The 63700-nt window shown below is 36.0% G+C and overlaps 4 protein-coding genes and 1 long non-coding RNA gene across 6 annotated transcripts; 4 read left to right on the plus strand and 1 right to left on the minus strand.

Moving 5' to 3' along the window:
* The first annotated feature begins 945 nt into the window (after window positions 1–945).
* Window positions 946–4018, plus strand: LOC110889146 (protein SMAX1-LIKE 3). Of its 2 annotated transcripts, none has more exons than XM_022136658.2 (3): window positions 946–2208; window positions 2299–2473; window positions 2851–4018. In XM_022136658.2, exons 1-3 carry the CDS (start codon window positions 1073–1075, stop codon window positions 3877–3879), a joined length of 2340 nt encoding a protein of 779 aa, XP_021992350.1. In that variant the 5' UTR covers window positions 946–1072; the 3' UTR covers window positions 3880–4018. The 2 variants fall into 2 exon arrangements, with proteins under 2 accessions (XP_021992350.1, XP_021992351.1); XM_022136659.2 differs by having other exon boundaries at window positions 2302–2473.
* A 26643-nt stretch (window positions 4019–30661) lies between these two features.
* On the plus strand, window positions 30662–32410 carry LOC110887532. Its single transcript, XM_022135111.2, has one exon. The coding sequence runs from the start codon at window positions 30662–30664 to the stop codon at window positions 32408–32410; it is 1749 nt and encodes a 582-aa protein (XP_021990803.2).
* A 5-nt stretch (window positions 32411–32415) lies between these two features.
* On the plus strand, window positions 32416–34105 carry LOC110887533. The gene is made up of 2 exons (XM_022135113.1): window positions 32416–33115; window positions 33204–34105. Exons 1-2 carry the CDS (start codon window positions 32416–32418, stop codon window positions 34103–34105), a joined length of 1602 nt encoding a protein of 533 aa, XP_021990805.1.
* Window positions 34106–40410: 6305 nt separating this feature from the next.
* On the plus strand, window positions 40411–41486 carry LOC110891600. Its single transcript, XR_004871892.1, has 4 exons — window positions 40411–40491; window positions 40587–40671; window positions 40794–40872; window positions 41402–41486. It is a non-coding gene; the product is annotated as an uncharacterized LOC110891600 (long non-coding RNA).
* A 5410-nt stretch (window positions 41487–46896) lies between these two features.
* On the minus strand, window positions 46897–52542 carry LOC110889147. The gene is made up of 4 exons (XM_022136660.2): window positions 52145–52542; window positions 50186–50335; window positions 48325–48954; window positions 46897–48023 (listed from the first exon to the last, which is right to left on the minus strand). The coding sequence occupies exons 1-4, from the start codon at window positions 52478–52480 to the stop codon at window positions 47118–47120; spliced, it is 2022 nt and encodes a 673-aa protein (XP_021992352.1). The 5' UTR covers window positions 52481–52542; the 3' UTR covers window positions 46897–47117.
* Window positions 52543–63700: the final 11158 nt, after the last annotated feature.

Genomic DNA, 63700 nt, shown 5'->3' on the forward strand with positions numbered 1-63700 from the left:
ATTGATATCCAAGTGTAGGGTAATTAAAATAGTGAGAATTTTGTAGGTAGATAATTAGTGGTGTTAAAAGGCAATTCAGCTTTTGTTTCTTTCTCTTTGATCGGCATAGAATCTATAACCAAGACAAGCTTCCACACCACGAAGCTTTTGCAAAAAGAGAAAGCGAAGGGTGGCATTTTGCAAAATAAAGATAGTTAAGGGGGACAAAGTTTCCACAGCTTGTAGCTTTTGCAGGCATTCTTTAGAAAAAGAAAGTTACATATCACACCCTTTTAAATATGGTCATTGTCCAGATAAAGCTCGCCCCATTTCTTTTAATTTATTTTATTTATTTACATGATCTTTTGCTTGAAAGTAGGGGAACCTATTGTCTTGGATCTATAACTTCACATTATTAGTCTAAAGCATTCCAACTTCCATTATTTTCTATGTACTTTCACCTTTCTCACTGGTTTGATGAGAGAGATAAAGTAAGAATAGAAAATATTCTTAAAAGCAAAAGACAAAATAATAACAATTATTGTAAAAAAAAAGTATATATACAGAAAAATAAAATAAATCAAAATTAATATACCATCCCTAATTACTCATATGTTGGATTGGAGATAGGGTTGTAATCTTGTTTTAAACATATATGGAAGAGAGATATGAAGATTTTTAAGATAATATCCATTTCTGTTTATAATCAGTTCATTGATTAAGAAAACAATCTTATTATATTATTAAACGAAAGACAATGAGAAAACAAAAGATAAAGATAGAAAAACTGTCGTTATAATCCAGTTTACAATACTGTTTTAAAGGTTTTTAAAGGTTGATTTAGTCTTTTTATGAGAGAGAATTGCTTTGCTTCACATGCATTCCACTTTCACATACAAAACTAACAACTACAAGAAAAGCATAAGAGCCCCACTTCACATCACTTATTTAGTGCTCTTCTTATAAACCTCATACCATACTTGCCAATGCAGTAACCACACCAACTTCCAAAAAACAAACCACATGACCATATAATCATATAACCATAATTTAGAACCCTATTTTCATAAATCTTCAAAAACCCTAGTGAACCATGAGGACCGGAGGCTACACCATCCAACACACACTAACACCCGAAGCCGCAAACATCGTGAAACAAGCTCTTGTCCTTGCTAGACGGCGTGGTCATGCTCAGGTCACGCCGTTGCATGTTGCCAATGCGATGCTAACATCGCCAACAAGCCTTTTTAGGAAGGCTTGTTTGCAACCAAATTCTCATCCTCTCCATTGTAAAGCTCTCGAGCTTTGTTTCAATGTGGCACTAAACCGCCTCCCTACCACACAATCGAACCCTGTCATGTTAAACCCTAATCAGTCTAACCACCCTTCACTTTCCAATGCGTTGGTTGCGGCCTTCAAGCGGGCTCAAGCTCACCAACGCCGTGGTTCGATTGAAAACCAACATCAACCCATTTTAGCTCTTAAAGTAGAGATGGAACAACTTGCTATATCCATCTTAGATGATCCTAGTGTGAGTAGAGTGATGCGAGAAGCCGGTTTTTCTAGCACCCAAGTCAAAGACAACATCGAACAAATGGAGATATCAGTCTCTTCCCCCAATCCCCTCAATTTTTCTCAATCTAAAGAGAACATCAACCCCAAATCTTTATCCAAAGTCCAAGATGAAGATGTCATGAGTGTTATAGAAATGATGATGACTAGGAAAAGAAAGAATATTGTTATTATAAGAGAGTGTTTAGCTAGTGCTGATGCTATAGTTAAAGGAGTTATTGAAAAGTTTGAAACCAAAAACAACATCAATTTGAGGTTCATGCAGTTTGTAAGCCTTCCTTTACAATCACTAAATCATCTTTCAAGGGAAGATGTTCAAGATAAAGTTAGGGAACTTAAGTGTCTGGTAAAAAGCTTTGTTGGTAGAGGAGTAATCTTGTATTTAGGTGACCTAAAATGGGTTTCGAATTACTGGTCAGGGCACAGCGAACGAAAGCGCAATGGAAGCTACTACTACTCTCCAATGGAGCATATGATCATGGAGCTTAGTGGACTCATGTTTGGTGTTGATATTGGGAAGTTATGGTTGATGGGGATAGCCAGTTCTGAAACATTCATGAGGTGCAAAACAGGTCACCCTTCACTTGAAACTCTATGGGATCTTTGTCCTCTTACACTTCCTGTTGCTACTTTGGACCTCACTCTCAATCTTGAAGGGTAAAGACTTCTACTTTTTTATGCTTTTCTCTTAAATATTGTTTATTCATGCAAAAACACTGATATTCTACGTGGGTTTGGTTTTATCAGCAGTAATGATTCAGAAAATGAGAAGAACTTGCTCTCTTGTTGTGGCGAGTGTTCGGTAAACTTAACACGAGAGGCTCGAACCATAATGAGCTATGGTCGAACCAGCGAGTCTACTTTGCCTACATGGCTGCAACAATATAAAGAAGAGAACACAAGACAAACCAACAATGCTCAGGTTAGGCTTTTGTTATATACTATATAAAGTAAAAAACCCTGATTATTAAGGTTGGATCTATTTGGACACACTCTGACACTATTTGGATACTTTTGGTGCCATAGACGTCTCGTATAGGGCTATACGAGACGTCTAGGCACTGAATTCAAGGGGGTCTACAGGGGATGTCAGGCACAAAGTTTAAGAAACCCTAGACCCTTATTAAATCTTGTAGCACTGATATGCTATGAGTGGGCTTTTACTATATATTAATGATTTAAAAGCTTACAAACAAGTCTGCTACGAGTAGAATTTTACTTGGTACGTTTGTTTGTTTGTTTGTTTGTTTGTTTGTTTTGTAGTAGTGATCTAAAACTACATGATATATGTGTTTGCAGGAATGTGAAAAGTTTGGGAATGCTTGCAACAAATGGAGCTCAACTTATAGTTCCCTTCCCAAACACCATCTCACTTGGCCAGTTTTTGAATCCAACATCCCTAAAGAACACCAGTTTTTCATGGGTGGTGAATGTTTTGAAGAGCCCAGTCAGAAAACCCTCATGCCCGAACTCTTATCGAATCCGAATTCTAGTCCAAACTCGGCTTCTTGTAGTGAAGCTAGTGAACAAGATTATGACCATGATGATCAACACCAATACTCCTTGCACAAATTCAAAGAAATGAACATTGAGAATGTAAAGGTTTTAACCAATGCATTGGAGAGAGTTGTTCCATGGCAAAGAGAGATCATTCCAGATATAGTAAACACAGTCCTCCAATGCAGGTCTGGTAGAATGGAAAGAAAAGGGAAACAAGAAACATGGTTGTCTTTCTTTGGTGCTGACAACCATGCAAAAGAAAAGATAGCAAGAGAATTGGCCAAAGTTGTGTTTGGATCAAGAAACAACTTTGTGCAAATGGGTTTGAGCAGGTTTTCAGCAACACGAGCCGATTCCACCGATGATGATCAAGAATTTGTTAGTAACAAACGGGCTCGAGATGAAAATGGACAAAGTTATCTAGAAAGATTCACTGAAGCTATACAAGAAGACACACACCGTGTGTTCTTCATGGAAGATGTTGAGCAAGTTGATTACCATTCCCAAATGGGAATCAAGAAAGCAATCAAGAATGGAAGTATCACACTAAATGGTGCTGAAACAGTTCTTCTCAAGGATGCCATTGTTATTTTCAGCTGTGAAAGTTTCAGTTCGATCTCGCGAGCTTGTTCTCCTAGTGTATCGCCAAAGTACAGCGAAAATGGACAAGAAACCGTTGAGGATGATGGGAAAGAGCCTATGGTCAATTTGGATTTAAACATTGCTACACAAGATCATAGGAGTTCACATGAAGATAAATCAGTTTTTAACATTGGGATTTTGGATTCAGTTGATAACCAAGTTATTTTCAAACTCCAGATGTTGTAATAAGTTTTGTTTTTGTAATTAGGTGTGTAGTTTGAAATAGGGTTTTAGAGTCTTGTGATAGAAGTATGATGAGTTAAATTAGATTATACTAACAACTGTATCTTGTTTCTTATAATATATCTGGGTAATGTTTGTGTAATCGTGTTCATGTTATAATTTCATGCATGGTATTGCTTTCACATTTCTCTATGTTCCTGTTGAAATGCATATATCTAATCAATCTTGATGTTCAAAGAAATTAAAAGATTTCAGTGTTTATCAATGGTGCATTTATGGGTGGAGTTCAGATGGCTAAGTGGTATGCTTCACAACTAAAAGTTTTAATCTCATTAGGGGTGGCCAGTAGGTGATAGATTGTGATGATATGTCTAATTCCATTGTGATTGTTTTGTCATCTAAGAGTATTCACATCCAATCCACTAAAAATATACATACATTCCACTAAAAAACAACTCCTATATCAATATATTTCCACTAAAAACAAATACTTTTTCTCTTTCCTTTTCAATATATATTACATTTTCTCTCTCATCTACTCACAACCACTTTCAAAATATATTAAAAAATTATACAGGGTGAACAGTGTCCCCCCAAATATACAGATGAACAGTAACATTTTCTCTCTCCTCCACTCACAACCACTTAAACCACTTTTTATAATTTAAAAACCCATCTCTCAAGATTTGGTGGATAGAATGTGAATGCTCTAAATCTAATATATATTGTAAATTGTTTTGACAACATTATATCTAAATCCAATTCCATATAAAAGATCACGAATCATACACACCCTAGATATGAGGAGTTATTTCTAGCATTATATCAAGAATCTTATTGAAATATTTTGTGTTTGAATATATATACCTTAAAGATTTATACGTAGTTACTTTCCCACTTTGTACCCTTAAAACCATCAATTATGCAGTCCCCCACTAACCCTTTAATTAGTTATAAACACATACCAAACAACCCCACTAAACACCCATGATAGCAAACTACATATTGATTAAGATGTCACTTGACTATTAAAATCAAGTTTATTAAACATGATAATATAAAGTATTCACTCAATTCACTGATTAGGGATTAGGAATTTACTTTTTCCACAATGGATTATGTGTTCATCTTCATACTATCTTCAACATTTTTTTTAGATTGAAGGTTGATCTATTATTTTTTATTGATTATAATTATCACCTACTTCTTAAAAACAGAGACGATTACAGACTAATGGCAAATAGACGAGCTAAAAGTTGCACCGCTACCCCCTTCTGAATATCAAACTCTACCCTGCTAAACACAAAATTTTGCCCCTATGAGCAGTCTTACTGCTTACCACCTGCTGAACCCGCTTGAGGAACCGCACCGCGTCAGGGGCGAGAGCGCCAAAGGTATCGAAAGCGAACAGGACGAACACGTGCTGATTCTCGATGCAAGCTTTTTTGTGCTTAACTACTTTGCCCGCCTCCGCCTTGGTTATCGCCTGGCCCGCCACAAACCCGTGGTCCCTTAGCCCAACGAGAGGGGACACACCTGTCAAATCGACGCACGCGTGTTTCCCTCCTTCCCATCTAGAAACAAGAATTGTCAGCGAGCCGTAGGGTAGATATCCCTTCTAATGGATCGGTCAAGAAGTTCACCCAGGCTTCCTTTTTTGCCGAGATCCTTACCCGCTTAAAGACATCATGAAGCACATCTCGAACTAAATCATGGCGATATTTAAAGCCTGGTAATTCTTTGCAATGGACTGCATGCTCCCCAAAAGAATCCAAGCAAGCCTTCCGACATACGGGACACGGATCATCAACTGGGAAAATGGGTACCATCAGCCGGTACTTGAGGATAGCCTGATATTCCACAACCGACATACATTGTCCTAAACCTTTGATGGGAACAACAGACAGGAAATCCTGAGCATGGGGGGCTCGTAAACACTCGAACACGGATCGCTATCGCGGGGACAAGGCAAACTTCTCTTCAACGTACGATTTCACCATATAAGGCATTCGTTAGAATTTTCAGGACTTTAAGGGGGCGGTGTCTTTAATGTATAAAGTGCCAAGATCAAGATCGCGAAGAGAACTACGCAGAGTGTCCAACACACCCCTATAATCAGAGTCCAACAACCCACCACCACATTCATGAAGGATGTGGTCTTGAAGAACCCAAGATTGGACCCTTGAAGCCATTAAAGCGTACTTCTTTATATTATTTCTTATAATATTAATGTTGTCTTTCGATGAAATTATTTTTTCCCTTAGTTTCTATATATTATTTTATTTTATTTTATTTTATTTTTTGAGTAAACTGTCATTTTCGTCCCTGTGGTTTGGTCACTTTTGCCACTTTAGTCCAAAACTCAAACTTTTTGCATCTGGGTCCCTGTGGTTTCAGTTTTATTGCCATTTTGATCCAAAAATGAAATCATGTCATATTTGTCTTATAAAATCCTGCAATTTTGTCCTTTTCCGCATGGGCAAAATGATTATTTCTTTTTTATAAATAAATATCATATTTTATAAGACAAATATGACCTGATTTGCCCCTGAGAAAAATGACAAAATTGCAGGATTTTATAACAAATATGACCTGATTTCATTTTTGGACCAAAATGGCAATAAAACTGAAACCACAGGGACCCATATGCAAAATGTTTAAGTTTTGGACTAAAGTGGCAAAGTGACCAAACCTTAAGGACCAAAATGGCAGTTTACTCTTATTTTTTTGAACGATAAAGTTGGATCACTGACGGACCACTGGAGAATCATCGTGTCATCAGCGAAACCACCCGATTATATCCATCTCCACTAAGCATAATGTCTATACACTAATTCAGTAGGAAACCCAATAAATATGGGAAAATCCACTTGTGGGAATCGAACCCAGAACCTATTAGTCACAAAGCCTTATCCCACACACAAGATGCCACTAGACATAACTACTCTAATATATTTTATGCAAGTATAAGGATCAAATACAAATGGGTAATAATTTTTTTTTCATCTACTTAAGTATGATATTTAATTATAAAATATAAAAAAAATAGTGAATTTTCTCTAGTAGAGTAATTATATAATTACATCTATAATAGTTATGTGAGTAATTATAATTAACCTAGAGTAATTACATAATTACTCTACTTGTGTAAAAATACGATTTTTTTTAGATTCTAAGAGCATGTGTAGTGGGGCGTTTTCTTTAAAAAAAATTCAAAAAAAAACGCCCAAAAACGCCTACCCCACCATTACATGGGGCGTTACTTTATAAAATTTTTGAAAAAAAATTCATCCGGCGTTTTCTTTAAAACGCCCAAAGCAAACAAGTAGAACTTTGACTGACCAATAGGAGCACAGATTAGTGGATGACTTTTCATCTTTTTGAATAAGTTTTTTTTTTAATCCTTTTTAATAATTGGAAGGGCATTATTAGGCATTATGCCCACTACACCACTTTTGCTATAATGCCCCATGCTAACTGGGATGACACGTGTCGGATAATGCCCCATGGTGGGGGCATTATAATTCTTCACCACTACACATGGTCTAAAACTAAAGTATATGTTTGACAAGATACAAAAAAAAATCTCTCTTTCACTTCTCATATTAAGTCCAATTTATATGTTAAAACCCATTTCTACCATGAGTAGGAGTTGGGTGAAAAGTGTGTTTTTCCTAGAAAGTCTAGGAAGCAATAAGAACGCGACATGTGGCATTGAAGGATTTTATCTAAAAGGGCATTTATGTACTTTCACAATCTATTTTTATTTTAGGAAATTATCTTCAATAACTAACTATCCATAAATTTCGGAATTTTTTGTATTCGATTTCTGATTTCACTTAATATCAATTACTCTTTCGTTTTCTTGCTGGAATCTATCAGCATATTCTTGGTACTGTGTTTTAACAGTTTGTTCTGGGTGATGTGTTTTAACAGCAAACAGATTCATACAGCTGTGTTTTATTATCCAGATTCATACAGTTGTGTTTTAACAGCAAGCAGATTCATACAGTTGTGTTTTAGCATTCAGATTCATACAGCTGTGTTTTAACATCTAGCAGATTCATAAAGTTGTGTTTTAGCATTCAGATTCAAACAGTTGTGTTTTAAGAGCAAGCAGATGCATACAGTTGTGTTTTAGCATTCAGATTCATATAGTTGTGTTTTAACAGCAAGCAGATTCATACATTTGTGTTTTAGCATTCAGATTCATACATGTGTGTTTTAACAGCAAGCAGATTCATACCGTTGTGTTTTAACAGCAAGCAGATTCATACAGTTGTGTTTTAACAGCAAGCAGATTCATACAAATGTGTTTTATCATTCAGACTCATGCAGTTGTGTTTTAACAGCAATTCAGATTCATACAGCTGTGTTTTAACAGCAAGCAGATTCATACAAATGTGTTTTACAAGCAGATTACGACCGTGTTTTCTTTTCCGGCGTTGCTTCCGGCGACTGTGTTTTCTCTTCCGGCGACTTCAAGTCTGCTCCCATCCATCTTTGTTCAAATCCCTCTTTTTTTTGAATCTCTTCCCTGCAAACATAAAACACTTCAATGTAGAACACAATTAAACCCTAATCGCCAACTAAAACACAGAACACAATGTCCGTTTGATCTTACGTATATAGAAGTTGGAAAATCTCTTATCTTCATCCATGATTATAGGTATTTTTGGTATGATTTTTGATTGATTTCGTTGTGGGTTTAGAGAGAGAAAGTGAGAGAGAGGGAAATTCGCGTCTAATATGGAAATGTGACTTGTTGACGGTTATTTTTTATTGATTTTAAACACTGTTATGACGAAATTGCCCCTTATCGTTTAAAACAATCTCTTAAATATAGTTAAATATTACAAGATTGCCATTGATTTAATCTCAACCCTTAAACACACACCAATCTGATGGACCAGATCGCTTCCTAGACTTTCTAGGAAAAACACACTTTCCGTAGGAACCCTACTCTTCTACCATAACCTAACCTTATATTTTAATTGCAATTGGTTTGTTTATCACTAATATTAAGACCAAAAATTTTGTTTGGTTCACTAACACGCACGCTAATGTTGGTCTATTTAGAACACATCCACAATAGAAGTGGGTTTTTATGTTTCTATGTGCACATGACGGTTGCTCCTTCAATATAAGATTTCTCTCTCTTACCTTATACATCACACACATAAACATCATTTTCTCTCTCCTAATCATACTCACATAGGCATTTTTTTTATTGAGTTAAATGCCATTTTAGTCCCTGTGGTTTGTGTCATTTTGTCAGTATAGTCCAAATGTTTCATTTTTAACCTGTGGATCCAAAAAGGTTTCACAGTTACCATTTTAGTCCACTTGGTTAACTTCATCCATTTTTTCTGTTAACGAGAAGGCCAATTTGGTCATTTTGTATGTAATTCTTTTAACTAAAAGGGCAATTCAGCCATATAAAATGACCGAATTGGCCTTCTCGTTAACAGAAAAATGGATGAAGTTAACCCAGTGGACTAAAATGGCAAGTGTGAAACCTTTTTGGACCCACATGTTAAAAATGAAACCTTTGGACTAAACTGACAAAATGACCCAAACCACAGGGACTAAAATGGCATTTAACTCTTTTTTATTTTTTATTTTTCATCATCAACAAAAACATGTCTCATTCCTCCATGTAGACACCTAATTCATACATGGCACATAAAAACATCTATATTTATTATTGTGGGTGCTCTTATTGCGGCTAACAGCACGCATGATGTACAAACACAAAAAAATCCAAATAAACCACCACTTTAGCGCCATATCAGATTTACAAACTTCCCTGACAAACCCTCACTTTTCCCATAATGTATAAACCTCTACAACCTTGACATCATCACCTACATTTACAATTAGTTATTAACTAGATGTAAGAACCCGCTGCGTTGCGGCCGGGGCTTACAAATTCAGCCGGCATGGATTAGTTAATAATTAAGAGGCTGTTTATTTACCTCTTAATGAGGGTCTGAATGGTTTAGACCTCTTACTGGTTCAACACTAATGATTCATACAGTTTGTTCGTGAGTAAATGTCTGAATGTTTCAGACGTTTACATCTGAATGGTTCAGACATTTGCATCTGAATGATTAATTATTATACTAAGTCTCAATGGTTAAGACCTCTAATCTGAATTGGTCAGACGTTCGTCTTTGAACGGTTAAGCATTATACTGTCTCTTAATAATTCAGACATCATACTCCTCATACTCCTTAAGCATTTAATAGTTCAGACCTCTTACTGATTCATCACTTAACCGTTCAAAAGTTACCAAACAGCCCCTAAACATTATACATGAGCTCCATGTTACGGCCGCTGTATTCGGTACCGGTACCCACTTTTCTCGTTTTTCAGTACCGGTACCGAACGGGTCCCGTGCTCATCCCTACCTAACAATGTTACAAATTAATAGTATATGAATAAATAAATACTATAGTACATGGTTTTATCATAAAGCAGTGTCCAACTTTATAAGCTAAAAATACAAGTTTTAATGCCTAACAATGTTACCAATTAATAGTATGTATATAAATAAATACTATAGTACCGGGTTTTATCATAAAGCAATGTCCAACTTTATAAGCTAAAAATACAAGTTTTAATGCCTAACAATGTTACCAATTAATAGTATATAAATAAATGGATGCATGCAACTTATTAATATAAACAAAACAGTTTCTAAATAGTGAGGGTCTAATAGAGAAAAAAACATGTTGTAGAAGTGATGAATGCATGAAATAAATATAAAGCACATGTTACAACATTGTGAAGCTGACCCGCACGTTGCAGCGGGTAGATACTTGATTAATATTGGTATACTCGCTATAGCAAAGGGAATGGAAACCCAAATAATGTAGTCGTAACATGCCCAAAACATTTTCGATTTGTTGTTTTTCAATGAAAAGCCATTTTACTTCTCACAACTCGGTTTTGAATTTTTTAATCGAGACATTGATAAAAATAGATGTATCGCAAAGATATATTCGGATTTATAAAAGTGTTGGTGCACTTGTGTCTGTACTTTGTCTGTGTTCGGTCTGTATGAAAACGATGTCCTAAGTCAGTCTGTAAGTTGACCAAGTCAACTATCCTCCTAGTTTGACTTGGACAACATGATGTTGTCTGGATCGAAGGATAGCCTCGAAGGATACAACTGATCCTTCGAGGTGCTCGAAGGATATGGTTCGACCATGGTTCAACCATTAGACATCGAAGGATGATCCTTCGATGTCCATGCTGATCGTTCGAGCTCCCTGTCATCGATAGATGATCCTTCGGACCATCTATCGAGTCCTTCGACCAGACCTGCTATGTATGGGTATAAATACCCATGCAGTGTTGAGTTTAGCAGTAGATGCACACATAGAGAGCTTGAGAGCATTCTGCTGGAAACACACACACACACTTGAGAGTTTACATCTTTGGTTTTGTAAACATTGTGCTTGTAACCGGAACCTTCATACGTATTAATACAGTGGTGTTAATCGGTGAAATCTTGTGTGCTTGTTTCTCTACTTTCTTCATCCCGGTTTGCCTACTAGCTTGGATTCCGCACTTGCTAGTGGGTTAGTATAACAAGGTTTAGGTTGTTCTCGATCCTCCGAGAAAAGGGACCTACAAGTGGTATCAGAGCTTGGCTCTTTACCTTGTTTAAAACCGGTTTGTTCGAGTTCTTTGGTGTGTTTGGACACTTGGTTTAGCACTCGTTTTTGGTAGTTTCCTTGCATTTTGAAACTGAAAAACGGCTACTAAACCTATCGGGAGTGTTCGGGGTCGGTTTGGGTAACATAAAAATCGTTTTTGTAAAACTTTGAACTTTCCGGCCATACTTCCGGTTTGTCTTCGGTGACTGAACTTGAGGATAAGGTGTTTGCCATTTTGGGTAAACTTTTTGAAAGTCAAATAGTTGGTGGAAAAGTTGGTGGCAGAACATCCTTTCTGCCGAAAGTTGGCTCACCAACCACATCAACTTTTCACCAACCTGTCGTACTTTTCGTCAGTGTGTCAGAGCATCCTTCGACATCGAAAGATATCCTTCGACATCTTTCGATCAAAGGCAGCTCGAAAGATAAGCATCTTTCGTTTAGTCTTTCGGAGTCTAGGCATTATCTTTCGTTTCTGGAATCTTCTCGAAAGATAAGGATCGTTCGTGTTGGTGAATCTTTCGAGATTAGTGTTCGAAAGATAGGGATCTTTCATTGTGAATCTTTCGAGACCTGTGTTCGAAACATAAGGAGAATCTTTCGAAATCATCTTTCGAAAGATAAGGATCCTTCGTGTGATCAATCTTTCGAAATCAATCCTTCGAAGTCTTTGTTCGAAACTCAACAGGGATCTTTCGAACCTTGTTGATCATTCGAACAAGCATTGATCCTTCGAACAAGTCAGTATCTTTCGATTCTCTTGTAGGTCCCTTTTCTCGGAGGATCGAGAACAACCTAAACCTTGTTATACTAACCCACTAGCAAGTGCGGAATCCAAGCTAGTAGGCAAACCGGGATGAAGAAAGTAGAGAAACAAGCACACAAGATTTCACCGATTAACACCACTGTATTAATACGTATGAAGGTTCCGGTTACAAGCACAATGTTTACAAAACCAAAGATGTAAACTCTCAAGTGTGTGTGTGTGTTTCCAGCAGAATGCTCTCAAGCTCTCTATGTGTGCATCTACTGCTAAACTCAACACTGCATGGGTATTTATACCCATACATAGCAGGTCTGGTCGAAGGACTCGATAGATGGTCCGAAGGATCATCTATCGATGACAGGGAGCTCGAACGATCAGCATGGACATCGAAGGATCATCCTTCGATGTCTAATGGTTGAACCATGGTCGAACCATATCCTTCGAGCACCTCGAAGGATCAGTTGTATCCTTCGAGGCTATCCTTCGATCCAGACAACATCATGTTGTCCAAGTCAAACTAGGAGGATAGTTGACTTGGTCAACTTACAGACTGACTTAGGACATCGTTTTCATACAGACCGAACACAGACAAAGTACAGACACAAGTGCACCAACAAACTCCCCCTTGGCTGTAGCTTTGTCTTGATCTTGTCTTGATCTTCTATAGATGTAGACTCGTCTCGAACTTCGACGGTCTTTGGTCTTCGAGTTCCCAAAACTCTGATGTCCTTTCAAGTCTTCAAAATCGGAGGATCTTCAAAGTCTTCACGTCTTGAAAGCAGAGAGTGTATCAACAAACTACCCGTATCATGTAGGAAGTGTGTTGACAAACTCCCCCTTAACATAAGCTCCCCCTTGGGCTATGCTCGTGAAATACTTTAACTTTATGAAGTGAGATCCTTGTGGTGTTGATGATGGTCAGCGGCTACTCGATCATCTTCATCTTTTGAGCGCCTTCTCGTCGTGTCTTCATTCCAAAGCTTGTCATCGACCATGTTCTCCTAGCCTTTAGAATCTGCACATGCAAGAAATCTAAACGCGTAATGAGAACAACTGCTTGGAATATAGTATAAACAAATGACACACGAATGACCATGTCACAATCAAACACCGTCCGACAGTTTGAAAGTTTAATAAATTTGTCAATTTTAGCCTTTAACTTTCAAAACTTGCAAATTTCGACCGTTTATGAAGATTTAGTCAATTCGGTTTTCGTTCAGGTTTCAGGTAACGAAGACTCGAGCTCCAACATCGTACGATCGAAAATAAAATAGAAAGAAAATCTTTTTGGCTTTTATAAAGTTTATATTAAAACACACCTAAAATCTTTTTGGTATTTTTGAAATTAAAAGACAACAATTTAAAATCCTTTGAGTGTTATCAACCGACATCACCGCTAATGTCGTGCTGATATGCACCAAACGACGAAACTGTTTAAAAAGAAATAATAAAAGTTAAGCAGTAAAAAAATATATACAGACATTCTTTTTGCGAGTTTCGAGGGTAAGAGAATCATATCAGTGTACGGTCATGCCAAAACACTCTTGTTGTTCAGTTAGTTAACATTAAGATAAGCATCCTATAACAATTATCGGTATTGTTGTCCACTTAAGCTCAACTTATCAGATGTAATCATGGCGAGGGGATACGTTAAGGTATGATTTATACTTACCGACCGGTGTTCATCCACATCACGACACATTCCCGTATCAAGGTATGCACGAGAGTTCATCTTACCGGTGAGTATACCGATTATCATCTGTTTGACCGTATAAAATGTGAGATACTCACTTATTTTGATTTGAAAACAAGCCCTTTGTGATATAATCACTTATTGATGAGGAACTTGATTTTCGTATGCATGAGGGCACAGGTGCAAGTCCGTGAACAGGTCAGTACTTCCGTACAGCAGAGAGACGAACTTGACACCCGGATAAATGTGATATTTTATCACTTATTTGTTTTGGACATGTGATTGTTTATCACTTATTGAGGTCGAATGCAGTATGTAATATGTACACGTATGTATAGTATCATGGAAGATCTAGACTTGCGTCCCCGTTATTTTTCGGTAAAAGATACAACCATGATACCCAGATGATAAGCAGCATAAAGACCGAATATCTCAGAACCTCGGCAATCTATCAAACGAAATTTCGGTACTAAGACCATATGCCAATGAATGGTTCCCACCTGGTCTTCAGTCGATTTAAGTTTATATCACCCTGCACACTTTAAAATGATTGTGAGCCTACCGATACATCTTATATAGAGCTGCTTATCGTTTTTCATTTAAGGTTTAAAGAGGTTAGGATAGACCACTGATGTACTATCATTTTCTCTTTTGCTCGCCAGGAAACTCATTTTTGATTTTCTATTGTTTTTGTGTTTTTGAATTTTTCGAAGTTTTTGGATTTTCTGATTTTTGGATTTACTCCCCCTAAAATCAATAAACTAAGATAAATTTAAAAACACATAAAGATATTTACAAAAATGATTTTCCGATGTTGGTTTACTCTTGCTTGACCTTAATGCCATTTACCAATAATAAAAAGTCAAATCTTGATTTGTCAAAAGCTTTGGTAAATAAGTCGGCACGTTGGTCATCGGTGTGGACCTTAACAACATCGATTAGCCTTTTCTCAAAGCAATCACGTATGAAGTGATATTTGATTTCGATGTGTTTGGTCTTTGAATGCTGCACAGGATTTTTAGTGATATCTAAAGCAGCAGAATTATCAACGTATATAGGAGTAGTTAGGAATTCAAAACCGTAGTCCCGCAATTGTTGTTGGATCCAAAGAACTTGGGAGCAACAACTTGAGGCAGCAATGTATTCAGCTTCGCATGTTGATGTAGCTACACACGTCTGCTTCTTGCACTGCCATGTTACTAGGCGATTTCCTAAAAACTGACATCCAGCTGTTGTGGATTTACCGTCGATTTTACATCCGCCAAAATCAGAATCACTGAATGCGACCAAGTCAAAGTTATTATCCCTAGGATACCACAGACCGGTGTCGGGGTAAGCCTTCAAATAACGAAAAATCCTTTTGACAGCTGCAAGATGTGAGGCCTTCGGGTTAACTTGATATCTGGCAAGCAGGCACGTTGGGTACATTATATCTGGCCTTGATGCTGTGAGGTACATAAGGGATCCGATCATCGCGCGATAGTATGAGGGGCTAACAGGTTCACCCTTCAAGTCAGGAGTTATTCCGTGATTAGTTGGCAGTGGGGTACCAATGGGCGTTGCATCGGACATCTGGAACCGGCTCAAGATGTCTCCAACATATTTAGTCTGATGGATGAATATCCCAGACTCCGTTTGTTGCACTTGTAGGCCCAAAAAGAAATTCATTTCCCCCATAGCACTCATCTCGAACTTATCCTGCATGATGCGCTCGAAATTCCTACACAAAACATCATTAGTAGAACCAAAAATAATATCATCAACATATACCTGTACCAGAAGAAGATCTCCATCTTGTTCTTTGAGGAAGAGAGTACAATCGATAAGACCTCTTCGAAAACCGTTCTCCAGCAGATATGTAGATAAGGTTGCATACCAAGCTCGTGGCGCTTGATGAAGACCATAGAGAGCTTTGTTGAGCAACCAAACCCGATCGGGATGAACAGGATCTTCAAAACCTGGAGGCTGTTCGACATATACCTCTTCTTCAACCACACCATGTAGAAATGCACTTTTGACGTCCATCTGGTAAACCTTGAATCCTTTGAATGAGGCATAAGCCAGAAAGATCCGAATAGCTTCCAGACGTGCAACTGGTGCATAGACTTCGTTGTAGTCGATCCCCTCAATCTGACGAAAACCTTGAACGACTAAACGAGCTTTGTTCCGAATAACCACTCCACGGTCGTCTTTCTTGCATTTGAAGACCCATCGAGTGCCAATCTTCTTGTAGTTCTCAGGCTTTTCAACAAGCTTCCAAACACCCAGCTTGTGAAATTGCTGTAATTCTTCCTGCATGGCTTCAACCCAAGCACTATCTTTCAATGCTTCTTTCCACGACTTTGGTTCTTCTTGTGACACATAACACGCGAAGGACCAGTCATTTTGTTGGCCAGATTCTCTTATAGCTGAATACAAACCAGCATTCCGGTTGTTTCTCAGCTGATTACGCGTCTGCACACCGCGATGGACATCTCCTATGATATTCTGCTGGGGGTGGGTATCGTGAATCCTCATTTCAGGATTATCTGGCACACGAGCATTGATACCCAAATTATTCAGATTAAGATCAACAACCAACTCCACACCAGGAATGTGGTTAGAGGTGGATGCATTCCCTTCAGCAGTATCTATATTCTGCGTATGAGGTGTATCACCAGAGGCACCTTGAACAGGAGCAGCTGGAGCTGAAGATCCTTCAGCTGCATCATGATATTCATCATCTTCAGAAGAGTCATTATAATCAGCAGCATCTTCATAAACCTCATTTTGAACCATATTGTTGACAGACGTAGAAGCTTGAGGGTCAACAATAATAGGTCTAACCAATGGCGAGACAGCAGCGTTGTCACTTTCCAACAACATCCGAGCCGCTGCAGATTCTTCGTCAAAGGTTGGCAGATTGAAGGAGTCAAATAGCCCATCATAATCGAACATCCACGGATCACCCGGAGCCCTAACAGGACTCGTGTACCTTTGAACCCTAACTTCGCTCCATAGCTCAATCTTCTTGGTAGCTAGATTCCAAACACGGAAATTCGGGGTAGCATATCCGAGGAAGAAACCCTCGATAGCTCTTGCACCAAACTTTCCATCCGGCTCAATCATAGTACACGGAGCACCAAACGGTTCAAGGTAAGAAAGATCCGGTTTCCTTCTCTGAAGGAGTTCGAAGCAAGTCTTGCCATGTCTCTTTACTGTAAGAACTCTGTTTAACGTGTAGCAAGCAGCCGATACAGCCTCCCCCCAGAATTGAATAGGGAGTTCCGACTCTACTAACATTGTTCTTGCAGTTTCAATAATAGTTCGATTCTTCCTCTCAGCGACACCATTTTGTTGTGGAGTATAACGAGAACTGTACTCATGAAGAATACCTTTAGAAGTACAAAACTCATCCATAACTTGATTCTTGAATTCAGTTCCATTGTCGCTTCGGATCCTTTTCACTTTCAACGTATAGAGATTCTCCAACATTGTAAGAAGATCCTTGAGGATGCCAGGAGTTTCACTCTTGTGTGCCATAAAAGATACCCAAGAAAATCTAGAGTAGTCATCAGTAACTACTAAACAATAAGCATCACCAAACGTTGTCTTGTGCTTCATAGGTCCAAAAAGGTCCATATGAAGACGTTCGAGAGGCATGCTGACAGTGTTGATTTTCTTCAAAGGGTGAGACTTCTTTGTTTGCTTCCCCTTTTGGCACGAGACACAGATATCTTGTAAATGAAAACTTCTAACAGGCACACCATTCACAAGATTATTCTTCACCAAATGGTTCATTTTTCTCAAGTGAATATGTCCCATTCTTCTGTGCCAAGATATAGACTCCTTTTCTGTGGCTTTTGAGACAAAGCAAGTGACTTGTGCAGATGTAGTAATCGCTTGGCTCATGTCGAGAATATAAAGATCATTAACTCTCGGAGCCGATAAGAGAATCCATTCTTGTGGAATTTTGAATCCAGGCTTGAGCACATAACAGCCAGCATCATCAAAAATCACTGAGAACTTTTTATCGCAGATTTGCGACACACTGAGAAGATTGTGATCAATTTGCTTCACATAATTGATCTTATCAAAGCACACGATACCATTGGAGATACTTCCTTCTCCAGTGATGTACCCACCTTTATCACCCGCAAAAGCAACATACCCTCCTCTGATATTTCTCACGTCGTATAGGAGCCGTAAGTCGCCAGTCATGTGCCTGGATGCTCCACTATCAACAATCCAATGACTATTAATAGTTCCTCCTAGAACATCCTGCACATGTCAATTAAACACATCAGTTGAGAATGGGGACCCAAGCCTTAGTGGTCTTGGGTCGTCCCTTGGCATCACGATATGTAAGCTCTATCTCTTGATGGTTTTCAAGAACAACTGCTCCCCCTGAATTGTCACCCGACTTAGGTAACCAAGTTTGTCTGTGACTACCAGTTTTTGAAGATTCTGGTTTTATATGTTGTGACACACTTGGTTCCTTTTGCACTGTTTTAACTTCAGATTTTAAAGCTTTTTCAACAGTTTTTATGTTCTTACGTCGTTGTTTAGTTTCTTGTTCTTTTACAGCTTGTTTATCTTGTTTAGGTGAAACTGATCGACGTTGAGGGTGAACTGTTTCAGGTGAAGCTTTTTCAACCATTTTCTTCTTTGGAGCATTTGGGCAATTTCTGATAATGTGCCCAATTTCTCCACATTTGAAACAAGTTCTCCTTTCAACAAACTTAGGAGAACTTGATCGACTACCAGATGTTGATCCTGTAGAACCTGAGGTGCTTGCTCGTTCATCACACCCGTTTGTGTGTTGGGTGTAATTGTTATCACTGTTACGTTTCAAAATCTTGACTTGTTGTACGAAATCAGTGTTTGATTTGTTTTCAAAAGTCTCAATTTTATCTGTACCTCTTGATGCTACAAAATTAACATCTTTTCCTTTCTTCACGTAACGAGCTCCTTTTGATTCAACCTTAGCCTTTGGCTTTGGAGCTCGTTGTTGTTGTTTACCCTTAGAAGCAGTCGGTTGTTGAGTGGTTGGAGATTTTTGATTACCAAACTGTTTTCTAATCTCAGCCTTAGGAATTGGATCACATTGTGTTACCACAATTCCCGGAAGTGTTTTTCCCAAAAATTTGTTTGTATTGTCTTCAAAGACTTTGTCAATCAAAGATTTATTTACATTTTTAATTGGAAAAACATGATCTGAGTAGATTTTATTGTCTCCAACCAAAGTGTACAACACATTACTGCTTTTAACAGTAGACACATCTTTCTCATCAACTTTGACAGGATCAATCACTTGCTTTTTGACAGATGGAACTTCAGGAGTATCAGGATCACAAAGGATGTGATTCTCTCGTGGAATATCTACTCCTTTCATCTTGCTAAGTGATTTATCCTGATCACTTACAGCCACATCTGATTCATCATCCGATGTCTCATAGTCCTCGATAATTGGAGGACTTTGCTTCATGGATGGTGAAATTTCTTGTTCCTTAGAGGCTGTGTTTGAAGAATTGTCTGGTTTGAACCCAAGGCCAGTGGTAAACTCCTCAACATCAAGAGGCACACTGGGTTCATACCGAGGCATTTCTTCCTCATCAGGCATCTTGGTATAGTTGTTCATCAAGGGGGGCGGACATTTGTTATACCCTATGCCTTTCTGGTTTCCTTTTAGTTGTTGAACATCGATGATGTGATCAAGCACAAATCGGGAGTTAGAATAACTATCCAACTTCTGTTTGATCGCATCATGTTCGCATTGGGCAATGGCTAATTGCTTTTTAGTTTCTTCCACAGTGTTAATATATTCATTTATACTCACTTGCTTGTGGTAAACTACTTTGTTAACCTCGGACACATTTTTCTTTAAAGTTTCTATTACAGATTTAAATTCTTTTTCATTCCGGGTTAAAGCCATGTTTGCCTCTTTGCATTTCGATAGTTCAATAACCAAATTCTGGTTATGACTATGAAGCTTTTCTGATTCAAGCTTCATCTCTGCACATGATTTACAGATAATAGGAGCAGGAGGTTCAGAAGTTACCTGACTAGTAGAGGCTGAGCCGTTTGCCATAAAGGCTGATTGAAAAGAAAAAGCTCCATCTTCAGAAAATAGCTTTTCCATTTCCGTTGATGTAGCAGCAGCCTTCCTAATCAGAATTGATTTCTGACATTTAAGCTCATCAGCTTCATTCAGAAGATCCTGAATATCTTCACTTTCTTCCTCCTCATCAGGCTCTGAGTGATTATCCCCAGAAACAGAGCCTTCTTCATCCGAACTGCCAGAATAACCAGAACTGTCATCGCTTCCAGAAGATTCTTCTTTTTGAACCTGCTCGATGACCTTAGCATACAGTGCAGTTCCACTTCCCTGATCACCTTCACCAAACTGCACTGACCAGTCACATCCTTCATCAGCTTGAACAGCCAAAGCCCGATTGTGATTGGTAGTTCCAGGCTGTCCCTGATTGTTGTTCACTGCCACCATCCTCCTCTCACGGTTTTCTTGTTGGGCATTCACATTTGTCTGGTTTCTGAAAGGGTTGTGATTGCCGTGTTTTGTTGGTCGAGTGCACTCACGTTTAAAGTGCCCTTTCTCGCCACAATTAAAGCACGTGACGGCATTAATATCAAACCCATACTTCGTGTTTTTCTTTCCTTCCAACGAAGTTCTTCCAGTTCGTGCCATGAAATCTTTCGCCCTTCTAACCGCACTAGCAAAAGCCCATTTAATATCCATCAACTCCATTTCTTCCTTGTCGATCTGATCATAATCTTCATTGGTCATGTTGATGTTTCCAAGCTGACCTGCTACCAAACCACAGTATGCACTGACCATGGTGTTGATAATCTCCATATGTTCCTTAGCAACTTCAATACTAAGGTGTGAAAGATTTGAGTTGTCGACTCGGATTGTGTGATGACTTTGAGGTTGAGGTTGAGGATTGCTTGTATAGTGAGCTTGCTGTTGTTGTTGTTGAGGTTGTGGTTGTGGCTGTGTTGGAACAGGAATGTAGGACCTCGGATCGAATTGAGGTTGTGGTGGAGCAGCTGTTGACTGAGGAAACGGAAAGGAACTTGAACTTGTATTGGACACAAATGCAGTCTGCAGCTTAGGTTGCTGTTGCTGAGCTGCAGCAGATCTTGCCAAAACATCGAATCCTGGAAGATACATTTCCGTATTCTGAGGAGCTGGAGCACGCCTTGCTTTCCTAATCTCTTCATCATTTTTATGTTCCAGCTTTTGAATGAACTCATAGATGTTGACTTGATCTAGAGTTCCAGTATGTTTCAACAGTTCAATGAAGGAACTCCACTTTGGAGGTAAGGCGTCAGCAAATCTACTCACCATTTCTTGTTGAGTAGCGACAACTCCATAAGCACACATCTCACTAATCAAATGATAGAAACGTGTGATCATATCATTCAGAGTCTCGTTTTCCAAAAACTGAAAGGATTCAAACTCTTTCTTCAACAAATCATGCCGAGATTTTCGAGCAGCTGCATTGCCTTCTCCTCTAGCAACTAAGGCATCCCACAATGCTTTCGTGGTCTTGCAATAAGAGAACTGATGGTAGATGTCTTTGTTGAGTGCTTGAGTAAGTGTGGCAAAGGCCTTTTTCTCCAATTCATAAGCCTTCTTGTCATTTTCAAGCATATTTGCATAACCCTCTGAAGTTGACGCAGCAGTTTCAAGATTAGTATTGAACGCATTGATGAAACACGTCCAAAGATCAGTGCTTTGCCCTTGAACATATGTGTGAAAACGGTTTTTCCATGATGGAAAATCGTTCATATGGTTCAACTTAGGTGGACGATTGTTGCTGCCAGTTTCACTTTCACTAATCAGAAGGTTCTGAAAACTTTGACTTTGATTGGATACCAAAGCCCATTGACTTGGACTGATTGATGGCTGTGGTACCATACTCTTTGCCCAATCTGCAGCAGTGACTAACTCTTGATTGTTTCGTGAGTCCAAACTCCAATCCCATGGACTTGTACAGCTCATTTTGATCAAATATTAATTACCAAACCTACACACCACAAACTGTTAAAAAAAAATACAAACAACTAAGAATCGAAAGATATTTATTTACTGCTTAACCTTTGTTTTTCTTTTAAACAGTTTCGTCGTTTGGTGCATATCAGCACGACATTAGCGGTGATGTCGTTTGATAACACTCAAAGGATTTTAAATTGTTGTCTTTTACTTTCAAAAATACCAAAAAGATTTTAGGTGTGTTTTAATATAAACTTTATAAAAGCCAAAAAGATTTTCTTTCTACTTTATTTTCGATCGTACGATGTTGGAGCTCAAGTCTTCGTTGCCTGAAACCTGAACGAAAACCAAACTGACTAAATCTTCATAAACGGTCGAAATTTGCATGTTTTGAAAGTTAAAGACTTAAAATTGACAAATTTATTAAACTTTCAAACTGTCGGACGGTGTTTGATTGTGACATGGTCATTCGTGTGTCATTTGTTTATACTATATTCCAAGCAGTTGTTCTCATTACGCGTTTAGATTTCTTGCATGTGCAGATTCTAAAGGCTAGGAGAACATGGTCGATGACAAGCTTTGGAATGAAGACACGACGAGAAGGCGCTCAAAAGATGAAGATGATCGAGTAGCCGCTGACCATCATCAACACCACAAGGATCTCACTTCATAAAGTTAAAGTATTTCACGAGCATAGCCCAAGGGGGAGCTTATGTTAAGGGGGAGTTTGTCAACACACTTCCTACATGATACGGGTAGTTTGTTGATACACTCTCTGCTTTCAAGACGTGAAGACTTTGAAGATCCTCCGATTTTGAAGACTTGAAAGGACATCAGAGTTTTGGGAACTCGAAGACCAAAGACCGTCGAAGTTCGAGACGAGTCTACATCTATAGAAGATCAAGACAAGATCAAGACAAAGCTACAGCCAAGGGGGAGTTTGTTGGTGCACTTGTGTCTGTACTTTGTCTGTGTTCGGTCTGTATGAAAACGATGTCCTAAGTCAGTCTGTAAGTTGACCAAGTCAACTATCCTCCTAGTTTGACTTGGACAACATGATGTTGTCTGGATCGAAGGATAGCCTCGAAGGATACAACTGATCCTTCGAGGTGCTCGAAGGATATGGTTCGACCATGGTTCAACCATTAGACATCGAAGGATGATCCTTCGATGTCCATGCTGATCGTTCGAGCTCCCTGTCATCGATAGATGATCCTTCGGACCATCTATCGAGTCCTTCGACCAGACCTGCTATGTATGGGTATAAATACCCATGCAGTGTTGAGTTTAGCAGTAGATGCACACATAGAGAGCTTGAGAGCATTCTGCTGGAAACACACACACACACTTGAGAGTTTACATCTTTGGTTTTGTAAACATTGTGCTTGTAACCGGAACCTTCATACGTATTAATACAGTGGTGTTAATCGGTGAAATCTTGTGTGCTTGTTTCTCTACTTTCTTCATCCCGGTTTGCCAACTAGCTTGGATTCCGCACTTGCTAGTGGGTTAGTATAACAAGGTTTAGGTTGTTCTCGATCCTCCGAGAAAAGGGACCTACAAAAAGTATCGTATTTTAAAAGTTATAAAGATATTAAAAAAGTCAGTATAGTCTTAATAATTCTAAGCATCATATTTTACTTATGCTAAATTTATACTTTTTTTATTATATGTCTAATTTGTATATTATGCTAAATTTATACTTGTTTATTATATATTTAATAATAGACAAACAAAACCATGTACAAACACTATTTAAAATTGTACAACATGAACCAACACAAAACTCACCTAAAGCACAAAATACAACATGATAGTGCCTACATGTATTACAAATAAGCTAAAAATACAAGTTTTAATGCCTAACAATGTTACCAATTAATAGTATATAAATAAATGGATGCATGCAACTTATTAATATAAACAAAACAGTTTCTAAATAGTGAGGGTCTAATAGAGAAAAAAACATGTTGTAGAAGTGATGAATGCATGAAATAAATATAAAGCACATGTTACAACATTGTGAAGCTGACCCGCACGTTGCAGCGGATAGATACTTGATTAATATTGGTATACTCGCTATAGCAAAGGGAATGGAAACCCAAATAATGTAGTCGTAACATGCCCAAAACATTTTCGATTTGTTGTTTTTCAATGAAAAGCCATTTTACTTCTCACAACTCGGTTTTGAATTTTTTAATCGAGACATTGATAAAAATAGATGTATCGCAAAGATATATTCGGATTTATAAAAGTATCGTATTTTAAAAGTTATAAAGATATTAAAAAAGTCAGTATAGTCTTAATAATTCTAAGCATCATATTTTACTTATGCTAAATTTATACTTTTTTTATTATATGTCTAATTTGTATATTATGCTAAATTTATACTTGTTTATTATATATTTAATAATAGACAAACAAAACCATGTACAAACACTATTTAAAATTGTACAACATGAACCAACACAAAACTCACCTAAAGCACAAAATACAACATGATAGTGCCTACATGTATTACAAATAAGCTAAAAATACAAGTTTTAATGCCTAACAATGTTACCAATTAATAGTATATAAATAAATGGATGCATGCAACTTATTAATATAAACAAAACAGTTTCTAAATAGTGAGGGTCTAATAGAGAAAAAAACATGTTGTAGAAGTGATGAATGCATGAAATAAATATAAAGCACATGTTACAACATTGTGAAGCTGACCCGCACGTTGCAGCGGGTAGATACTTGATTAATATTGGTATACTCGCTATAGCAAAGGGAATGGAAACCCAAATAATGTAGTCGTAACATGCCCAAAACATTTTCGATTTGTTGTTTTTCAATGAAAAGCCATTTTACTTCTCACAACTCGGTTTTGAATTTTTTAATCGAGACATTGATAAAAATAGATGTATCACAAAGATATATTCGGATTTATAAAAGTATCATATTTTAAAAGTTATAAAGATATTAAAAAAGTCAGTATAGTCTTAATAATTCTAAGCATCATATTTTACTTATGCTAAATTTATACTTTTTTATTATATGTCTAATTTGTATATTATGCTAAATTTATACTTGTTTATTATATATTTAATAATAGACAAACAAAACCATGTACAAACACTATTTAAAATTGTACAACATGAACCAACACAAAACTCACCTAAAGCACAAAATACAACATGATAGTGCCTACATGTATTACAAATTGATAATATATAATATATCAATTTACTTTTACATAACTTAGATTTAATTTTTCGTTTAAAATATATAACAAAATATACATAAATTAAAAATACATTGCAAAAATTTGAAAATAAAAATAAAACATTGCATAAATTTAAAAAAAAAATGTACTACATAAAGCTACTTTTCATCCTCGTGCTCATCCTTCGTGTCATTCGCCATTTTTTTCTGCCACGAGTGGTCAAGTAGGTTGTATATAGTGCATGATGAATTTCTGTGTCATGTATATCCTCAAACTGTTTCGGACGTCTAGTAAACCAAAATATGATCTATTGTCTTTAAAATTGTTTCTTTTTAACTGTTTGTTTTTAAAATCATTCTTTTATAATAAATTATTAGTTTATTATTTCGTTATTATAATTTATCAAAAGTATTTATAATTTATACGAGAAAACCAAAATATTATCAAAAGTATTTATAAGTAAATACTTTTGATAAATACTTTTGATAATATTTTGGTTTCTCGTATAACTTTCACAATGCAATGTTTGGTTATCCTGAGTATGCCGTTACGACGTACTTAAATTATCGTCACGATATATATATTTTTATTTGAAACCGATCGAGTTGTGAGTAGCAATGTATAAGTTTATTGAAGCATAAAGATATATGTTATCAAATCTATCTAACTGTTTAGATTTTTTTATAAAGTGCGATAGGCTTTTCGTTACTCTAAATATAATTCCTAAACATTTCCTGATAATAATTGTCATCAACCTTGTCAAGACACTACTAATTAAAGGGCAAGCATAAACTACGGATATAGGCGCTATTTTGACAAAATCATGTGTAAAAACACTTTTGTCAAATCTCCTTTTGCTTCATGAAATGTTTTCTCACAACTTTAAATTATTACATATTTCTCTAAGTTTGGTTTAGCATATGTGAAACCACAAATGACATGATAAGAACAACGTACAACCATGGGCGGACCTACATTAAGCCCAGGGTGGGCGGGCGCACCCCTTGAAAAAACAAATTTAGTGTATTTTTTGGCAAAAAACTTGACCGCATCCGTGAAAATATGCTTGAACCACTCATCCGCACCCCCAGCAAATAATTTCTGGGTCCGCCACTGCGTACAACTATTAAGGGATGGGATACATGTTTATCATGGAAGTAAGCTTTTGAAAGAGGATTTACTACCAAATAATATATGTAATCTTCCTTTAAAGGTTAAAGCAATGATTGAGGAGATAATCTCAATGGTTTGAAGGTTCTATAATCACAGAATATGAATATTATAAATAAAATTTAGAATAATATAGATATGGATAGCCATCATTGCTGACAGGAAAAAAAGATGATGAAGAACAAAGAAAGGGGGAAAGCAGAAAAGCAAAAACACAACTCCTTTTAACGGTAGTTTAATGCTTTAAAGTATTCCAATAGGTGTTTTCTTTTGAAACCCATTTAAGCTTTTTCTTTAGTTGTAATATAAATATAAATTCTTTAGTTGTAATATATAAAGTTAAAAATACAAGCTAGCTTCTATATTCTATAATCTTTATCTATACTATATTACTAGAGAGGTGCTTGCGTTCGAGAGGTGTTTGCCTGAGCAGTAAAAACTAAAAAGACGGGTAATCATGTTACATCTTAATTTTTTTTTTATCAAAAACAAACAAACTATAGCAATATCATAGTCAAATTAAATAAAATAAAATGTTCACTTTTTATGCAGTAAATTAATAATATTACTAAACTAAAAATCATATTTTATAATTTTTTATAATAATCTGAACATTAATAATATTACTAATCTAAAAATGATTATCATGATTTTTCTAGCATAAATATACTAACAGAATGTAAAGATTAATATATTTAGATTATAATGAAATAATTTCTAGAAAAAATATACAAACAAGATTAATTTGCATCATCAAACATGTCTAATGGGTTGTTTGTTTTAGCTCTTAATGGGCTCTTAAAGATTCGGACATCTTACTGGTTAAGCACTTAGGGGTTGTTTGTCAACTTCCGAATGGATAAGTACTAAACCAGAAAGGGGTCTGAACCATTAAGAGCCAGTATAATGCTTAACCATTCAGAGGCAAATGCCTGGCCAATTCAGATAAAAGGAGTTAACCATTCAGACTCAGTATAATGCTTAACCATTCAAAGATAAATGTCTGAATCATTCAAACATCTGCTCACGAAAAAAAAAGTTTGAACCATTAAGTGTTGAACCGATAAGAGGTCTGAACCATTAAGAGTCTCATTAAGAGCTAAACAAACAGCCCCTTAATGGTTAAGCAGATGTTTAAATGGTTAAGACATTTGCCTCTGAATGGTTAAGCATTATACAAAATCTGAATGGTTAATACCTCTTTTCTGAATTGGTCAGACATTTATCTATGAATGGTTAAGTATTATACGGGCACTTAATGGGATCAATATTCTTACTGGTTTGCACTTAATGGTTTAGACCTGTAACTGGTTCAGCACTTACCTATTTAGTAGTTGTCAAACAGCCCCCAAGATTAATATAAGTTTAATTGAATTAATTTATAAAAATATAAAAAAAACCCTTATGACCCTAGAATCATGGATTTCTAATCAAATTGTAGTTACCTTCTACCAACAGAAATTCCTAGAGCACTTTTGTAGAGAATGAAAAATTACATAGGTTAGGCTCAAGAAATACCTCAACCGAATGAGAAATGAATTCGAGTTGGAAGATTGAAGTTACGAGCCCTAGAACTTAATTCTTCAAAATTTACAGAGGATAAGGGAAATTGGGCTTTCGTAGAGAGCTTGGGAATGGTTAATGATTCGAATGGAGTCTAGAAACATGCCTAGGTTCATAGGGCACCAAATGAAACTGATTTGGGAGTTAAAAATCGAGTTATGGAGGTCCGAAACGTGCAGGTTCACAAAACTATCAGGTTGGTCAAACGTCTCTGTCGTGTGTCGCGTGGGAACCAACTGGTTTCCCCGTGTGGCGCGGGTGGACCAGTTGACTGGGTCAACCTTTCCCTGTCGCGCGTCGCGTGGGAACCAACCGATTTCCCAGCGTGGTAGGTGTGGACCGTTTTGCATACAGTTTTGGCCCCTAAACTTTGGTAAATCCTAAAAATGTCTTGAATAGTCAAAATTAACGAATGTATATGATAAAATATCGCTTATAAAGCATGTATAAATTAAGAATTAAAAATTGAAATGATATACGTCTCAAAACGAGTAACAAAACATAGAATTCTTAAAGATTATTTCCTAGATAAAAGATTCAAATTACGATAGATATAAAAAAATCAGGTTACAAATACGGATAATCCAAGAGTGTCATAGCCACCCCTACCCCCACCGCACTACTACAAAAAACATCATTAAAAACGGTGAATTGTAGCCAATTAAAACGGTTTTAAGAAACCCGTTTTAAAAGCCAAATCACCGTTTTATAAAAATAATCCTTTTAAATCGGTTATACAAACCCGTTTTATTTGATATACATTAAAGTGCCATATATTTATTTAAAACGGTTCATTTATTTGAAACCGTTGTTTTCTTATGACCAAATAAAACGGTTAAAAAAACAAAATTGAACCGCTATTTTTGCTAAATTATTCTCAAATAAAACGGTATAAGATATTCAATTAAAACGGTTTTAAAAACAATATAAAAAACCAAAACCATCGTGATAAAAAACATCTTATAAACCGTTTTATTTGATTTATCATTTCAACCGTTTTATTTGAGTATGTTATTTGAGGTTTGTTTTGTTTCAATTAAAACGGTTTCAAAATCCTATATACCGTTTTATTTGATTTATTTTTTATTTTCAATCGTTTCATTTGAGTATGTTAATTGAGTTTTGTTTAGTTTGTTTTAAAATTTATATATATCTATATATTTTCCTTGTAATCCTTATTATTTAAAACAGTTTCAACAATTTCACCGATTTATTTGTTATATGCATTTTATATTTTAAATATATAATTCTAAAATCCATATATACCTGTTTACAGTAACATTGATTTGATTAGGGTTTAGTTTGCTTTGTGTGGTTGCCGTCAAGTGATCTAAAACAAATTCTTCAGGTAAGGTTAGTTTGGTTATCGATTCTTGAATGTTAGTTATAACACTTATATTTATTTTTTCATGATCAGAGCACAAAATTTGGTTTGGAAGAGCAATAATCATAATCAATTTGGTTCAGAAGAGCAATAATCATAATCATCAGACCATATCTACCAAACCATTTTCAAGAATTGTTTATTAAGGTAACATTATTATATTTTTAGCTTATATAATCATTGACTTATACAAACTTGCATCTTTAAATTAAAAATAATTATATAGAGCATAAGGGTTAGGCTAAACGTAACGTCATTGTTACTTGTCATACCCCTCCCCTAATCTATCATTCCATCCATGATTTTTTCCTCTAAAATTTTGTGATTTTCTAGATTAATTGTAGATGAAAGAAATTTTATTTTTTCGTCTTGACCGCAATCAATTAAAATTTATAAGTTGGAATCTAAGTAACAATTTTTAAAGTAACATTGAATTTTTGTTTGATAGGTTTTAATATTATGATCTGTTTTGATAAAAAAAATGAGGAAGTTATTAGTTGGGTCTTTTCTTTCATAAACTAATAGTTTGGATATAAAGGATTTGGTTAATTTGATTAACCATTGTTGATGAATATAAACAAAGTTCGATATATATTTCTTGAAATATGGTTTTACAAATGTTTTTAAAATTTGTTAGTAATAAAGAAATGATATTAATATTATTATTTATGTTAATATTATTAGTATAATAACCATGATAATTTTACTACTACTAATAATAATAAATTTAAAAAACTCATATTTATTTTATTTGACATAATAAGAAAAATTTTAAGTGGAAAAACATTGAAGGTGGTGATATGTTAAATAAAGAAGGCTAAAGTAATTAAATAAAAGATTTAAAAGTTTTAGGGGAGGGGGGGGGGGAGGGGTTATAGCTAGTAAAAAGATGAAAAAAATGGTACGTTTAGCGGCCCGTATTTATAAACCTTGTAGATTATACCCGTCTAAAATTAATCTATTAGAGATTAATTTTGGATTGTCCCCTTTTTCGGGACTGCTTTTTGATTATTCTATCTCATTTAGGATATATATATACACACGCGCGCATTTTAACGAGTTGATTATGTAAAAAAATTGGCAACATTTCTCTTTATACTCCATCGGGTATGTTCTTTTTGCATGCATACCTGAGGAGTTAAAGAGAAATGCTGTCGATTTTTTTACATAATCAACTCGTTATAATGTGTGTGTGTGTGTATATATATATATGAGATAGAATAATCAAAAAGTGGGTTAGGATTCACCGCCTTAAATTGCTTTAGGATTACTTATTTATTCACATCATATATGTGCATTTATATCTTTTATTTGTTTGTTTAAAAATTTCAGATGGATCGTAATCATTGGATGTACAAAACTGGGAGATTTAACCCTGCATATTTGAGAGGCGTGCAAAGTTTTATTAAGATTGCTGAAGATGATCGTGTACTAAAAGGAAATGAATCAATTCCGTGTCCTTGTATGGAATGCAAAAATTTTACCGAATTTAAAGAAATAAAGGACATCAGACATCATTTGATTACAAATGGTTTTATGTATAATTATACTTGTTGGTCAAAACATGGGGAATCACTTGCCAATCGTAGCACAACATCGACTAGTTCTGTTGGTTATAATGATGAGAACAATGATTCATACATTAGTGATGATAATGACAATTTAAATGACAGTGATGACAATTTAAACGATAACAATGATAATTTAAAAGACATGTTCGATGATTTGGAAACTAATATTGGTGACAATGATCAAGAAAAACTACAACAGATATTTGCCGATTCGGAAAAACCATTATATACAGGTTGTGAAAACTATTCTAAACTCAGTGCAGTGTTGAAATTGTTCAACTTAAAGTCGAAGTACGGATGGAGCGATAAGAGTTTTACAAGTCTATTAGTGGTTTTGAATGACATGCTTCCCAAAGACAACGAGTTACCCATATCCTTATACCAAGCTAAAAAAATGATGTGTCCAATGGGATTAAAAGTTAAAAGAATACATGCATGTCCGAATGACTGTATCCTATATAGAAATGAGTTCGAAAACAGTCATGAATGTCCTACATGTGGTGCATCGAGGTACAAGCGAAAAAAAGAAGTTGCTGAATATGATGACGATGTGACGAAAAATGGACCACCCGCTAAATTGTTGTGGTATTTTCCCATTATACCGAGACTTAAACGTTTATTTGCTAATGCTAAAGAATCAAAATTATTGCGTTGGCATTTTGAAGATCGTAAAAAAGATGGAAAGTTAAGACATGTGGCGGATTCACCTCAGTGGAGAAATATTGATTATAAATTTCCAGATTTTGGTACCGAGATTAGAAATATACGGTTTGGTCTTAGTTCGGACGGTATCAATCCTTTTGCAAATATGAGTAGTCGTCATAGTACTTGGCCGGTTCTTATGTGCATCTACAATCTTCCACCATGGTTATGTATGAAACGAAAATACATAATGATGTCGTTGTTAATTCAAGGTCCATACCAACCCGGTAATGACATTGATGTTTATTTATCTCCTTTGATTGATGACATGAAAACACTATGGAGTACAGGCGTAAACATGTATGATGCTTATAAAAAAGAGAACTTTACTTTGAGAGCCATGATTTTTTGCACCATAAGTGATTTTCCAGCATATGGAAATTTGTCAGGATATAGTACGAAAGGTAAAAAAGCTTGTCCAGTATGTGAAGACGAAACAAGTTCGATATGGTTAAATAATTGCAGAAAAACCGTGTATATGGGACATCGACGATTTCTTCCCACTAACCACCGTTATCGAAGAAAAACCAAAGAGTTTGATGGAAATACTGAGCTCCGAACGGTTCGGAAAGGGGGTTTTGATGCATATTCGCGAGTTGAAGGTATAAACACCGTGTTGGGAAAAAGAACTCGTACTGAGAAAGGAACTCGTACCAAGAAAGGAACTCGTACCAAGAAAGGAACTCGTACCAAGAAAGGAACTCGTACTGAGAAAGGAACTCATATCGAAAATAGAGATAATTGGAAAAAAGGTCAATTTTTTGGGATTTACCTTACTGGAAATGTTTGGAAGTTCGACATTGCCTAGATGTTATGCATATTGAAAAGAATGTGTGTGATAGTTTGTTGGGCTTATTGCTAAATATTTCCGGAAAAACTAAAGATGGTGTTAATGCTCGTAAAGACATGGAAGAGATGGGAATACGTAAAGAGCTTGCCCCTGTTGAGAGTGTGAATGGTACTTATCTCCCACCTGCATTTTATACTATGTCAAAGGCAGAAAAAACAAAGTTTTGTAAATGTTTACATGATATTAAAGTCCCATCTAGCTATTCTGCAAATATTAAAAGTTTGGTGTCGATGAAAGAGTGTAAATTGCTTGGTATGAAGTCTCATGATTGTCATGTTTTAATGACACATATGATTCCTATTGCAATTCGTGGATTATTACCGGAGAACATTCGACATACAATCACAAAACTTTGTTTGTTTTTTAACATGATTCACACAAAGGTTATTGATCCCGAAGTCTTGGACGAATGGCAAAAGGAAATTATCATTACCCTTTGTGAACTAGAGATGCATTTTCCACCGTCCTTTTTTGATATAATGGTACACCTGATATCTCATATCGTACAAGAGATTAAGGCTTGTGGTCCTGTATTCCTACGTTACATGTACCCTTTTGAAAGATACATGGGTTTCTTAAAAGGTTATGTAAGAAACCGTAACCATCCCGAGGGCAGTATTGTTGAAGGATATATTTGCGAAGAGGCGACCGAGTTCTGCACAGGTAATGGTATCATAAGAACTATAATATTATTAATTGATATTAGTTTTGATAGATACAATTTACAATATACTAACTGATATATTCACAGGTTATTTGGAAGGTGTCGAAAGTATTGGTGTTCCTAAAAGTCGTCATTCAGGTCGACTTGCAGGTTTGGGAGTAGTTGGTATGAAAATAATAGATCCAGGCTATGAGGATCTACAACTTGCACATTTTGTTGTTCTACAACATATGACATGCATTGCTTCATATATTGAAGAACACATGGAAATATTACGATCGACGCATTTGCAAAAGACAGAAAAATGGTACAAAACTAAACATAACGAACAGTTTTCTGAATGGATGAAGAACAAGGTGGCGAAAACTTACGATCAACCAAATGTTGATAAAACTGTGCAAAAGTTGGGGCAGGGGCCAGATTTTAGAGTAAAATCATACCAAGGGTATGATATTAACGGTTATACATTTTACACTAAAAATCAAGATAAAAAAAGTGCAACGCAAAATAGCGGAGTCACGTTAATAGCCTCAGCTACAGAATTTGACAGAGTTAATCACGCCAAAAGAATCGCCACAAACTCATATTATGGTGTCATAGAAGAAATTTGGGAGTTAAATTACGATGATATCATTATACCTTTGTTAAAATGTAAGTGGGTCGATAATCGTACAGGTGTTAAAGTTGATGAATATGGTTTTACACTTGTCGATCTTACCACTGATGGGTATAAATCCGAACCATTCATTCTTGCAAGTCAAGCCACACAAGTGTTTTTTGTGAATGACCCAAGCAAACCAAAATACCATATAGTATTGCAAAGTAAACGTCGTATTCTTGGTGTTGATCATGTTGTTGATGAGGAAGAGTACAACCAATTTGATGAGCTACCGCCATTTTCAGTCGGTGTTCAATCGATAAACGAATCTGCAACTGATGGCGTCACATACGTACGATCCGACCACAACGAAAGGATATATGTTGAATAATCAAGGTTGATATGATATATCTATATTTTACTTCTTATTAAATCGTTGAAGCCAATTTACTAATAAACCTTTTTTTTCCAGGAATGATCGAAACCAAGAAAAGAAAAGAAGAAAAAGATTATAAAAGACTCGAGATTTTCGTTTCTTGTTTTTCAATGAACGGGAGGACATGTAACTCTTTATGTTTTTGGGGTTTTCTTTTTAACTATTTTTATTTCATCAACTTGTTTGTATTTTTAAGTTCCATTATTCTTGTTTTAGTGATGCTTGAAACCGAATCGAGTTATCTCGGGTCCGTAACTTGGATACATCGAGGTAATTTTAGATTGTTGACGACTTTTTGCTTGATTGTTACATTCTCCTTATTTGCAAAATGAAATGTTGGTATGAGGTAATGAGATTGTTAATTGAGACTCTGTAATTACAATGTTCGAACCAACTTAATTTTGGAACAAGTACATATGTATGCATATCGCAAGTTTGATTTTTGGGTTTTTATCGGGTGCTATATTGAGTGCTAGTTCCCTTTAGCGGCGACCCGAAACCTATTTATAACCCGATTTTTAATTAATACTTTAAAAAAAATTATGTTGATAAATATATTATGAATTTACATCGAGATAGTTGGTAACCGGGCAACAAGCTGCGCCGCTACCTCTTTTTGAATAGCAAAACTAAGCTTTTAAAAACAAAATAAACAAAATAAGTTGTTTAAAAAAAATTTAAACGGTTTAATAACTTCATGAGCCCACCACATCAACTCCGGACGTATCTAGTAGAACAAACCGGATGGTGCCATGCCATCCCCTCCAACAGTTGTATGAGTTTGGTTTCGTACGAACATTCTCTAACCCGTTGAAGATGCTCTAATTGGGCTAGCAGACTTTGGGGCTGTTTGGCAACATCTGAATAGTTAAAAGTTGAATTAGTAAAAAGTCTGAACCATTAACTGCTGAATCAGTAAGAGGTCTAAACAATTAAGAGCCAGTATAATGCTTAACCATTCAGAGCAAATTTCAGAACCATTCAGACATCTGCTCGTGAAATAAATAGTCTGAATGGTTGGCGTTGAAACGGTTCGAGTCGAAATGGTACAGGTCAAAATGGTTGGCGTCGAAACAGTACGCGTCGAAACGGTACGAAACTCGTTCCGACCCGAAACTCGTCTCATGCGGAAATTCGTGTCGGCCCAAAAAAAATTATTTGTTTAATGTGTTTGCGGTTTACTATATATTTTTTCCTTTGATTGTCTTATATAATATAATATAACTAATTTATTTTGTTTAACCATTGTATTTTTCTTCATGTTACTCTAAACTATACATTTTTAGAAAAAAATCATTCAGAACTTATGTTAGTTTCATTTTCTTTCATCGTTTGAAATAGAGCTCGAACTGTTGTATAATATAATATAACTAAATTAATTATCACACAAGTAAACCAGGTTATAAATAGGTTTTCACATAAGATAGCCTATATGGATTTTAGATTTTTAGGTTATTTAATAACGGGCTTCTATTGATAAAAGGGTTAAAAATAATCGGTAATTACTTCCCACCTTTCTCTTTTCACTTTCATCTCCCCGCCTTATCTCCCCGCCTTTAGAAGCCCTAACCGCCACAACCCCTCAGTTACCGCACTGAGAGGAACACGTCCAGATATAGTGTTGAGATACATCCTTCTTGTAATCGCTACATACATTGGCACAAGAGCATGGCTCCATCAGATTCAGTCTCGTCAGATTCAGTCTCGTCCTGTACCAATCCATCAGATTCAGGTATGTTTCAAACTCGAATTACAAGCAATTACACTTCAAACTAATGCAATCGGAAGTCCTAAACACCAATGAGTAAATTGCTATAGGCAAACCCTAATTTAAAACCAAACTCTAATTTAAAACCCTAAAAATGTCTATAGGATTTTGCTCTAATGGTTAGGGCTTAATTTTATTTGGTTTTGTAGTTTTGTTTTGGGCTTCTTAGGTAGTCTTTGCTTTGAAAATCTGCCATTACTTCTTGTTTTGAAGAGAAATAGGGGATAATTCTTTCAAGCCTTACTTTAATCAACTTTGTGGTTCAACATATGTTAGGGTCTTAGGATTTAAGTGATGAATATATTATGCACTTTTGGTTTTGTGCCATGTTTTTTTTTTATATATAATTTGGTCTCAGATGTCCCCACATCTTCGATTTTGTTAGTTTTTTTAGTATTTAAATGTGAAAGTGATGTTTTATATTATCTGGTCCCTACCTCTCACATTAAAAAGTTAGGATTTTTTTTTAGAATTTCAAAATATATCTACTTAAATAAGGTTTGCTTGACTTCCAGGATAAAAGTGCATGTTTCTATTTCCATATTAAGTCACTTTATTCGTTTTCTTGATTGCTCTTGTGTGCTGCTGTTATAATAATAATGTCATTTAATATGTTTTGTTGTTTGATTCTTGGGTGTGCTAATGTTTACGTTTGTATAACGTTTTATTGATTTTTTCTTAGGAAAAATGTCTAATAAGCGCAAGCGAGGAGCTGCAAAATGTTTGAAGAAGTTTAATGATCCGGAAGAATGTACTGTTAAATTCAATGAGAACGGTTTAGCGATTGGAAAAAATGCGGCGACTTTTAAGTCATGGGTTGGCATAGAGTTTAGGAAAAGGATTCCTTATCATAAGGTAGCTAAACAAGTAGACAAACAACTGTACGATGATTTATGGGAGTATATTAAGGTATTATATTTTTATCTACAAAATTTAAATATTATATATGTTACTTTTTATGTTTTACTTATTTTTTTGAATACACAGGAATCATGGAAGATACCTAACAACGATGCAAAAGATACAGTCGTGAAACTTGGAAAGGTCTCAATGAGAAACTTTCGACATACACTTGCAACCAAATACGCTCAAAAAGATATATCTCCCTTTGAAACGTTCAAATTTCTAGACAAAAGTTATTGGGATTCTTTTGTTGTAAAAGTAAAATCTGAACGTTTTAAGGTATTCTTTAATTTATTATTAATATTATTATATGTTTTAAATAAGATTATTATATGTTGTAATTAGTATTAACGGTTTTCTTTTTATATTTTCTGAAGAAAATAAGTCGAAAAGCAAAGAAGAGTGCAGAAAAAAACACTGACCATGCCCATGTAGGACGAATGGGATTCGTTGGATTGGAGGATGTTTGGGAAGATAGATGGAAGCAACTAGTAGAAAGCTACCCACACCTAGAGGTATTCGGAGATGAACGTATACAGAAATATACTGTTAGTAGATCGTACTATAATCATCTCACAAAGTTGTACGAACTTCCACAACACCTATTATCAGATGGTGAATTCAAAGGAACACTTCACAAATTTGTAAGTATTTATATACATTTATATATATATATATAAATCATTTTTACCGCAATTTGTTTTTGTAACAGCATTGTAAAGAGAGAGAGATGAAAGAAGATGGTACATACTATGACATTGGAAAAGACGTAGTGACTGAAGTGCTTGGTAATGGTCATCATCACGGGGGACGTACTCTGTTAGTTTCAAGTGTGCTTGGTGTTACAAAAACCTTGCATTCCAGAAAGAGAAAAAAGAAGTCTAAGGGGGTTGATAGAGTAATAGAAGAGACAGACACGGTGCAAAGGGACCAATCTCGTTTAGTTGCAACGGCTCAGGCTCTACCGGAAATTGAGGTACCATATTTCCTCTATATTAATTAATGAGTAAACCGCCATTTTCGTCCCTGTGGTTTGTTAAAAGTTGTCACTTCAGTCCAATTTTTAACGTCTGATTACTATTCTTTTTAATACGGCTGCACACTAGTAGAAAAACACCTTTCTTGACGCGCCTTGAGCGTCATAAAGGGCACCTTTCTTGGACGGTTTAAAAGTGACCCCATGTTAGAAATCTGGGTGTACGGCTGCGTTTACGGCCCGTTCGCTGCCATTAAATGGCTGCGTTTAGGGCCGTATAACGACTGCGTACGGGCTGTAAAAGCAGCTGTTTAGCGGCTGCAAACACAACGGTTATCCGCTGCGTTTACGGCCCGTTCGCAGCCTTTAAATGACTGCGTTTACGGCCATATAACGGCTGCGAACGGTCCGTAAACGAAGCGGTTTAACGGCTGCAAACGCAAAAGTTAACCAATGCGTTTACGGCCTGTTCGCAGCCGTTAAATGGCTGCGTTTAAGGCCGTATAACAGCTGCGAACAAGCCGTAAGCGCAGCGGTTTAACGGCCAGTTCGCAGCTGTTATACGGCCATAAACACAGTCGTTTAACGGCAGCGAACGGATGGATTTGGATTAGAAAATACATATCTGAATTTTTTGGATTTGGATAGTATTCTTACAAAGTTTTTGCCATTTCAGATATCTAAAAATAATTCTAAAAAAGTTTTTAAATAATAAATATTATTAGAATTTTCGGATATTATGTATATTTTGAATGAATTTTTTAGAAAGTTTCGGATATTTTGGATAATTCAGATATTAGAAATAGCGATACATTAGAAAAAGATAGGTGTATTTTATAGTATTTACTAACAGTATTTACGTGTTTGCAGTCAATCACTACTTGTGAGCTTATATGGCCATTCGACGATTCCTTCCCCAACATGATTTTAGGACATGGGCAAGCTTATCCGTCTTCTGATAGGATCTTAGATAACAACCCGATGCATGTTGATTACATAAAGATCTATGTAGATGGTGTAGTGGAAAAATATAAAGGTTATCCAATCCCGCCACACACAATGAAGCCCGAGGAAGTAACTGATATGGGTAGTACACAAGGAAATTTTATTCAATGGCCTAGAAAAGCCATAAAGGTATATTTTTTACGAAACTGTAGCCGTATATTACTTTATTTATTGTTATATTAACAATATTTGTTTTATGATACAGCTTTTAAACACTGATTCTCGTCAAGAATCAGATGCTTATCATCAACAACCACCACCCGACTATTCTGAGTGTTATATGCCAGCTCCGGTAATTGTTTTTTTTTATAACTTATAATTTACATATAGTTGAAATAAAATATATTTTCTTTGCTAATGTAGCCTGACGAAGGACACATGGAATTTCAAGAAGAAGTTAACACTGGAGTGAGTTTTATGGATTTGGTAATCACTTTATTCTATTTCTCTCTCTCTATATATATAGCTATAAGAAATGGTCTGATAATGTCATTTGTTAATGTAGCTAAATATTGAGATTCCAATACCACCGAGTCATAACAAGGATGTTGCTGATCCTAAAGTTATTGAGACTGCTCCTACTCGGCCTGTTCGTAGCGAGCATGTTCCTATACCGCATGTCTCCACTGAGCCTGTTCCTACACAACCTGTCTCCACTGAGCCTGTTCTTGCACCGCTTGTCTCTACTGAGCCTGTTCTTGCACCGCGTGGGTCTACTGAGCCTGTTCGTACAACACCTGTTTCCAAACCGAAGAAAAAAAATACAAACATCGCTAAACTTTTGAGAAAGGTAAAGAAAAGGCGGCCTGAAAACATATATAGATTAGTAGAAGAATTGGCGCTTAAAGCTAACGAAAGCGCAACGGTTGCGGTTACTTCGCCAAACGGAATGTACAAGGAACCTGAAGTTGAGCACGTTGAAATAAAGGAATTAATGAATCTATCTCTTGACAAATGGGCGGAGCTCGGAACTTTGAATTGGTATATTATGTAAGTACATTGATTTTTTGTTCAGTTATTTTATGGAAACATTTTATGAAAATATAAGTGAGTGATACTAATTTATAATATTTCTTTCTTTGCTTTTAGGTATTTATATGCTTTGGGAGAGATAAACAGCTTGAATAAAACTGCGTATTTTAATCCTCATTATATTGCATTAAATGCAATTGAAGCAAATGAAAACCTTGCCATAAATCATATTAAATCTGTCATGAAGTATCATAAGAAAAGACAATATTTTATGGCACCATATTTAGCCGGGTATTAGTTTTTTCTTTTTTGCTACTTTTCTTGATTTTATTTATTTCATTTAGTTAAAAACTAACATATTAATTTTTGTAAAAAACTTCATAATGCAGGGGTCATTATTCATTAATTATGATTCATCACAACCCCGTAGATAAAAACTACTATGGACATATTATCGATTCAAGCAATGAGGAAAAAGATGCATCGTGTTACAAGATCACTGAGTTATTTGAAAAAGCTACGAAAACGAAAATAACATGGAAAATGGAAAATGTAAGTTTTTATTCATTTTCTTTAAGTTTTGTTTATTTATATTTTTTAACTAGTTACTTGTTAATTCAATATATTTAGTGTCATCAACAAAGCGGAACCTGGGAATGTGGGTATTATGTGATGTACGCTATGTATGATTTTTTGATGACTTGCAGAGAACATCTTGTAAGTATATTTATATATTTATATCTTTTATATGTTGAACTATAATGCATATTGAATTGTAATCTAACTTTTATTTATTTATTTATTTGTTCAAGATGATGTACAATTCTAGGCCCCTTACTCGGTGTGAAATTGACAAATTTGTAGAAAACATATTAAAGACGTTTGTGCAATTACATGGTAAGCTTTTATCTTCTTTTCATGTTATTTTGTATGAATATGTAATCTAGAGCATAGATATGGTATGCTTGTGACCTTGGCTGGTGATAGTGCCACTTATATATTTATATTATATTATGCAGTAAAGAAGAGAGCAAATTCTACCTGACGATTCACCGGGATTTTTAAAGAAACAATTTGCTATTGGCTTCTAAGAATCAGGTTAGTTTTAACTTTGATTTGATATTGTTAGCATGTAGTCTCTTGCGTAGAGATTTTGGGGTGTCGATATATTGGTAGTTTCGCTATCCGATGCGTTCTATGCACATCTAATGTGGTTTCTAGTTATTATAAAGTAAAATAGCTGTAAATTCTTAAATGAGCTAAATTTGACCGTTAGGATTATGGTTTCTAGTTATTATGTGAATCCCATGCTGCCTTGAGTATCTAAGTACATTTGGAATCCTATAGACCAGATAGTCGTGAATTTTGGTCTAGTTCGAAACGCATTTCGTCCAATATGTTAGTTTAGCGATTCGAGTTTAAGGTTTTATTTAGTTAATTGTATGACATAGTTAATACTCACAATAATAAGAGTATTTATAAACTGATTTGGTGTTGATAAAACTAGAATTAACTTGAAACCATGTATTAGCTTGGATCTATTGATGTTGACATGTTCTTTCTCCAGTTACATAATACTACATTCAGGTTATAAGTTTAAAGTTTTAATGTGTCATTGTTTTTGCAGGGGTTGAATTCACAGCAATATGGATGTGTGCTAGAGGGTTCAAGTCAACTTATTAAGGATTTCTAGTAGATGTTATTTTGCCGAAACTTGGATTAATGGGTTATGTAAAGACAAATTAGAACAATTGTGTGATGTTTTGAAGAACCAGATTTCCTTTATATTTATGCATCTATTTTTGTTTGAATGGCTTAGTAATGCTTTTAAATTATTAATTGTATTATATAATTAGTTACTGTATATAATATAACCTCATGAACCTCATGGTTAGCAGTAATTGAATGATGAAAAACATTTTTAAGAGGGTATATTTCTTTTTTAAAACAATCATAAATGACCACTTTTTAAAACAACCTAAAACGATGTTGTTTTGATTTTTTAAAACACTCATAAATCATAAAAGAACCTTTTAAAACCGTTGATTTGTATTTTTAAAACACTTAGAAACTCATGAACACCTTTTAAAACGGTTGATTCCACCTTTTAAAACGGTTGTATTAGTTTTTTTAAAACACTCATAATCTAAAAACACCACTTTTAAAACGGTTGCATTTTTTTTTTAAAACACTCATAATCTACACAAGCACTTGTGAACGTGATTTTTTGTGCAAGCCTTTTAAAACGGTTGAGTCTTAATTAAAACGGTCCATTAGCTTTTAAAACATATGAATTTAAAACGGTGGTCCAACCGTTTTAAAATGTATAGATCACCGTTTTAAAAAGGGTTATTTTTGTACTAGTGCCGGTACCTGCCATATGTCGCCATAAAGCAAATATAGCGGGTGAAGCTATCTTGATATTTCTATTCCAAACGATTATTTTCGAGGTAAGCCCATTTTGGTGAGAACCTATTTTAACCCGAACTAAACTAATACACTTTTTCAAACAACCAGTTTGACGCGAACCTAATTTCCCGAACCCGTTTCGACCCGAACAACCCATTTTCTGTGCAAAAGAATAGCATGCAAGTGAAGTTTCCAAAGCTAGAGCTTCCTACAAGATTTTTCTTTCATAAAAGAAAGGTAACTCTTTTGAAACCAAAAATCCAAACTCCAAACCAATGTATGAGTTCCACTGCATAATGTACAAAGGAATACAGCAGCATCTGATGTGAATTAGTAAAAGGAAATATCTTTAACTAAACTACAAAATTTACACAAATATAAAAGGTTATTTCTTTCTTTCTATATATGATTCTTTTGCATGAAAGTAAGGAGAAGCTTGTCTTGGATCTGTCACCCAGATGCTTTTAATGGAATCTTTCCATTGAAGTTCACAAGTACAGACAACATGAATCATATCTATCTTTTTCTTTTTTTTTAAACGGTAAACTTCATGCATAAGGTTACCATATTCTTCAAATCGGAGAGTCCTGTATTGCCCCATTTTGGCCAGACTATGTTGTCTTAACCGGACCCACGCTGGCTTCAAACTTTGGCTTTTTTGGGCGTTCCCCGAGAAACCATACCGCCGGCTGACACTTGACAGTCGTTGTGCCACCACAAAAGTAAAACTCTCGGGCGTAACACACGGTGGGACGAAAACCCAGTTGGGCTTGGGAATCGAACTGACAACCTCACACAAGGTCTCGTCCAAATCCTTCACTGCCTAAATCCACCCCAATATGACACAAGTGAGAATTGAACTTGAGTCTCTATTGAAAAATCCAAACCTTCTACCACTAGACCGGCCACAAGTAGGGGATAATCATATCTATCTTTAGTTTCATGATTTGGATTTTATGATTTTGAGGGATCCAAGGATTTAAAGATAGATGTGGGGTTTTGTGTGTGTAGAATGTTTGGGTAACATAGAAGACCAGTCAAAAAGGGCATGAAAGACAAAAGTTAAATGAGGAATGTTTTGATCAGAGATCTTGGATATGTAATGATGATGCTTTTAATGATTATTTGGTCATTGAGATAAAAAGAAAAGAAACAAAGTGAAGAGAGAGATGTTGCTTTTCTTTTCTCTTGTGTGCTTTTTTTTTTCTGTAAAACCCAACCCCCTCACCCTCCCCAATTGATTTGTGTGAAGCAAAGAACAAATAGATTAATGAAATAAATAATTGGCAATGTTTTAAAAATCAGTTCTAATAGGCTGGTCAAGTCTTAGAAACGAGTTAGAAAGGTCTTAAAAATAGGATAGTTAGTAAAAGCAGTGTTGTAAAATTTGGGACTAGTCGGCGATTAATCGTTAGTCGGTCAGTCAATGATTATTATTTCGTTCATCGGTCCATTAATTGGTAGTCGGCCCTAGTCAGACCTAGCTGGACCTAATCGACCCTAGTCAGCCGGCCAAAAATCAGCGATTTCGGCCAGATCCGGCCAAACCCTATAAATTCCTGCCAAAACCTCTAAATTTCAGCCAGTTTCCAACCAAACCATGTAGATTCCAGCGATTAATCTTGTATACCTAAAAAATAGGTCGAGGATTAAAACTTTTCTGCTTAAAATATTTACCTACCGGCCGGCTAGCGATGAGCGAGTTTTACAACCTTGATTAAAGTAGGTAGATATTGGTGGTTTTCATTGGTTTTGCTCTGGTATTGATTATGTTTCAGCGATAGCAATTATGTATGATTATGTTTTTCCTGTTTTGGGTTGAGATCCTGTACAAACAGTGCTAATTATAAGAACCGTAAGAACAGATCTGAACCATTGTTAATTTAAATCAAAGGTTGATATTGATTATAAATAAAACTCTTATAATTAAAAATTACTACTAACAAATTAGGGGTAATTTTGTAAAATTGCTAGTCATTTGACCATTTTCTATTAAATACAAATTCCACCAAGGTTTTTTAAACTAAAATAACTTTTATATACTTCATTATTTTTTTTTAAAATATATACCATAAAATCAAGTATTTTTTTATCTTTAATATGAGTACCATATTGCTATACCTTTTTGTATTTATAAAAGTGTTTTTTAAAAAAAGTTAACAAAAGGTGTTTTATATTTGTGCTAATAAGGTGCTGATTATGTGTTAATTACAAAATAATACAAACAAACACCAAAAGTAGATATAATCAGCACATCTGGTGTGCTGATAATGGAGAACGATTGAAGATGTTGTGCTAATGTCGTTTATGTTGATAATGGAGAACGATTCGAGGACGATGTGCTGATAATGAAGAACGATTAATGATGTTGTGCTAATTATATAGTGTTGTGCTGATTATATTTTTTGTAATTATTTTTAATTAGTTATAAATAAATATGGTCAAAAAGTCTAAATTACCCCTAAACTAATTTTTTATTGATGGACACTTGTCAATTATGTATTGGTTCTTATGGTTCTTACAAACTTAAGTGTTTGTATTTGATCCCATTCCATTATGTTTTAATTAAAATACATAAATCAAGAGTGAGTTTAGTTGTATAATATGAAAAATATAAAATAGTTATGAAAAAATATTGAAATTAGAAAGTGTTCAAACTTGTTTTTTCCATGAAAATAGAAAGTGTTCAAACTTGTTTTTTCCATGAAAAAAAATACAATGAAAAAACGAGACCTTAGTTTTCTGTTTTTAATAACTTAGATATAAAAAAACATGTCGACATTGTTTTCTAGTTTGTTTTTAATAAATTTAATTATTTAATAATCAGTATACTATTCTCCAGACTTTTCAAGCCCACTAGTCAGTAGTCATATACACCATTTAACAAAATGGACTCAACCCATCAATAGAGCAGCCCAATGCATTTGGACATAAAACTTGGCCCAAGTAAGATAAAAAATATTGACAAGAAACAAGCAATCACTTTTGAATTCTGGTTTGTTTACTTAGACGCAAGACTTAATCAATATTAATGTTTAATCGCATACATAGACGTAGCTTATTATCTTGATACTACTACTGACGTAGAGCACCATCCATGTGGTGTTTGATCTTTAACTAAACTAAATCGGGTGTATTGGGCATGAACCGGTGGCGTACTATAAATCATCTGCTGAATCGACGCTAGAATCAAGCACACCAAAATGAAACAAATCACAGGCCTATGATTAACACACGTTTAAATGCTTAACATAACTGTCTTTCAATAAAGTTGGATTACTAACTCGATCTTTGATCTGAGGCGCAGCATAGTGGGGGTAGCCGACCACTGGCGAAGCTTGAAATTTCCGAGCGGGGGGTCGAAAACGAATTATACCAAAAAAATTCTATAAAACCAGGGGGTCAAAAATGTGTATACCCAAAAATTTACCACTTTGTTTGATATAATGTATATGATGGGTTACATATACATAACTTGCATTGATTGATTAACTTTAGACACGAACCATATTAAACGACACTAACATGACATCTACTACACATCGAAAAATCAAACAATGATTCATATAAATTAGAACCTACTTATCAAAATGCATAACTATTCAATTATTTATGATGAACGAATACTAAGCATAACAGTTCATAAAAGTTTAATGAATAACTAAACCAAAGCCCAATCCATTTAGCCCAATCCAAGAGCTTTGTCGTCTTGTTATTAATTAATTCACAGAACCGACGTGAAGTCCTTTTAATTGCTCACTGGTTCATTTCTTAGTGGCCTGTTCATTAGGATGAGTATTTGGTAGTTGGTACTTGGTATAGGTAACGATTTTTTTGTATCGAATCGGTACTTATTTTTTGATGTTTTCGACAACGGTACCGGTATTTTACCGAATTTTACCCTCAAATACCAGTACCGTATATCGTCCTGGTACTGGTACATACCATACCGAACATTTTCAGTACTGGTACCCACATTTGGCGAATTTCAGTACCGGTATTTTCGGTACCGCTACCGAGCTCGTCCACTATTCACACTTAGTTTCTACCAATTGTATATTGGTAATAACTCTCAAATTCGAATCCGATCCTAACCACAGTGGTCTTCGGGCGCCGGGTTTTCGCCGGAACTGGAGATGGTGGATCTAGGCTACCCAACGTTGTTTACAGTCACGGCATTGAGTTACCCGAGATAGCCGAGCATTTATTCGTTGGCCATTTAAAAAAATTATATTTTTTTCTCCACAAAAGTCGATGTAATTCTCTTTAAATAATCGTTGGGCCTCTTAAATGGCTTAACTAACTTGAGCGAGCCAAACGGGCGAGCTCATCTCGGATCATACATTTACATGATGCTTCTAAGCGCGATTCAAGTTGCAAATTAATTTACCAACATAATTATATGGGTGATAACGTAAGAGAGGTGATTTGGAAGAAATGTGTGCATACGGTGGTGGATTGAGATTTTTTTTTTTTTTTGAAACGGCGACTTTCTTTTGTGTTTGGCTACTGCACTCCTCAAATGCGTTCTTTTACAAGAGATAAAGAAAATGGGTGCATACTGAACCAAGATTCAACTTGTATCCTTTTAAATTAGTCTTTTAGATCATCAATTGACCTCATAACAACTACTTATGCACAAAGATTTCATTCTTAACTTAGGTTGGTTAAGGGTCTCACAAACTAGACAAGATAAATAAATTGGACATATAATAATTATAAATTAAAATTTTATTATTTTAACTCATTTGAATACTTTCTTATGGGGTCATTTTACATTGTAAGGTACAAAAAGGAAATACGTCGTAAGAATACCAAAACATACGTACGTACAGACATACATGCATGCATACGTACATACATTCATACATGCATACGTACATACATACATATACATATAGCATAATAACAATCAAAAAGTGTTATTATTATTATCAGGATAACGAGAACTCACCAGTCACAGGCTGCAAACACTCGGTGTAATGAAATTCTATTTGCAGCCTATGATGAGCAATCGGGCTTGAGGCCGAAATCAGCCCTTTCTTCACATCCGCCTGCAATTCCCTTAACGGGATTGCAGCTAAAAAGCTCTTAATATACTCTTTACACGATTCTTTACCTTCGGACACTATCAACTCTCTCTCCTTTGACTTTTGTTGAATTCTAGTATTTTGGTCAAACTTCAACACATATGCTTGACTACACCCCTCATGCAGCCTCTCCCCCAAGGTGTCAATGATAAAATAAGCATCCTTTTCAACTTTCAATATGAAAAAATGGTCATTCCAGCTAACAATATAAACCACCGGCTCTATGTCGTTAGTACGGTTTGACCAAGTTTGACTTATCTCATCCCATATGTTGTCAAACGACATAGCGCCATCTAAAAAGTCAAACCCGCCATCTTCAGGTTGAAAGAAACCAACGAAAGATTTTTCGGGTACGACTTCAAAATTACGGGTCTTGGATTCAAGAACGGTTTCTAGGTCAAAATGTTTATCCGGGAATCGTTTTATATACTCTTCGTTTTCACACAGGGTTCTCCATTCTAACGAGCCTTGGCGAATCAGGGTGTCAAAGTCTGATTTTATGGGCAGTTGGTGGCGGTTATTTTGGAGCCAATTGGCGATTGTAGCGGCTAATGAAGTGCAGGCGCTTCCACCGCATGCTTTTTCACTTCTTTGATCAATTGAAGCAAAGAAAACTTGGGTTGCAAGCTTCATGTTTCCGTCTCGGTTTGTTATTTCCTTGTTTTCCCATGTGCCTATGATGAAACTATCGTCTCCAAATTCGGATATCGAAGATCTACTAGTTGTTGAGTCGTCGTCACTTCTGTTCCACTGTCATGTTATTAAAAAAAAAAAGTTGATGAGAAAAAACGTTTAAACATAAATGCGTTAAGCAGTGGCGAAGCTTGACCCGAATAACGGGGGGGTCGAAAACGTATATACCCAAAAATCTCTATAGAACCGGGGGGTCGAAAACGTATATACCCAAAAATTTCTATACGAAAGCTACATATATAACACTACTGAACGAAAAGGTCGGGGGGTCGCCCCCCCCCCCCCCCCCCCCCGGCACCTTCTAAGCTACGCCCATGGCGTTAAGACTGTCTCGTCTAAATAAAATGAGAAAAATTACCCCGTGTGACGACTCGTCTGATGAGGTCAACATTCGACGGTCAAAGTCAATATCATCCCCTCCTTCACCAACGTCCCTTTTCAAAAGCGGCTCTCCTTTGACTTTCGGAGATCTAAAACTCAACTTCCTTTTTCTCCATGGAAATATGCTTCTTTTCGGTATTTGACTTTCTGACCGATCATTCGATACAAATTCACCGGACTCATCTGTTTTTTTTATTTTATTATGACTAAGGAAATATAACATATCCTCGTCTTCACGACCATTTGACTTGAAATAAGATAATCCACCCGCATGATTTGCATACGCCAAAGTTCCATACCCGAAAGAGTTTTTGATATTAGGATCCGAATAATCGATTTCTTCAGAATCAATTCCATCTGATCCATCATATGAGTCTGTGTCAAACGGATAATCTGAACTGTCGGTTTTGACTGAGCTTTTTCCAACACTGTCTTCTTCTTCTTCACGACATGCTTTCTTGGCCCGGTGTTTAGCGATTATTACTTTAAAGATTTTGACTTTTTTTAAACCGGCTTTAAGACCCACGGGCTCATCTCCATTCATAGATCTTTGTGTTAGTTCGGTAACGTTGTGTGCATCCTTTAGTTCTACTAGGCTGAGTGATATCTGCAGGTCAAACAGATTATGTTAGATATCTATTGGGTCAAACCGGTAAAATAAAAAATTGAGTTAATTACTGTTTTCGTCCCAGTGGTTTGTAAAAAATCGCTATTTCAGTCCATTAGTTTAAAAATTGCGATTTAAGTCCCTGTGGTTTCACTTTCGTAACCATTTCAGTCCCTGTGGTTTCACTTTCGTAACCATTTCAATCCGTTTATTCTGTAAGTACAGGGACTGAAATGGTTACGAGGTGGACTGAAATGGTTACGAAAGTGAAACCACAGGGACTGAAATCGCAATTTTTAAACGAATGGACTGAAATAGTGATTTTTGACAAACCACAGGGACGAAAACAGTAATTAACTAGATTGAAGTACACGGATGGTCCATGTGGTTAACCAAAATTTACATAGAAAAAGAGTAAAGTACACGGATGGTCCCTGTGGTTAACCAAAATTTTGGATTCGGTCCTTAGCTTTTCAAAAGTACACGGATGGTCCCTGTGGTTTGCACTTTGTAACATATTCAGTCCTCAGCTAAACAAATCTAAAGGTTTTAACATGTCCAAGTCTGTCCCCAGCTAACAAATCCATGTACTTTTGAAAAAAGCCGGCGACTAAATGCGTTACAAAGTGCAAATCACAGGGACCATTCGTGTACTTTTGGAAAGCTAGGGACCAAATCCAATATTTTGGTCAACCACAGGGACCATCCGTGTACTTTACTCTATATAAACATTAACAGGTTTAGACAAAAGTATTTTAGATCAGTTCCAATGCAATAATGGATCCCAAAATATTATCCTTGTGATCTGTTACCCGATTACCCGCCCACGGCCCACCCATTTTGCCACCTCTATTGAGCATAGCTGCATGGTATAAATGTATAACATTGAAAAATAATAGAGTTAATTACTGTTTTCGTAGCTGTAGTTTGTCAAAACTCACTATTTCAGTCCATTAGTTTAAAAATTGCGATTTCAGTCCCTATGGTTTCACTTTCGTAACCATTTCAGTCCCTGTGGTTTTACTTTCGTAACCATTTCAATCCATTTATTCTGTTAGTATAGGGACTGAAATGGTTACGAGGTGGACTGAAATGGTTACGAAAGTGAAACCACAGGGACTGAAATCGCAATTTTTAAACTAATGGACTGAAATAGTGAGTTTTGACAAACCACAGGGACGAAAACAGTAATTAACTCAAAATAATAATAACTTTTTTAGAAGGTACTTACAGAGAGTATAGGACTACACTCTGTGCTATCAGGCATAGACAGATGAATATTTATCGGGGTCTTTTCGTGCTCAATAGAAGCAAATTCAGCAAGGTTCAATGATCCAGTGGCAACAATATGATTCTGTCTTTTCGTTCCATGGTTTAGGCCCTAAAAACATCAAAATCCAAAAATGTTTAAACATTTTCTTTGTGGTGTGTGCATAACATAAATCTGTTGTGAATTAGTAATTCTTATAACATAACGATGGGATTATCGGAGTCATAAGTTTTTTTTTTTTGAATTCTGTCGTGTTAAGGGTTATTATTTTATATTTTTTTATATTTGATCATTAGTCAAATGTTTTCTTTTTTGCAATGGAGATGGGATTATGGCAATAATAACTGAAACATATAACTTAGTGTTTAACATAATAACTAAATTATGAAGGTACGCGTGCTTGTCATAACCCCCCCCCCCTCATGTTTCCTACGTATACAGGCGTAAAAAAAGTATATGGAGGACATATGCACTTTTATTCAGGGGTATAAAAAGATGTATAGGGGCGTGTAAGCGATGCGACCCGTGTGTGTGTGTGGGGGGGGGGGGGGGTTGGTTTGGGATGATAAGCACGACCCATTGAGAGTTCAAAAAAAGTAAACACCACAAAGGCTCAAGGTATATGTCTTATAACTTATAACCACTAAGTTTCCCAACAACCCAAAGCTACCACTAAAAAAAGGAATATGCTTTTTGATTAGTCTCCACACCCAAAATGGACATCATTATTTGACGCATAAACTCAGATACTCAAATTCACAGCTAAATGGATATGATCGGGGGGTTCTGCTGGTGGTACGATGATACTCCAGTGGTCCGTCAGTGATCCAAATTTGCCGTTCAAAAAAAAATGAACCACTACCAAAAAATGATTCATTGATCATCCTTTTAGAGTCAACCTTCACCTTTCTTTGATCATTCATATTGAAAGCTTTAATATATGTAGTGAAAAAGAAAAGGACCAAACTCGATCTAAAAACTAGTCTCCGCTTGACGAAAACCTAAGAAACTCTAACCAATCGTTGGATTCTAGTTTTTCGGAAACATAATTCTATCAAATTCCGATATGACAAGAAATTAATAAGTTAAATAACTAATTATATTAAGAATTTTGCAATCATTTTTTGCATTATGTGATTATGACTAATTCAATTAATGTTCATAAATTTCCTCCTCAGAAATGGCATCTCGGGGGTGGGATAAGGCTTAGGATCCATTAGATCCTAGGTTCGATTCCCACAAGGGGGTTTTTCCTAGATTTATTGGGTTTCCTCCTGAATTGGTGTATAGGCATTATTTCTAGTAGAGATGGATATGATCGGGTGGTTCTGCTAGTGGCAGTGGTCCGTCAGTGATCCAAATTTACCGTTCAAAAAAAATTCCTACCACATATATTTAAAAAAGAAAAAAAACCCAAAGATAGTAAAGCAAGAAATAATCAAATCCAAAGCAAACCGTTTTATATTCTAATTGCATTAATTAGGGTAGTTGCACGGTACCCCTGACCGCGGAAGGGATCTCCCTTCCCAGTTCACCACCCGACAAGGATCCCTGGCGGCAAATACCCATAGCCATCAAAGAGGGGTAAGAAACATGTTTCGAACCCGAGACCTCGAGTGTCCTCGGTCCGGCTTTAAAGCGGGTGTCGGTGGCCACCAAAGTGGCACCAATGGGAATTGAACTTGGGTCTCCATTGGAGAACCAAAGTCACTCCACCACTAGGCCACTGGGTGTTCATCGATGCAGTTATTCGATTTTGGATTTTATATCGTCGCAACTGAAAACCAAACCAAAGCAAACAAACAGAATAACTGAAAAAGAATTTGATTAATCGGTTTCTAACCGAATAATGAACACCCTTCAACAATAATCAGCCAAAAAAAATAAAAAAAATAAACAGAAAGTTGGTTGAGGACTTACATCAAACACCTTGAGTGCAACATCCCACCGATGAAAACAATCTCCAAACCCCACCAAATCACAAACCGCAACAAACTCTTCATTCCATTCAACAACCCCATCATCTGTTACCAATCTCTCTTCCGTGAAACCCCTCTTCACCTTATTATTACTACCCCTTTTAAAACCGATCCGATTGTTCTTCGACTTAACCGACCCTTTCCACTCAACTTCAACACCCAATTTCGTTGTGGTTTTGTCCGGCAAGCCTTGGAGGGTGTTGACAACAATGGTGGCTTGGAATTTGGTTGATGAGAGTGGGGGCCATGGGCTCCACTTCATCATCCGAACCACCATTGTTGTTGAGGGTTTGAGTTGGGTAGATTGAGTGTTGGTGTTTATATATATATATAGGAAGAAGAAGAAGAAGAAGTGTGTGATCATGCTTTTGTATACAACTAGTGTTAACAAACCTTTAGAGTAACGTCTCTATTTTTCCTCTTTTGAAAAAGTATTTTTATATTTATCTAACTTTATTTATTTTAGAATTATATAATATTATAATATTATATTTTAATATTTAGTTTAGAGTTAAATGCCATTTTAATCTCTGTGGTTTAAGCAAATTTTGCCAGTTTAGTCCAAAGGTTTCAATTTTCGCTTGTGGGTTCAAAAAGGTTTCACCGTTGTCATTTTAGTCCACTGGATTAACCTTATCCATTTTTCTATTAACGAGAAGGGCAATTCGGTCAATATATATGGACGAATTACCCTTCTAGTTAACAGAATTACATATAAAATGAACAAATTGCCCTTCTTGCTAACAAAAAAAAATGGATGAAGTTAATCCAGTGGACTAAAATGGCAACGGTGAAACTTTTTTTATCCACATGCAAAAAATAAAACCTTTGGACTAAACTAGTAAAATGGCCCAAACCACGTGGACTAAAATAGCATTTAACTCTTCAAATTAAGGAATAAAGTTTGAAAAATATCTTATATATACCCATTTTGTTCAATTTTTAGATACGGGAAACTTGGACGTGACGTTATACGCAATGTTTTAGTGGAGTTAAACACACTTTTGTAACTGGTTTAGACGTATTTTTGAATTGAAGAAGTTAGATGTACAGTTATAACTAGTTAGATACATCATTTATAATCAAGATTTATGTCAACGTTTAAAGAAAACTCATGATTTATGAAATAAAAATGGAAAGAATTGTATCTATAGTCTACGTGGTATGTTCATGTTGCAGTTGTGGTACCGAAGTTTGTGAAAACCTACATCTTTGACCTTTACAATTCACTACCAAGTAACACGAATGGTACTAGGCGCTAATAAACAGCAAACTACCAGTTAAGTTTCTATAATATTACTAGCACGTTTTTTTATTTCTTTTTCTGCAATTACTCTCCATAAAAAATTTCAGGTATTTTAACTCATTATATGAACGCTCAAAACCCTAATCGACCCCATAACGCTACTCCTCTCAAATCTCTTCATTCGGCCGCCATGAATTTCGACAACAAAAGTTGGGTTTTTCTAATCTCTACTATTAATATCTTAAGCATTCCTCATCAACACATGAACGACCACTATGTTCATCAAACGCCACCAATATGTTGTATGTGGTCTTCAATGTCTGTCATACAAGCCATCGAAAGTTTCGGTCCAGTGTAGAGGCCATGTCATTTCCAAAAAAAAAGGTGGAACGGTGGGACAAATCATGCTCTACTATAGGGAGCCATGTCCTCGCCACTCCATGGTCGCTATTGTTCAATCTACACTTCTTTTTCACCGATTCGTGAGGTGAGTGGGGTTATGTGAGTTCGACCATTTGGGGGGGGGGGGGGGAGGATCATATATATAGGGGAGGGATAGAAAGAAAACCCACTTGAATTATGTAACAAATTGTTTTTCTCTAAAAAAAATTAGGGAATGTAAGTTACATGTTGTTGAACGTTTTGTAACAAAAAAAGCGCCGAAGAGATTTTTTTATAAAAAAAAAAAAGTCAAATTCAGATTTTTAGCAAATTTATATATAGAAACACTGAATTTTTTTTTTTTTAAAATCCTTTCGATGTTTTGTTTTTATTTGTTATAAAATGTTCGATAACATGTAACTTTAATTTATGGTGTATAAAAAATATGAGAATCTACACCTTTCTACACACGAATGGGACGAATGGTTAAGATGTTAACCAAAAATATTAAAGGGTTTTTGAGTGGCCCATATTTTGACCGACCAAAGAAGCCACTTCACTAATCACTAGCATGCACAAAGCACCAAAGGTGTGCCACTAGTCAATGGATTCACTATGATTACGCAAATGGGCGATATATAATCACTCTTTCTTCTTTTCATTTTATTAGTGGACACTATAATTTTCATTATTTTTATCCATTCATTCAAGATACCTAATTGAACTTTGTTTTTATATGATTTATATATATAGTATAGTATATACATAACTTAGTAAAGTTAAGATAAATGTTCTAAAAGTCGCTAGGCGTTAGTCGGTCGGTAGAATACTGACTAATGATTAATCGTGATTAAGCGGATTGGGACTATATATGTAATTTTTAGTTTTATGTGTAAACACACTTATTTTCATATGCATTTTTTAAGTGAACATGTTTTAACACCTTCTTCGACCCATATTTTCAAGTAAATAGGATTAATTGTGAGAATTTATAAATTTTGTTCAAGAATCTGGCCGTAATTGCTAGGCTGCTACCAATTTTTGGCCAATTTGGACTAGATTTGACCACTGTTGACTGCCTGCTGATTAATTGTAACACCTCGAAAAATTTCGTCCAATAATGTCTTGACACGTGTCATAAGGTCCCGGTATGTGAAAACATACTTTAGAGGGACTAAAAGTGACAAACGGTGGAAACTATGGAACGTAAGGGTCCAAAGTGTCAACAATGGATAAATAGACTCTATGATAACCCTACATAATGTTTATAACCTTAAACGGATGGTTCATGGATCATACGACGCGGAAATTACACAAAAGTGAAGTATTGCAAACTATATGGGCCAAAAGTGTCAACATGTTTAATTTATACCTCTGAGTGAACTTTTGGCAGACCCGAAGCTTTATAATGCTAAAATATACTCACTAGAATATGTGGTAAAAATTTCATGAAGTTTCGTTAACGTATGAAAAAGTTATGGCCAAAACCGTACTTGAAGGACCAAAAGCGTCAACGTCGAATTTCATGGCTTTTCGGTTGAGCGCAAAGTTATCCGAGGACATTACCATGTTGGTAAATGTCCCAAGGTTCTTAGAAACCAAGTTTGGGGGTTTACGAGTCAAAATAAGTAGCCGAAACATCGCGTGCAAGGACAGGGACCAAAGCTGCCAAGTTTAAAAGTTGTTTGGCTGATCAGCAGGTCAGGCGACCCGCCTGGACATGCCCAAGCGGGCCGCGTGGGACTATCAGAAGCAGAGTTTCGCGAAAATGACCATTTTGGGTCCGAATTTGAAGTGGATACCAGCTAATATCACCTCCAAAATGCTCCAATGGGTGGTCTTGCATGCCTAGGCTACTGAGAAGCTCTCTACAACATCTGAATTGCCATAAATTAGATCAATTGTTCTCATTTGTGAGGCACTTGTGATAGTAACAAGATCATACAAACTTGCAAAACCTCTCAAGAGCTTCTGGAGCAATTCTGATCGACAAGGCAGCATCCTAGTGTTATCTAAGCTTCATTAGGACCTTTGTAAGCTTCTATATCAGTCTATAATTCGTTCTTGCTTAGATTAATTGTTAAAAGTCAAACCGTTGTTCTTATAATTTGACTTTTCGATTAAACGAGTTTTACTCTGTCATTTCTCAAATTGAAACCACTGATATGTTGGTATTTATGTGGGAAACAAACCCTCAAAAGGGTATTCTCTGATTCCCACTCTAAGCATGCTAATTGTCGAGTCAAAGTTGTTTCTAAAAAGTCAACAGAAATCGTTTTTTGCGAAAAATAGCTCAAATGGTAATGTAGAGGACATGCAATCTGTTTGATCATCATAAATAACTTATAATGTATGTAAGAATGTGTTTTATCATAATCAACTCGACAATCTTTAGAATAAATACGAATCGGAACCAAAAGTCTTATAAATTGACTTTTTCGTAGACTATCGATTCGGATCCGTGCATGCATCTTGAGATCTGTATTAGAGCATATTTTTGAACCATTTTTAATTTGGTAAAACTCTCTGGAATTTTTGATCTTGAGTCTATGCTTAGCCGATTCATTTGCATGTTTCCGATTTATGCATAAAGTTGACTATTTTGCCCTTTTTGATATAAAACGTGATTTTTGGAAAAGTGAAAGAGTAGAAATCTTTATTTCTAATATATAAACTTGCACCGAAAATTTGTGACCAGTTGGTGGTCCAGATTTTGAGTTATGGCCAATAGCGTAAAACTATATCTTATTATTACATAATCGGCGCATTTTGCGTCTAACCCATTTCAGGCCACGTTTTGGTATAAAAATTTTTACCCACTGATGTTATATAATATTTTGGGATTTTTGATGATTTTTATTTAATTTTTGGCTGATCGTATCTTAGATCGCTTAGTTATTTCGGCTTATGTCGGTTTTGACCGTTTAAGCCATAAAATGAGTTTTATACGTTCTTTTGACCCGAAACCTTTTTCTACTGATTTTATATGTTAAATAAAGTATTTTAAGTATTCTGGAAATATGAAAATCTCAGTTTTCTTTTGAAAACCCGGAAACGCCTTTAAATCGTATTTTAAGCGTTTTTAACGCATAGTAAGCGTTATATCCATTTTAAACATATAAGACTTATACCTACTGATGTAATTAGTATATTTTCATACAATAACAGTAAGTATAAGTATATGAACTCAGATTTCCAGTTTTGGCATTTTTAGCCCTTGTGAATTTACTAAAATACCCCTTCGGTGCATAGTTTGTTTTTAAATGTTAAGTTTGGTATATGGGTCATACCCTACTGATATAATATGTTAAATAAAGTATATTTACTGTGTGAACCAGACCCGAAACTCAGATTTCTAATTTTACTCTTTTATAATATTTTAAAGAGTAAATTACAAGTTTTGTCCTTTATGTTTACATCAAATTGCAGGCGCTGTCCTTTTGACCAAAAGTTTACAGGCGGTGTCCTTAAACTTTCAAAATCTTGCACGTTTTGTCCTTTAGACCAAACTTGGTTAGAATTCTTAGTTAATTCTTATCATGTGCAATGCACATGAGGGTAAAATGGTCTTTTTCCCTCTCAACCTTTTCTATTCCCTATTTATAAGTTATAATCCTCACTGGCCCTTTGGAACCACCACAACACAGATAAAAACAAAAACAAAGAAGATGATACTACGGTGATATCCAGAACACCGGTACCGATCATCATCGACAAAAGTGATGATCTCGTTTCATCAAGCTTGCTAATTAACCAATTACGATCAAAGAAAATAACAGATTTCACAATCAAAATCATCACACAAAATAGTTGAGTAATTATTCCCCGCAAGCAGCACACAAATTTGAAGATCTCGTTTCAAAACAACTAGACATGATCGATTCGTACCAAGAGATTATCGATTAGAGAGAACGTTGAGTAATTTTGCTCGGATAACTGAAACCTAGAGGAAGAAATTAATTACCTTAGTGATGAATGTAAAGCAGAAAAAATCGATACCTGCAATGCCCTTTGGAAATTCATGCTGACATAGTACTATTTGAAAAGTTTGTTGAAGTAAAGTTGATTTATGAAAACCTTTATGACTATTAAATATAGATCTTCGCTCAAATCTCTACAACTCCATATTAACTTTATTAAAACAGAGTACATATTTAACTTATTACTAGGTATGTCAACTCTATTTATATGTATACAAAATTCATGAGTGAAGAACCTGATACTTCAAACAAATATAATGAACCAGTGGGTGAAGAAGAAACACTCAACCGTGTCATCTTCCCCAACAAAGTTTCAGTCGCCGGAGGTATACATCGATAAGTAAGTCCTATCAAATCTAACATGTGTCCGAGTGTAATATATGAAGGGCAGAAACCGAGAGGGAAACAAAATTGTTACCTTCCACCGGTGCTCAAATGATGCCGGCAGGTTCACCAGAGTTTTTGGGGAACAGGGTTGAGTGATTTTGATTAATCTATGGTTGTTTTTAAATTAGTTTTGGATTTGGATAAAATGGGGGAATAAAAAGGGTTGTAAAATGACCATTTTACCCTCATGTGCATTGCACATGACAAGAATTAACTGAGATTTCTAACCAGGTTTGGCTTAAAGGACAAAACGTGCAAGATTTTGAAAGGTTAAGGACACCGCCTGTAAACTTTTAGCCAAAAGGACAGCGCCTGCAATTTGATGTAAACGTAAAGGACAAAACTTGTAATTTACTCTATTTTAAATGACCAAAACGCCCTTATAAGGCATAAATTGAGTTTAAAATTATTCCGGGCAACATAGAACATAACTTACTGATATTATGTCATATTTAAAGCATATTATCTCAGGGAACTTGCATATGACTCATTTGCCTACCCGTAACGCTCTTTTAGCGCTCGGTTCAGTTTATGTAACTAGTTTGCATAAATTGACCGAAACGGGTCAAACGTTATCATTTTTGTCTCAAAATCCAGAATGTATTTTGTATACCCATATTATACAAGTATTCAGACTTGTCGGGTCTAAATCACGTTCTATCCGGTCTTCGCTTAATCTTGCGCTTGAACCGTATATTTCCTTAAAACTAACCGGTCTAAGCTTAGGCTTAATTAAAGACCCGTTAGTATTCTAATTGGTTATTTATACCATCGTTCCAGACTAGAGCCTTCCGGTAAATTGTACCTACGCTTACTTAAGTGAATACGGCTGAGTTATTATAATTCTTGCTATTTAAGACAGGAGCTAGCTCAGGTAAATACTCTTAACTTATTTTCCCTATTACGGGCTTGGGATACGGTAATATAAATACCGCATGGTCAGGTATGGGATTCGAAGACCAATGTGTCGGGAAATCCAAATAACCTGTTTTAATTCGTATTGCTTGACTGAAACATTGGGGGCTAATGCGACCGTGTCCTGGATATCCTTGACTCATTAATTGCAATGGCCACGACCTAAGCACGGGGTGTAGGCATACACCTGACAGATGCTTCATGCTTATTATTTGATTAGACCCAATATGGGATTCCCAATAGGGGAATAGTGGTGTGTCGGTTAATCTTGAACCGGCATAGGACCGGGCCCCGCATGTAGAGCAAGTTATGTAAAACTGATAACATGAGATATAGTTTGTCCCAAGTATAAAAGATTAATCTTGCCTTGTGCATCTTAATCGAGTGTCAAAATAGTTTTGTGCCTTGTGCGCCTAAACCAATTTTCATAAACTCTTTTCAAATGAGTCAGTTGAGTGTATTTACCAGTGAAAACTGACGTATTTTCCAAAGTCTAAGTGACAGGTACAAGTACGTAATAGGCTGGAAGCTGCTCAGGGCGTTAATAAGGAATCTTGCAAGTTCTAGGCGTCTAAAGTCTGTTGAACAATAATTAAGTTTTAAGATCCGCCTGTGGATCCTCTTGTGACAACCTGAACTTTATTTTCTTGTGATTCCTATTCCTCGCCAGTATTACTTCCTTGCATATCGTTTATTTTAGTGAATCTGTTAATCGCTCAGGATTTTGAAGTTTGTGAGTGATTATGCGTGTGGGCTTCGTTGTAGCACATAACTAGTGTTTGGGCTGCCAAGACTATAATTGTCCGTAAACCACCTTGGGCCGGTTGTTGATGCTTTGGGCCAGGTATTACATTTGTCATGCTTGCCCAATCCGAGCCCCATTTGATCATTAGAAATGGCAGCCATTTACTTGGGCCTAAGCCCATTACTTTGGCCAAAGATAAACCGCCCAAGCTAATGATAAATATGTATGCGTAACATGTTACTTCTACCACAAGGACTCAAAACAAAACCCTATTCTTCCAAGTTTGTGCGCGGCAGGAGAAGCCCCCCCCCCCTCTCGGTCGAAGTTCTTCTTTTAGGGATCACCTCTTGTGCCTTGTTCTGTTTATCGTCTGGTTAGTATAGCCTCTCGATTCCTTTATGTGTGTATAATTGGTGTTTCTGATAAATTTCTTGTAAACGATAACAAAGGTGTGATATAATTCTGTTTTGAGTATAATGATTTAAAGTGGTTATATGGGTCTCGTAAAACCGAAAAGAAGATGAATATTATAAGGGGTGCATGTTAATCTGTGCATGTAAATCTATGTTTGGAATTGTGCAAACAAGAGTTCGAAATATAATTGATTATTATGGTGTGATTATGCATGTGGATCAGTAGCGCATGATATAACATTCTCGGGTAGAGTGAATGACTGTTGGGCGATGTATACATGAATTAAGGTGTGATTTCCTAGGTTGGTGAATGCTTTGATTGTTGTTAGAAGTTGATAATTTAGATATCCAATAACAATGAATATGGTGGCCACTGGCCACGTGATGATGATGATGTTTCTTAAACAAAACCTCAAATGTTGACTTTGTGCATTGCCATGGAAGATGATGATGTCCCCTGATGCTTTGTGCCTTTTGATGCCTCTGTTACATTGTGTCTTTTGATGTCACTAATCAATTGTATATTGTTAAATGTAATTCACTTAGGTTATACAAGCATCATTGGTTACCCCTTTAGATTCGGTTAGGTGAATATCCAATAGGTTATGATTTGAAATTTCCTGATTATTCAATGGGCCGAAACATTAGTGTATTTTGGCCTAATAACCGGGTTGGTATTTTATATGGTTGATGAGCTGATCGGGTTGTAGGGAATATAAATGATAAAGCCGATCATAGTTTGGGGATAATTTGTTAATGAATTCAAAGTATGAAAAATCCATATTATGTGTAATGAGTATTAGGCAGCGAATTAAGGTTTTGAGAATTATTAGAAACATATTTCGGTTGGGCTTTATGTGGTCAAAGTTGTACATGGGCTGTCGTGTATTAGCAAAGGGTATTAGAGGGTGAAGGTGATATGTTTTGATTTAAATTGAATAGGGGATGTAAATGATTGTTATTTTCATAATAAACTTAACTAATTGAAGTGGGAATAGGAAACTGATTGGTTGGGATATGTAGTTTACGAAACTTATAAATGAAATATGGACCAGATCCAAAAGTAAAATAAAATAGTAACTTAGATGTTGGGTCAGTCGCATATGGCCTGATGGACTTCAGGGTGATATTGGGCCACAACAAGAACACTGGGCCACAAACTTCAGTGTTTATGTATTCCAGCTGGGCCCGGAGTCAACTGGATCACGTAATTCGATCTGGGCCAGCACGATTTGGGCTGTTTCACACAATAAACAAATCGACCGGAATAGAACTGTATTAGGTTGCATATAAATTGCGTTAGATTTCAATTGTGAGCTAGCCCAACCCTATGAATAGCAAGAGGCCCAAACACACATACTTATATCGGTATAGCCCAGTGGGCCGCACCTTAATTTGAAAAGTGTAACGAGTTGTCAAGTGTTGTTAGTCGGTTATGTTGTGATACGTGATTACTTGTGATTCGAATATTTATTGTGTGCTATGTGAACTACGTGTGCTTGGACTGGTGATATGAAATTACGTGAACAGTTACACCATATGTGACACGAGGTGATCAACTTGTATTTATAACTTGTTATAATAAGTGGATGTTGGTGCATGAGTCTAATTGATATCGGTAACTATGTTAGGATTGTTTTGGGCAACTGAACACGTAACTAGTCTTACCGAGCAAACCAAAGGTGAGTTCATCTTTCTTGAGCATGTGTCCCGGTGGTTGGGACAGTCAGTGGGTATTCCTGGGAGGGACAAGTCCTTTGGGTTAAAACGGGAATGTTGGATAATATACTCTTCCTATCACCTTTCAAGTCCCTCCGTGTTGTTTGGTTACCAGGAAGGTAACATGGTATTAGTTAGTAGCGCTACTTAGGTTTGGCAACCTCACCCCGTATCTGGGAGAACGGGTGTTGAACTAATGACCTAGTCATGACCAATGCTTTGATAGGAGCATTGGAGAAAGGGCAAAATAATCAGAAGCCGTCTTGTATCGGGTTATTATCAACATTGTTTTCAACATTACTTTCGGAATTAACTTCAATGGATTAACTACATACTTGGTAAACAACGTTTTAGTAAAACTATGAACTCACCAGCGTTGTCTGATACACTTGTTGCATGCTCGCAGGTCGTTAGGTATCTTGGAATTGGGGAACTTGCTGTCTGGAGTAGCTGGTGTGGTCATGGGTCGACAGGAAGGATTTGTGTGACTGATTTCTTGATATTACACTTTGGTTTTGAAACAGTTTAACTTCGTTTACTATTTGCTTCCGCTGAACTTGTTGATTTTCGTTTAAACTTGTTGAAGATGTTTTTATTAATAATGGGGATTTTATTTATACTTGTATGGGTTCAATGTAATTGGTGGCTCGTTATTGGTACGTCACACGCCTATCAGGGGCACTCCCTAGATGGTATTTTGAGGGTGTGACACCTCTACTTTCCGTTGTAATACTTGATATTACTTTATATTCGGATCGTATTATATTTATCTTTTGCTTCCGCTGTGCATTATTATATTGTGTTGTTTGTCTATGATGACGCCAACTACGTCACGATACCCCCACCGGGCCCACCGGTGACACGTGGAAATTCGGGGTGTGACATTAATTGGCCGATTAGACAAAAAATTAATCAGTGAACCTAGGACTAGTGATTAATCGGAGGCTAGTCGTGATTTTTATAACCATGACATATAGAGATAGGCATATGAATGAGGTGTACGTTTAAAAATGTTTTGAAAAACTAGATAATGATAGGACTCGAATTGTCTACTAAACAAACCGGTATTGTAAAGTCCAAACCATTGTGATATGCACCGTTGTTATGTGCGTATTATACACATGTTTTGTTAGATATTTAAGTGTAATCGGAATTAAGTTAGTGACCAAAGGGAATTATAATATACATCGAACAAGTTAGAAGGTGCGGGAGTGCACACTTGTTCCAATTGTTATAATTCCAAGTATTAAGACGGAGCCCCGAATGGGGGTTCTAAGCCCCCTTGGCAGGGGTCCGAGGGCAGCGCCCCTGAGAGCAGGGTCCAAGGGGCGGCAACCCCTGGCTGGGGTCGAGCTAACTACACGCCTATCTAATTATTCAGTTTCATAAATTCCCCAACATGTTTTATATCTAATTATCTATAACCATAAAATATGCAAAGAAATTTAGGTGGCGTTCGTTTCATGGAATGGAATGAGATGGAATTGGGAAGCTTTTCTTTGTAAAGTTGATCTTGGTTTGGGGAGGGAGGAATTTGAAATCCAATGAATTTCTTTAATCAATGAAATTTGTGACTATTTCAACATTCCATTCCATTCCATTCCTTCATTAGAGTGAAGGATTTCTAAGAAATGTTGAAATAGTCACAAATTTCATTAGAGTGAAGGATTTAAAATTCCTCCATCCCCAACCAAGATCAATTTACAAAGAA

This window comes from Helianthus annuus, chromosome 11, assembly GCF_002127325.2.
Source record: "Helianthus annuus cultivar XRQ/B chromosome 11, HanXRQr2.0-SUNRISE, whole genome shotgun sequence".
Classification (NCBI taxonomy): Eukaryota; Viridiplantae; Streptophyta; class Magnoliopsida; order Asterales; family Asteraceae; genus Helianthus; species Helianthus annuus.

Bases quoted from the DNA above. Each gene is read 5' to 3' on its own strand.
- LOC110889146 (XM_022136658.2), top strand. From the start codon at position 1,073: ATGAGGACCGGAGGCTACACCATCCAACACACACTAACACCCGAAGCC. The intron at 2,209-2,298 runs GTAAAGACTTCT...TGGTTTTATCAG, and splicing joins CTCACTCTCAATCTTGAAGG to CAGTAATGATTCAGAAAATG. The intron at 2,474-2,850 runs GTTAGGCTTTTG...ATGTGTTTGCAG, and splicing joins GACAAACCAACAATGCTCAG to GAATGTGAAAAGTTTGGGAA.
- LOC110887532 (XM_022135111.2), top strand. From the start codon at position 30,662: ATGGATCGTAATCATTGGATGTACAAAACTGGGAGATTTAACCCTGCA.
- LOC110887533 (XM_022135113.1), top strand. From the start codon at position 32,416: ATGCATATTGAAAAGAATGTGTGTGATAGTTTGTTGGGCTTATTGCTA. The intron at 33,116-33,203 runs GTAATGGTATCA...ATATATTCACAG, and splicing joins GGCGACCGAGTTCTGCACAG to GTTATTTGGAAGGTGTCGAA.
- LOC110889147 (XM_022136660.2), bottom strand. From the start codon at position 52,480: ATGGTGGTTCGGATGATGAAGTGGAGCCCATGGCCCCCACTCTCATCA. The intron at 50,336-52,144 runs GTAAGTCCTCAA...TGATGTTTTTAG, and splicing joins TTGCACTCAAGGTGTTTGAT to GGCCTAAACCATGGAACGAA. The intron at 48,024-48,324 runs GTAATTTTTCTC...ATAACATGACAG, and splicing joins CAGACGAGTCGTCACACGGG to TGGAACAGAAGTGACGACGA.